A 72,089-nucleotide genomic window follows, 5' to 3' on the forward strand; every position below is an offset into this window, starting at 1 on the left:
GTGCCCCTAGCATTTTAATTTGTCTCTACATTGACGAGGCAATTGTGTGGTGGTGTTATGTCTATTGTACTTGTGTCAAACAATGTAAAATAATTAAAATTTGCATGAGAGGATGATGAATTAATTATCCTCAATGATGAATGAGGTCAAGTTTAAGTTTCACATAGTCCATGTATTGGCTTTCCCCCACTTATGCCACCAATGCATTGACTAATTTTGCATGTTGGATGTGGCTATTAGGAAGTTAAATATGGTTATGTGCATATTGGTGATTGTGGACAACCTGAGGGAAAGAACCAAGCCTTTCTTTTTCTTCAAACATGTTCCTTACATGCATTACTTGTGGAAACCAAATGATGTGAATGCATTGACCTATGTACTTTACAAAAAAAGGTCATAACTTTACAAAATAGGGCCATATAACCTCTATACTAAACAAAAAGTTGTGGTTATGTGTCAAACTAATGTTTGCCTGCCCCGACTGATCTTTTGGAAGCAATTCCATTGCTTCAAATGGCTGAGGCCCATACACAATGTCTTGATTGAGCACATTATGTCATTTACCAACTCCTCTAAAACTTCAACAGTAGTTAGTAGTAGACCCAATCTGTCCTTTTTTTTTTGGAATTGTGTGGGTTATTGTAATTGTTTCCCCCCTTGACCTTCAATATCTCCACCATAACATACATCAAATGTAGCCAAGTATAGTTGATTATCCTAGGATCATACACTATGTATGCATCTCAACACTTTCAATCAACTCATCAACTGTGTCTAGAAAACTCTAATGTTGAATTGATTGAATGGCTTTAAAAAAACCCAAATCGAGTACATTAAGGTCAGGTGACTGGGCTGGTAGGCAGATTATGTTAATTTCAAAACCACCTTGTCTAGATGCTTCCAAAAACTCAGCATCATTAGGTTGGATATGGGGTCTAGCATTGTCCTGCTGAATCCATATCTGTTTGCACCCATTCTCTAGCCATTTTGCTCTAATTGCTGGCAGAAGCTTGTTGATTATCATTTCTCTTATGGTTTCCTTTGTAATACTTTGCTTTGCCTTCTTCTCAATTGTACCTGCTGGTCTGTTAGCTGACCACCTTTGTGCTGCAACCTCATCTATGAAGGGGAAGATACCAAACTTCCCATCCCATATTATGTCCCCTGTTGGCCCTAACCTTGGTCTTGCTATGATAGTTAAGAACATAACTTTTGTAATGGATGCTTTTGATTGGCATGCTCTATATGGGTCCTCTTCTTCTGATAACAAGTAGAATCTTTGTGTGATTTTGTTCATGAAAAACCATTTTTCATCAATATGAACCATGTTATAAAGATGACTAAACTTTGACAATTCATTCATTGTTTTTGGTATGATTTGAGACAACGCAAATTTTATTCTTGCTACCTTGTGTTTTGTTGTGAGTTTGGGCTTGATTGAGTTTGTATGGCTTCTGAGTATACCTCTTTTTAACAGCATGTAAATAGTTAAGAGGCTAACCTCTAAGGCCATAGCAAAGGACCTGATGGTTGTCCTTTGCTTTAGAGGTACCCCTCTCAAGGCTTCATCATATGTGAACTTTACCTTTCTCCCACAATTTCCAATTTTCTACTTGCAACATTGACCTCTACACCATCTATTCTCTGCTTTCCGGCAAGAGTCCATATCCTATTGATAGTTGGTCTACTACATGAGTATTTCTGCCTAAGTGTTTTTAAAAGTCCCCTTGGTAATACTAAGTCATGAGATGCAGATGCAAACATGTCAATTACAATGTCTTCGTATGTTGTTTGGCAGGTTTGGTTTTTTGTTTTCCCCCTCATTACCCCGTCTTCATTTAACTCAATCACTGTTTCTTCTTCATTTTCAGACTTAGGGTCAAATAAGTACCATACCTCATTATCTTCTTCCTCTTCTTCGCATTCATTTGTTCTTCCAAGTGAAGCAATTCATCCATACTCATGGTCCCATCAGTAGAATGACATTGGTTGTCTTCTTCTTCAATTGTAATCTGTTCCAAAAGCTGCAGCTCTTCTTCTCCTATTGTGGTGTCATCACCAACTCCACTAGAAAGAATCCATGCTTGAAATGCTTCTTCATCCATGTACCCCATTATTTCAAGTCTTCTTTGGTGGGATCCGTAGTTCGTATCGTCTATTGGCTCCCAATTATCATTGCCTATCCGCTCGAAGCCTTAACGTAAAGGACTGGGGAAGTCCATCAATACTGATCGTAGACAATTGACATTAAGTGGGAAGAGTAGACTTCAAGTGTTGGACTTACGTGAGTTGGTCGGGTCAAGGGCCTGGGGCAGTCGCTACAGAGTAGGCTTGAAACCGAGCGGGAACATGGCGGGTAGTAGCCTTTAACAGTGCTGGTCTACCCCGATTTTCTATTGTGATGTGTGTGCAAGTGGTTGATTTTGTACTGGAGTGTGTGCAAGTTGTTCACTTGTAGTGTAGTGTGTGCAACTGATTTATTTGTAATTGTTTAGAGAATTTGTATAGAGAAAAATATTTTTTTTCCCTCTAAAATATTGAAGGGGAAAAAAATAGAGCATATGGTATCTTAGTCACCTGTATAAATAGAGGGTTCTAAAAAAATTTGGAGCCAAAGTTTGAATTTTTTGGAATTGTATAAGTTGAAAAAATTTGGAGCCAAAGTTTGAAAATTTTCGGAATGGTCCCCTGTACGTATATGAAAGTGAATCTCCAAAAAAAAAAAAATTTGGAGGCAAAAGTTTGAAATAAAGGTGGCAGTGGAAAGTTCCCTCTCTTTTTCTTTATCGTTATGCGTGTAATATAAAGTTATATGGGACCACACTCAAATGGTTAAAACCTTTGAATAGTGGTCCCAACTTTCACTCTCTAGCCTCCTTGGTTGGTGTGCACTTTCTCTATATTCCACTTAAAAAGAAACGGAGGAAGTATAACCCAAGCTTATGATAAGTTTGATCATATCAATATGATGAAGGAATACTTGTCAAACTTCAAATGCAAAGTTGAGGTTAAAATTTTCTTTTTATGATTTTTTTGGTTACAAAAATTCACTCCACATTAATCGTATACAGTTTCGTTCATCCATTATAAGCCACTTTTTCACGTTATCGTAACTAGGATTGTGCAAAGACTAGGGTCGGACCGAAATCTAGACTGGACCTGACTAGGCCGGATTGAAGATTCCGGTCCTCAATCCACATAAAATCCCGATTTCGGATTTTCGGTCTGGTTCGGTACAAACCCGAAATATTCCGTTCCAGACAGGTGGATCGGAATTTATATTTTTTTGAATAAAAAAATTTATATGTTAAAAGAAACTTTAAAAGGTAAAAATTTATAAAGTTAAAAACCTATTATTTATTATTTTTAAGATTATTGTTATCAAAATTATTAAATGTTAATGCAGCTAAATTATAAATATATTTAAATCAAATATATATATAAAATAAAGATTCCGATCCAACGGGTCCAAAATCGGTCCGGACTTGAAAAATTTCGGTCCGATCCAAAAGAAATCCCATATTTCAGTATACCGGTCCTGGACCGGTGCACACCCTTAATCGTAACTGATACTGTGAACATGACCGCTTCCGCAATTTTATTCCCCGAATTTAGCAGAATATACTTTTTTAGCTTCCACGGTTTATTTTCATATACCACCGACAAATGTTTTTACCATATACCCTTCCATGTTTCAGAATTCACCATGTACGCATCAATTCTTAACAAATCCACTTGATACCTTTATAGCTTGTTTGGTAGAAAGGATTTGGAAGGAACTTTGTTACTTTTCAAATTTTGGTTCATTAAAAAAATTTGAAGTGAAAAGAAATGGAAGGAATTGAAAGCAAAGACTCTTTAATGAAAAATTCACTTTTCTTTCCTTAGGAGGAAAGAGAAATTTATACCAAACATGAAAACTTAAGGTTTTTATCCTTTTTCTTCCATTCTTTTCCTTTTTCGTCTGTTCCTTTGGTCTACTAAAAATGAACCAAACATAATATTAATAACTAACGATCGTTAATTTCATTAGTCACTAACCCCTAATTAACCCTCTAAAGTGTAACACTTGATTATCCCGATTTTAATCTCTCTCGCTCCTCCTCTGTCCTCTAACCTAATTAACCCATTTCCCCCCTCTCTCTCCACCATCAACACCTCCAAAAAAAACTCACTCCACCACATACCTTTTTCAGCTTTCTTCCTCATTGTCTCTCTCTCTTTCACCGTCTACACAACCAAAGAAAACCCCACTCTTATCTCCTCTCACCATCACCATCTCCTCCCTCCTCTCTCTCTCTCTCACCATCACCTCTTCTGCCAAAGTTCGTCAATGTCTTACTTCAAGGAGCGTCGGAGTTCGAGGAGTAGATAGAATGTGGTGGTGTTAATGGAGGCATTGTGGGAAGGAAGGGTTTGGATTTTGGGAAACCCATTTTGGCTTGGCAACAACTTTTTTTAGTACTTCGCTTCTTTTTTCAGTGGTGAAATTTTCTGGCATATTTTGTATAGTGGGTTTTGTTTGTTTAATTGAAAACAATGGCGTTTCAAGAGGAGTGGTGGTGGAGGGAGTCATAGAGGGTGGCGCAACTATCACGGAGGTGGTATTGTAGTAGTGGGTTAATTGGATTAATTGGTGATGGTGTTAATAGTGGAAGAGTAAGAGGGAAGTGGACTAAGGTATGTTCTCTCCAACTTATTTTCAGTTCAGTTCAGTTACAATCAATTCAATTCAGTCTTTAATTATCAGATAATAAAACAATGATAATTATTATTATTATCATTATTATCATTAGTACTATTACTATAATAAATATTAATATCATGATTACAATTATTATTATTATTATTATTATTATTATTATTATTATTATTATTATTATTGTTATTATTATTATTATTATTATTATTATTATTATTATTATTATTATTATTATTATTATTGTTGTTGTTGTTGTTGTTGTTGTTGTTGTTATTATTATTACTGCTATTACTATTGTTATTAAAAAATAACGTGTGTCTATTTATATATTTTGGTGTTAGAAAAAAAGCCTAAAACTTATTGGATTGGGATTATTTTTCCGAGTTCAAAATCAAAACTAAAATAAAGTGTAAAGACGATAATTATAGAAAAATTAAAATCTAGCACAATCAAAACAGCCGATCAACGACAAAGAAAAAAGATTTTTTAAAAAAGGAAAGATTTTGAACTCTTTGAAAAATTACAGTAAAAAAACATGGAAAATAATGTACACATCCTATTGAATTTGTTTTGAGGGTGGGGAATGGGAGGAGCAATCCAAGATCGGGGTTGGGGAGGGGTGTCATAGGGGTGGTAGGTTTGGGTGGGGGTGGGAGAGTGGGGGTGGTAGGGGGAGTTTTGAGGTGTGGTGGGGGGGGGGGGTTTGAGGGTGGGGGATAGGAGGGATGGATGCCTACTAGAGGAGAGAGAGAATAAAATTTGGGGGAAAAAATTAAATAAAATTCGTTTTACCTATTGTAGCATGTCATTAACCTGTTTGGACCAAATTTGGCAAAAATGATACATAGTTGGGACTGCTCAGAAATAATCTTTAGTTGGATCTGAAAATGGCGGAACGTCCATAGTTGGGATTGTTCCTGTCAATTTTTTCAAATAAAAAAAAACGTATTATAACTCCATTTATAAAAAGAACACAAGTCTTACAAAGAATATATTGTAGATGCAAATACAAATAAAATAAAAAAGAATATAATTTTAAAAAGAACACATATTTAAAGACAAAAGAACATATCATAACTTCATTTATAAAAGGAACACATGCTTAAAAATACGTATACAACATCAAAAACATCGCATATAAAAACTATTAATTAGTATTATAAAGCCATGTTCTTTTATTATCAATAAATTGTTCTTTGTTTGATACCTTTATGTTCTTTTTATGTTTTTATTTAGTGTTTTTTTGTCAGAACCAACCTTTTAAAAGTGTCATTTTGTGAGAAAAAACCTTATAATTTTTTTTTTTGTAAAAACAACCTTTAAACTCTATTTATTTTCTTGTCAGTCAAACCCTTCGACCATTTTTCGACATTGACTTAATTTTTTCCAGCGAAGACTTTTTTTTTACCCCCCCTTCCCTCTCCTTTTCCCTACAACTAGTTATTAAGCTCGGGCTATGCCCCGGGTAAGAAAAAAAATTCATTTATTAATATAATACTTTATGATAATAACAATAAATACAACTTAGCCTAGTGGTTAATACTTTAGTATATGTACTTGAGGTCTCGAGTTCAAATCCTATATTCTACAATTTCTTAATTTTTTTTATTGTACATGGATTATATAAACTAAAACTTCCTAGGGAGAGCGCCACGTGGCACATTTTTCTTGTTTTCGCACGCCTTTTAATATATTTGTATAGATTTCTCTCTCTCTCCTCTCTTTCACTTCCTTCCCAACCTGACCCCTCATTCTCTCACACAACATCTCTCTCTAACAACCTCCAGCCTCACCCCCATCCTCCACCCTCACCCTCTCGCCTTCTCCTTCGCACAAGAAGCTACCGCTCAGCACTTGCCCGGAAGCTTAGGGCAGATCCCCCTATTTCAAACCTAAACAAACCATTCTCTTTCTTCTCTCTTTCAAACTTCAACTACAATTTCTCTTTCTCTCTCTCCTCGCTTTCAAATGTCAGCCACAATTTGAATTTCCTGTGAACTTGCCATTTCCTCTCCTTTCTCTCATCTCACCTTAGGTACACAAAAAATTCAGCTTGTTGCCATTAATTAGTAAGAAACCATGGACCTCCAATGTTGGTAACCTAAGAAAACTTCCCCCAGCTTGTTGCCATTAACGGTAAGAATGGAGACAGAAAATAGAGTTGTACCATTTTTAGCGAATTCAGCGAGAAGATGAGTGACTCGTTTAGCCGCGTCTCTATCAGCTCCAGTCCACGAGTAATTCGCCCTGAGAATATCAACCTGAGTAGTCACTTCTTGTTCAAGAGCTTCACCAGGAACAATGACAGATTCTCTCTCCTCAGATTGTTGCTCTAATTTCCTCTTTTGTCCTTTCCTGTCGCTCAAATTTTCCTTACCTTGCCACTCCTTAGACTCCATTGCAGGCACAAAGGACGAAGGGAGAGATTGAATTGTTTTGGATTCCAGAAATGGATGGAAAGCAAGAGAGAGAATGGTTTTTTTAGGGTGGGTTTACAAGAAAGAAATTGGAGGGAAAAAGAGATGGAAGGGGGGTAAAAAAAAGTCTTCACCTGAAAAATCAAGTCAATGTCGGAAAATGGTCGAAGGGTCTGATGTGACAAGAAAATAGAGCTTAAAGGACAAAATGAACTTTTAAAAGGTTGTTTCTAAAAAAAAAAACTTCTTTTATTTATGTGATTTGTTTTAGTTTTTTTTTTGTTTCCCAAGAATTATATGGACATGTTTTTTTTATAAACAATATGTTGTTCTTTGTTTGATACATCCATGTTATTTCAATGTGTTATTATTTTTGTGATACCTCTTTTTTTTAAATAACATGGGTCATAAAAAAAAAAATATATAATAGAAGAAGATACAGCTAAAACACAAATAAAGGATCCACAGACTCTCTCATCTTCACAAATCACAATCTTGTAGGATTTAGGCCTCCCCCCTCTCTCTTACTCTCTAAAACCCTAGCCTCCCATATCCATTTTTCATCGGGGTTGCCATTGATGATTTCATCCATGGTAAACCCCTTTTCCTCTTTTATTTCCAGTTTTTAGTTCATTTTCTTGTTTTGTTGAATAAATTAGTATCTCTTTATGAGATTTCTCCAAACCATATTATGGGGTTTTTAGTCTATGTTGTGGAGATCTCCTTCTCCCCTGTGGGGTTGTGAGTAGGGTTTTTTTGTTTTTAGGTATGAAAAATTGTTCTTATTGGTTGAAGTTCGAGACTCAACATGAAGGTATTGGAATCTCGGATGCGGTTAACATAGCTCGATCAAGAATGCTCTTCCTAAATTATGTCAGAATGATTGACTTTCTTATCAACAGCTGCTTGATTCAACAAATACAAGGAGATTATGTTGTATTGCTCGATCTAGTTCATTATAGTTTCTTCGAAGAGGAATTTGATTTAACCTTATTTAATTGTATCTTGTTTTTCTTTAATATCTATTGTAGATGCCGTTTGATCTTTAATTAATGAAATTTCTCTTTAAAAAAAACACAAAAAAGGAACACAAAAAGGAAAATGAACTACAAAAAAAAAAACATCTTGGGAGAGAATATGAGGGCAAACAGACACTTCAATTTTGACTAAACATCATGGAAGGCAAATAGGCAATAACGCCAATAAGGCATAAATAAAATCAATAAATTAAGCAAGTTGATTGAAAGTCTACATGGGCGTAAAATTAGGCCGCAATTGTTAAATCAAGACTTGCTTTTCTTCAGTTAACAAATTTTACACATGGTCCGCGCGTTTTATACGTTTTATACCGTGAAACACTCCTCTACATAGTCCGAGTGCACATATAAATTTGCGGTTTTTCTTGTTTAACTTGCTATAGTACTTTTAGCGTTTTATCAACAAATTGCTGTCATTTCGTACCAGGTGCACATAGCTCACTATGCACCTGGGTCCACTATCCGTGCTTTGGTTTATGGAGGCCTTGTGCAACGAAAATAAAATTTTTCTAGATGTATATCCACAGCTACTAATAAGCCAATCATCAAAGTTTTTGAGTACATAATCCTATCTATCTATACAAATATATTATAAGGCGTGCGAAAACAAGAAACTGTGCCACGTGGAAATTGCATAGTATGGGGTTTGATCTCGAGATCTCAAGTACATATACTAAAGTTTTAACCACTAAGCTAAATTGTATTTAGTGTTATTATCATAAAGTATTATATTAATAAATGAAATTTTTTCTTGCCCGGGCCTAATAACTAGTTACAATATAAAAACATGAAGCAGCTACGCCATTCAAATAGAGCAACGAATGACAAGTAGCGATATATTTACAACTCTGTTTTGCCTAGATTGCACTAATAAGAATATTTGTTGCCTCACCTGCAATCGTACAGTACACCTAGCAATAGAGAACGCAAAATATGAAGCCATCATTCTACCATAGGAATGCTGTTTGAGCACAGCTATATGACTAACGATTAAGAAGTTGAGATAAGGCAAACCTCAAGGCTAATATATGCATTGACGCATAGTATATCTTGAAAGAGCTCGACTTTCTAAAATAACAGGAGACAGAGAGAAGAAAAAAGAACATATTAAAAGGCCTATAATTACAAGCAGCATAATCAAGTCAAAGGAAACAGTAGAGAATATACAAGTTGAAAACTGTATATTGAAAAAAAAAATGATATTAACTTTCTTTCAGGGGAGTTGAGAGGAAGGACAGGAGAGAAAAGAGACGGAGAGCGTCCCCAGCTCATGGGCCTTTTACCGCCCCACTTACAAAGTTTCCAGATGTGGAGTAAGAATATAGGACAAACATAGCTAGAAGAGTCAGATATACATACATTCCTCCATAAAACCTGAACAAATATAGGTCATCTTCAAAATATGCCAACTCAAGATAGGAACTTAGTTTTATCTATTTATACAAAGCCTAGGTGTAAAGGGATGCCTGATCTTCATCAACAGTTTGTCGATGCAATCAATCAGCTGATGGTGCAGAAAGTTGCATATCGACACCTTCATCGATCTTCCACATTTCTTACATTATTTCTCCATATTTATTTTTTATTTTTTACAATATGGTTCTTTCATCTTAGCAGAGGCAGTGACAAAGGGTCTGATGCTAGTGATGGGAATACCAGACTGACTTAGTATAGTTTGCAAGACAATAACAGGAAACCAATAAAATCTACCTCCAACAAAACCTTTCTATCAACAGATGATGCACCTAAAGCATAGTTTAGCACCCAATGGACTTTTTTTGTACCAGAGCACAAAAAAAAGCCATGAAATACCTGAAAATTTACATTTGATAAGAATACCTTGCAACTACAGATCCAAATGAGCATATCATCACAGATAACATAATCTGGATAAATAGCTGTTGTACCCAAACCAAACAAACGCAGCTGACTCCCATTAAGGAACTTAATATAACTGAGCAAGAAGGAACCACTTGATATGAGCAGACAAATGATGGTCTAAAGCAACCTCCTTATAGCTTCTAAAATTCCAAAAATTAACTAATTACAGGGCTGGTCTTTTTAGAGTTCTGGTTATGCAAAGCGATCTTCTTCGAAAATTCAGCTAAGCAATAATGGTTGCAGTTGATAAGGGACTGAACAAAGCAGAAGGTATCCTCTGTGGTGTTCCCGTCAAGAACATGAACTACGAATAATTCGATGAGTGATGTTCCCAGCCCTCCCATCGTTTGTTTCTGGGTGCACTGTTATTTTTGATGAGTGATTCTGCAGCAAAAACATTAAGATTAATGTTAGCTGTTATGTAATGCTGTTTGCTAACCTGTGACAGAAGTAAAACTACTCTACTTCTACCATATCATCTCCAGCAGGTAGCAAACCTGCAGGAGGATGAAGAAAACCTTAAGTTGGCCTACATGTGCACTTGCAAACTACTATGCTCGACAAATGGTCTTGGGTGAGACCATAGGTATTAAGTCACCCTAAACAATATTACAAATCACCTACTCACCACTCAATAAATTCCTCAAAGTAACCCTTAACATGGTATAATAGGCCACCCTTAGCTGACACTATTTTGACCTGATAAGCTAACTTAAACCCAACCCAAATAGCCCAACTCGACTTGAATTGACCTATTTTATGATATTTCGAGCGCAACCCAAACTCCAAAATAAAATCAGCAGACCTGAATTGCGGTTATCAAGTATAAGTTCCCTTCAACAATATAACAAGTCACTTCTGTGACCTTAACAGTAAGTCATTCATCGAAGATCCTCAAGGCGATTTGGTAGAACCAAAATGTTGTGGTCAGCCCGGCCTTATATAAGTTAATGCGAAAATGTTTCCACACTAGTTGAAAGAAGTTCAAACCCGGCCTTTCCTTGCTGGTAACAGTAAGTCATTCATCGAAGATCCTCAAGGCGATTTGGTAGAACCAAAATGTTGTGGTCAGCCCGGCCTTATATAAGTTAATGCGAAAATGTTTCCACACTAGTCGAAAGAAGTTCAAACCTGAGCAGACCTTTAGGAGTGCATAGATTTCCTTGCTGGTAATCGCCTTTCATCTTCATGTTAAAGACCTCACATTCACTCACAGTGGCAGTAGGAATAGGATTGGAATCAAGAAGCTTCAAAATACAAGTGCAGATATCAGAAAGTGCAGATTCAACTTTCCCAAAGTCATATCTGATAAGTATTACATGTTTGTCGTTCTAGCGGACTTCTTCTTCCTGCTTAATTGAAGTGACGATGCATCAAGCAGCGTGAAGTGAGCCAATGACGTTCTTCGTGCAAAAGAAGAGGCGAAAAGAAAAGGGCAGATCTGCATAATGCAGCTATGTTAGCACAGAATATATGCACACAACTATCTCCATTAACTTCATGGGTTTCATGTACCAAAATAAACAACCAACCTGATCACAATCACAATACGCTACAAATCAATTCACTGAACGGAAGACACAAGTTGAAAACAAACATATAAATGTGCAAAACTGAGAAAATAAGCCTTGGTTTAGGATCGAATGAAATCAAGAGTTATCACATTTCTTTTATGAGAAAATTTTCATAATGTTTTCTCAAGAGTCTAAGGGTGAAAATTTTCTGAATCTAACTAAGCACAAATGCAGAATAGAAGAAATATACAAATCACAAAACAGGCCTTGTATAGAAATGATATTCAGGAATCAATGGATCACGAATTAGGGATCTTAAGATACCAAATTCAAAAATCACAAGACCCTAAAACATGAAATATCAGAAAACAAAGTCAAATTCGGAACAGAACTGCTTTCTTCTGAAAAAAGAAAAGATGTATTAACTCATTATAAAGAAAACCCTAACCCATATTTGAGTTAATTTCTCCCCATTGACGTCCCTCTCTCGGTTACTAAAGCAAAAGTGACCCTTTTATAATTTATTTACTGCAAATGTGCAACCATTAAGATTTAAGAAACAAACAAACAAAATAGATATGGCCCAACTCAAAAATCAACATACACAGCAACAATAGGAACTATTAAAACCCTCATGATATGGACACACAAATTAAAGCATCAAGCCATAATTTGGGAGATAATAATCCAATTTTACAGCAACAATCATCTCTTCTTCTTTTTTTTTGTTCGAAAAGAAATTCACAGCGTAAGATTGATCCACAAAGTGTGAAATCCAAAAAAAAAAGTGTAAAAAAAGTTTGGATGATAAGGATTTAGGGAGAGAGCTAGAGAGATAGGTTACAAACCTTTGCAGTGTTGTTGTAAATTGCAGTGAAAGCCTTCATCAAAACTGGAACAACGAAATATTTGCTAAAATGAGAGGGACGGATTGCAGAAATGAGAAGAAGGGAAGGGAAGAGAAAAGAAACCGGTGAGAGAAAAAGAGAAGACAGCAATGAGAGAAGACAGAGACTGAGGAAAAAGGAGAAGCATAATCGGGCAATGAGGACAAGGGGAAAGGGAGTAACCGTGTAAAAGACGGGTAGTGCAAAAATAACCCCAAACATTGCAACAATCACAGCAATCCCCATTAACAGTAAATTTCAAGCAAAATACACTCAGAAGTCAGAACACTATCCATAAGCATTTTTGCCAACTCCGTGCTTTTAATAGGTTTAAGAATATATAAAACAATGAGCAATAAAAAAAATCAAGCTACAAACCACTACATGACTACATTATACACCAGATTTGACAGGAAAAATCGAACAGCTTGAAATTGAGCTCCCTGCTTTATCATATTTGAGAAGAAGAACTATATATGTACAGATATGGAAGCCAGAAAGAAAAAGTAAATATAGGATATATGACCTTTTAGCAAGAGAGTTAACAGGTTAAAGATATGTTCCACTATGATTACCAAATAAAACATGGAAGATCAGCAAAACCCAGAAACAAGCAATCAAAAGAACAGGACTGCAACTCCAATAATAGAGAAGAGGGTAAAATGAAATAATAAAGGGGAAAACAAAGAAAGGAATCCTTACCTGACTATATTGAAGTTGGTGAATCATGTATGCCTCCAACCTGACTCTTGAATCATGCATATTTATCTATCATCATATGGACAGTGAAGTTAGCTAAATATATATATATATAAAAAAGTTGTACATTTATAATGAAAGAATCAATGGAGAGGAAGTAATCTGATTACTGCTATGTTCTAGGTTCAACTCAAAAATTCACATATAAACTTATCTTTATAAATTACATCATCACTTAAGCACCCTACAAAAGTAAGCAACAAATTTCTTAGGAAAAGTAAAAATCTAGATGACCTAAAAAGTTCACAGCCCAAGGTCTATAATTAAGTTATTGAAATGAAGCTAATAGTATTGTAGATAGCAAATGTGAAGGCAGTGTATAGAGATATTGAGTGTTTGTGTTCTTTGTTCTCCACATGTACATTTAAATATGAGGTTGATGCTTACATCATGAAAATAAGGTTCAGCCAAATGAGAGCTACTAGTTTATGTTTGAGGTGTTGCATGTTTAGTGACGAGCAAGCTCTATAAATTGTCACCACAAATTCTTAATCACCTTGTTGTCAGTGCAATTATCCGCCTTTAAGTTAGTAACTGATTAGTTAGCAGAACATATTTGTAAGGACGGAAGCTCATAGCAAGTAGCCATCTCTGAGGAACTCCAACCAGGTGACTTGCTCAGCCCTCTTTGCTTCATGAGCTTTCTGATTTCATTTGCCTTGTCCCATCTTCCATCCGAAGCATATAACTTATAGAGAAGCACATAATAACAAGCTTCATTAGGATGCATATCCAACATTCTCCTCGCTGCAATCTCTCCGAGTTCAAACTGCTGATGGAGGCCACATCCATGGACAAATGCTCCTAAGACACTGATATCTGGCTGCAAAGGCATCGTCTCTATGAAGTCAACAGCTTCCACTAGTTTTCCTGCACGAGCTAATATGTCCACCATACATGCATAATGTTTCATGCTCGGCACAAAGTTATGCTCCCGACACATAGAAGTGAAACATTTCCATCCTTCCCCTGTATTTCCTGTGTGACTGCATGATGATAAAAGAGCTGTAAACGTGACTTCATTGGGCTCAACATTTTCGCTCAACATATTGTTGAACAATACAACAGATTGCTCACCATCACCATGCATTCCATAACCCCTTATCATTGAACTCCATGTCACTTCATTCTTCTCTCCCATCTCATCAAAAACTTTACGTGCAGATATCTTATCTCCACATTTAACATACAAATTCAAAAGTGCCGTGCCAACATAGGTGTTAACAGATGACAAACCTTCCCTGATTAGAAAAGCATGCAAAGAAGAACCAACTTTAATAGAACTGATAGAGGCACAAGCAGAGATGACACCAACCAATGTTACTGCATCTGGAGACACAGATTCTAATGTCATTTGATGAAAGAGTTTAAGGGCTTCAAGAGAATAACCATTTTGAGCATATCCTGATATTATTGAATTCCAAGCAATCACATTCTTGGCGTGTATTGAATCAAAAATATAACGAGAATCTTTAAGCCGATTGCATTTTGCGTACATGTCAATGAGAGCATGTTTGACATTAACATCTTCTAAACCATGAAAAATTGCAAGGCAGTGAACCGACCTGCCCATACTCAAATCTCCGAGTTGAGAACAGGCTGAAAGTACATTAGCTATGGTCATGGAATTGGGAAAAATATTAGCTCGCCTCTTCTCTGTAAATAACTTCAAGGCCTCAGTGGGCTGACCACATTGAGTGTGCCCAACTATCATAGCAGTCCAAGAGATTATATCATTAGTAGTACATATCTCATCGTATACAAAACGTGCATCTATAATGCTACCACATTTGACATACATATCTAGAAGGGCGGTTGCCAAAAAGGCATCTTGATTGATCCCAGCTTTGACAGCATACCCGTGAAGCCACTTTCCTTGATGCAAAGCTCTCAACTTCGCACAGCCCGTTAGTAAGCTCCCAAACGTAAATTGATTTCCATCAACAATACTTTCCCTCATCCTATTAAACAACATCAAACCCTCTTCAGAACAATCATTCTGCACATATCCTGTGATCAATGAAGTCCAGGAAACTACATTCCTATCCTCTATCTCTTCGAAAACAATCTGAGCAGAGTCAATCTCCCCACATTTAGCATACAAATCTACTAAACTAGTGAGCACAAAACTATCAGGACTCCCTGCCTTGACAATATGGCAATGTACTTTCCTTCCCTCACAAATATCCCTCAACTGACAACAGGCCTTCAACACAATAGAGAACACAATATCATCAGTTTCTCTCAAGCATTTCTGCAAACGTTTGTAGCACAAAACTGTTTCAAAGTGCAATTCATTCAAAAAGTACCATCTAATCATAACTTTAAATGAATAAAGATCTGGGTAAAGAATTCTATCGAACACCTTACGCGCAAGCCTCATATACCCAAAAGAACCATACAAACTGACCAATTTAGTGAGGGAAAGAAGGTCATCAGCTAGACCATGAACTATGAGTAAACCATGAACTTTTAGGACAGATTGGAAATTTTTGCAGGTACCCAGGAGAAGGTAAGCTGGGTTTGAGGAAATAAAACGCATTGAATCTTTAGTCTGCTGAACTGTTTGGTGAGTGGTGGAGTGCACTGAAGAAGAAGGTTGTAGATGTTGGAAGGAAGGAAGGGAAAACGCCCTCCGCTGATGTGGGCTCTTACTAAAGAAAGCAGGAATTTGCTTCAACAAATAGGAGAATAATTGATTCATAATCATCCACGCAGGTGCCGGGACGGATGGTATGCGGCTGAATTGAGTGATTAGCAATTTAGCATATAAGCATTCTGCTCTACTCGGACGAAGTTCTTGCCGGTTTTTTACGGTACTAGTTGGACCACCGAGTGCCTAACATGGATTACTAATTACGGTTCCCAAACTTGTATGCAATAATATGGAGTTTCTACATTTTTATTTTCTTCCATCGCATTCGGCATTTGTATTGCTTACAAAATTTGAGATATGAAATTATTGATTTCAACATTTTATAATTTATAAATCATATGGTAGTAGTTAGAACTTATATGTAACGTCTTGAGTAGGGAGTTAGGGTGGCTCGCAAATTATTCGAGCTCAGCTCGGTCAAAATTCGACTTCATTGAGCTCGATTCGAGTTCGAGATCGGTTCGAGACCCTAACGAGTCGAGTCTGATCTATCCTAAGTTGGACTCGAAAGCTCGCGAACATACCCGATTTTTTTTATTACTAAAAGTATTTCATTAATGTTTAATACTTCCTCCGTTTCTAAATAAGTGCAACATTTGCATAGTGTTTACTATTCACAGTTTAAACTTTAATTAGCTTTGGTGATTTACATTTTAGGAAAAACATAGTCATGTGGGATCTTGTTAGATTCGTCTGAATGTGAATTTTTTTAATATCAACTTTTTATAATTTTTACTTATTGATAATTAAAGATATTAATGGTTAAAATAATGCATTGGCAAACGTGAAAACAAGAAGTGTTGCACTTATTTAGAAACAGAGGAAGTATAAGATAAAAAAAAAATTAATAGCTATAGTTAAAAATTAGCCATGTTCATAATCATAATATTTTAAAAACTTGAGATATTGTATAGCATTTCACAATAAGCTGTACTTGGTTCATGATTTTAAGGTTCCACAAAATTAGGATATTCAACATCCTCCAAAAAAAAAAAAAAGATATTCAACATCAAGCAATAAGCCAAGACATAAATTGCTTTCTTTATTGAATATGTCAACTGTCAAGAATGTTTCTTCACGCCACGCCTGGGCAATGGGTAGCCAGGTTGGAAGACAAAAGTAAGTGAGGAATAAAAGATAAGAAATTTGACTATCTAGAGTTCCACATCGGTTGAATAGCATAAGGGTGTGAGTGAGAAGCTTTATAAAAGAAATAACAGGTGTTGGGTATTGGGCCTAAAAACTAAGGGGGTGTTTGGTTGGGGGGTTAGAGGAAAGGGAAAGGGAAAGGGAATTAGTTGATTCCATTCCCTTAAAACTTTGGATCACTTAGAAATGGGGGAATGGAAAACCCTTGACCATCACCTTTGACCACAACCACTTTGCCACCAGAACCACTACCCTAGAACCCCTCCACCCGAAACCACCACTCCACCACCTAAAACCACCACCACCAACCCGAAACCACCACCCCACCATCACCGATCCACACCCGAAACCACCAAAGGCACCACCAGAACAATCCCACCAAACGGAATCACCATGGCACCACCCGAAACAAACCCCATCCCACCTAAAACCACCATGGGACCACCATGGCACCACCCAAAACCATAGAAAGTGTTACCCCTCTACCCGAAAAACCACGACATCCACACGAAAACCACTACGATCCACACGAAACCACCATCTTTTATTGAAAACACCTATCCCGTGCTGAAAAGCTCTAGATCTATAAGAGAGGAAAAGATTTACCGCAAAAAACTCTTGTCAGTGGCCGCAAAGGGGAGGGGAAGGGGCGACAAAGGAGGATGGGAAAGGGCGGCGAGCCGGCGATAGGGGAGGGGAAGAGCCGGCGAGACGGCAATAAGGGAGGGGAAGAGCAGCGACGGCGAGGAGGGGTAGGTGGAGGAGGTTGAATATAGTACATGGGCGATGGTAATTTTAGGGGAAAAGTTGTGGGGGTGGAAAATACTAGGATTTCCTTTGATAATATCTAAACAAACAACTTTGAAAATCAAAGGGTAAACCTTTCCATTCTCATTGCAACCCTTTTCTCAAACTTTTTTCCTTTCCACTCAACCAACCAAATACCCCCTAAGTGTTTGGGTCTAATGAAAAATCTGACCTTGGACTTGTTTTTGTTGAACCTTGAAGTTATATTTCGACTTTCGAGCTTTTCGAGCTTGTCGAGCTCGAGCCGAGCTGCAATTTATGGACTTGAGCTCAAGATTTGAAGCTCGATGAGCTTCGAGCTCGAGCCGAGCCTAGTCAGGGTTGGTCTTGTCTCGACTCGTTAACACACCCCTAGTCTTGAGAAAAGGTGTTGTACCAATGTTTATGATAATGCTTTTCAACTCCCAAATACTCTTTGTATTGCGATATTCCATTATCATATGTCACACATTCACACTCCATTGTAATAAACGTGGTATTTAGTTGTAATATATTGTCTTACATGGAAAACACATATTTTGGATGAAATTCCTTGAGACTTTCCTTAAGAAAATTACATATAAACTCTTTACCATATTTTCATTTATTGTCACCTATCAAAAGGATTTTTAATCGATCAAACGTTAAAAAAAAGGAAATATGGAGTAAGAAATATTCCTTTAGCACCCCAGATAACACAAAATTTACGGTAGTTAGTGGTGGTACATTATATTCTATATGAGTTGGACTAGAACTATATGTAGATGATCTAGCTAGATCACGTAAAACTTAGTGGTCGTTTGTTTTACATGGGAAGTCAAAATTCCCATGAAATTGCAATTCATAGGAAATGAATTACTAAATCAATTTCATGAAAAATTGGTTAAATTATTTAATTGACAATTGGGGAATTAAATTTCCATGGGAATTTCTAATTACCTAGGGGGATCTAGGTAAGTAACTTCCTCCATTTTGTGGGAACTCAATATTCCTAGGAATTTCTAATTCTTTCATTTTGCTATTTTGTTGTCAACCAAATAACTCACCAAATTTTCAACTTCTAGGATTTTCTATTTTTTATGTTTTCTCATATCAATCAAACAACCACTTAAGTTCATAATTGTTTTGTTCTTAAATATTGATATTTATGATCCTTAATGGACATATATAACCAATAATATCTTCCATGCCATATTAATCGATAAAATTTTCATTTTTGTTCGTCCCATGTTAATATGGTTTCTAAATGGATAAGATCCCACAAATTTATTATACTATTTCTCTCTTTTTCTAGGGGACCCAAACAATAATTAAGAAACAATTCTCTCACTCCTAAAATAGTTAACATCTTACAACCCATTAGCGATCAACAATTATAAACAAAATAAAAAATTCATTACGAACTACCCGTTATAAAATAAGATGTCAAATGAAACACTTATTTTGTGTTGATCAAACTGTATAATTTAATTAATATGAGATTGAGGATAGTTAAAAAATACTCCATCCAACCGATTATATAGTGTTGGTTTCTCATCTTTCATGATAATTATATATATATATATAGAGAGAGAAGTGAGTTCATATGAAAATGCATACTTACATGAGAAATGAGAATGAATTTACGCGCTATATAACTCTTATGAATAAGTAATGTAACTCTAATAATGAAAAAGTGATGTAACTCCAAAAAAAAGAATATTAGAGAAAAAAATTAACTAAAAAATAATAATAATTTTGGGCTCAAAAATTTTTAGGGGAGTACTCTCTCCGTTTCCTAAAGATCTTCCCTCTTTCCGTTTAAGGGTGTTTCCAAAAGATCTTCCCTCTTTTGCTTTATTTCTTATTTGGCAAAACAAATTTTCCTATTTACCCTCTCATGTCACTATCATATGGTCCACCATTACATTATTAATTCAATTTTACTCCCTTTCTCTATCCTACTTTAACCCTTTTTTATTTGTTTATTTATCTTAACCCCTTTCTCTCTCCTACTTTACTCACACCATGCCCCACACAACTTGATTTTCCTTGGTATCTGTAGGAACAGTAAGTGGGAAGATCTTTAGGAAACGGGAGTATAACTCTAATGAACAAGTGTGTTAACTCTAATCCAATCTTGTGGTTGAAATTCATTCTCATTTCTCATGTAAGAAGCATTATCATGTGATTTCGAACCCCTCTTTATATATATGCCTTGTTTATATTTCAGCTTTATAGTAGTAATATACAAAAAGGTTAACCTTAAGAAAATCATAGTCTACATCATATCGTCGACATAAACTTACAAATGGTCACAAAACATGAAAATTGAAAAAGTGAATATTTTTAGGGGATAAAAGAAAGTGAAGTTAACAACATCTACAGTTATGCATAGCAAGTTACTGAAGAAAGTTCATCTCAGGTTGTATATGTTCATTAAATTAGTACTCCTCTTTTTGTTAGTTGTATATATTCAACATTTTCTTGTTCGTAATTATTTAACATATATTAGCAGCATTTAAATTCTGAAGTCCCCTTCGTCGCCTATACAGTTAAATAGTATAAGAATTTGTTTGAAATCTAATATTTTTATTACACATCTTTTTTCATAGAAACATCTATTTAGACGTAGTGCATAACAACAATCAACAACCTAATTCTGCCCTTAAAAAAACGAACAACCTATTTTCGTAAACTCTTTTAAAAATTAAAACAGAATAACCGTACATGTCATATGATTATTATTCTTAAAAGAACTTGGAAAAAAGTGTCAAAACAATAAATATACGTAAGACGGAATCAACTAAAAAGTTGGAGAGGTTAGAAGATTCCAACTCACAAGAAAACTCTAGCCATGTATAATAGGGAGGGGGAGTGAGGAGGAGGGAAGGGGTTGGAGTGTCTTTTATTTGGGCTTGATCCTTGAGATAAGACTAAGCACAACCCATAAATAATGTACATGGTAAAAAAAAATGTATAATAGAATTAAAATTATGATTTTTTCCTAAAAGTTCATTGATAGTTGGTTTTCCAAGCTCCAATTGGTATTTGTGAGGATGTGCCTTGCGAGAGCTATCGCGAGGTGCGTGATAGGCTAAAGTCATATCACCTAATCAAAAATAACCTAAGGTCCACTAACTAGTAGTCAGGGAAGTCAGGATCGAATCCACAGGGAGAAGTTATATTATTGTATCTGAACTCTAATATTACACTAACAAAATCAGATGAATAGAGTTGTGTTACTAAACTAAACAAATAGCATAACTGAATATGAGGGTGTAAATATATTAATAAGGCACTAAAATCATGGATCACTATGCATACAATTCGGGAAATCAGAAATAAATAATAACCACCTAGTAAGTCAAACTGTCTAGGGCACATGTAATTTCTCTCAAACATTACCTCCCTCAAAGATCACCCAGCCGTTCTCGCATAGTCAAGGGTCACTTTGCCTAATAATTGAAAGCCTATACGGTATCTCTCCTCTTGAAGCAGATTCAGTATTGCAACAATAGAAATATAAATCAGGCCTAACTTATAATTCTAGCATGAAGAATCAATCAAAGGAAACAGTTGAAATACAAGATAATCAAACTAATCTATCAATCCTTCATTGCATACATAGATCTCCACAATTCTAGATATAGGACTACTCACTCATAATCATGAAAACAATAACAAAAGTCATATAAAAACTCATACTTTGAAACATGGCAAATAACTAAGAAGATAATCTAATTAACAATGGAAGAAGTTACAAAGAAATAATGAAGAAAGATTACCGACTTATATTGAACTGTGAATAAGTAAAAGGTTTGATCTTGAATTGAAATCACAAAGCACTAAATTAAGGTTCTTGAAACACTCTCTAGAGAAAACTAATAATAAAAACCGAGAGCATTCTAATAATTCTGATTTTTCTATTTATACAAGCCCTAAAACAATAGCCAAGAGTCTCGAAAAACGGGCCTGTATTCATTAAAAAAACACGTGTCATTAGTCGCCCGATCGGGCCAGAGATACCCGATGGAATCGGGCTCCAAAACCGAAGATCATGGCCAAAATCCAGAGGCGCCCGATGACATCGGGCTGACCCGCCCGATGCAATCGAGCAGCCTATGCACATAACAGTTTCGCAGCAGCTGGCAGGGGAGCCCGATGTCGGGCCAAGTCGCCCGATCGGGCGGAACACCGATTCACGACTGGGCGTCCAACGCCCGATCGAGCCCCCAGCAGAATCCTAAAGTTTGTTTCTTCGCCCGATCGGGCTGGGACGCCCGATCGTATCAGGCCGGTCAGCTTAGGCTCGTTCCTTGTTCTTCCTTTGCTCAAAGTCCCGGAAAGCATCCTCGGGATCTTGAAACTCAGCATCCAACCTCTCTTAATCCAATGTGCGATCATATAAAGTAGGTAATAGCTCCCCGAAACCTACAATCCAATACAAAACAGCAAACCACAACTAGATGGAGAGAGTTAGTACCAAATGGCTCCTAAGAGCACCATAACACAACTTTTAGCATATAAATATGGGAGAAAAACTCTATATGAAATCATAACATCAAACTCCCCCAAGCTAAACCTTTGCTTGTCTCTAAGAAAAAACCATGACATGGATATGTTTATGATTGCTTCACCCCTTTATATATGAAAAAGAAGATCAAAATCTTTATAAGGCTCATAAATCATTCAAGCAGGCACAATTCAAGTTCAACTGTTCAGATTACTCTCATTGCCAATCGCCCAAATAAACAATCAAATGCAGCTGCCTTATAGGAAATGCAAGTCTCGAAAAGGCACTCACTAGGATGTCACTCCGCTCAACATTTTTGTGGCAGGCAAAAGATGTGCCCGATCACTCACCATCCCAACCATAATAACCCGTCCCACTCACACTCTCATGTGTTTGGAAAGGTCACAATGCCGCTCATCCTAATCATGTCGACTCAAGTAGCAACGTACTCTTCAACCTTGACAAACTGACTCCATATCAATCCAATAAACAATGTAAACACAAGCTCAAGAGGACTTTTTTAGGGTTGTAACGGGGATTAGGTAAGGGTAGGAAATATGTATAGGGAATGTGGTGGAAAAGACCAAGAATGGGAGAGCACAAGTCACTAGAAGTAACAACCAAAACATAGTCAATAACCATATCCCAATTCCATAAACCAACAAATTTTTAATAAACCCAACCTTGAAGCAGTGTGATGAACATTTATTTTATTACAAGGTTTTTTTTTCTTTGCAAGCAATTGTGAAGGAAGGAATTCTTAACTTTTTGTCAATCTTTCTTTTCTTTTTCATTGGCTCTTTTCGATCCAACAATCACATGAATTTCATCTTGCTTTTTCTCAACTTTTTGAACCTTAATACAACCATCTCCATCCAAGGTAACTCATAAAAACCAATTCACATACTAACTCAGACAAATGCTCCCCCAAGCTAGGCTTGGGACTAATATCAAAATAAAGGCCAAGGGTATGTAATGAGGTTTAGTATCATGAAATAGTCATTAGGCTAAGCGGGGTTAAGGAGGATAGTGGTATATCACAAAAATCACTTTGAGGCTCAAAAATCGGACAAAAGAACGCCTCTATCACAACAATTGCCACAAGTCATCAGATATCAATGAGTACTTTGTCAAAGTCAAGATAAGTCAGCTAACAAGGAACTAACACACAAGAAACATAATGGATATAGAAATGAATCCTCACAGTCTAACCAATTCAAGTCTGCAGTTAAAATAAGCGCGTTATCGTCAAAACTCATTCAAGGTCATGGCATTTAAAGTTCACATTCCAGCATCACAATCTCAAGTGTCTAGCTATCCAGATGAAGAGCCCAAATACACTTTCAAAGAACATCATGGGGCACAGGGAAGCAATCACACCAATCCAGTCAAATCGTATTTTTGGTATTTTTTTCAGCGATATTTTATTTTTTTTGTTGTTTTTGTTTTTATGAAAAAGAAAAAATTAACTAACTTATCTAGCCTAAGAACACAGTAAAACTAATCTATCTAAAAAGCAATAACAGTGAGACTAGTACTTACAGAAGTCCTCCCCCAAGCTGAACGTGGCAATGACCGCATTGCAACAAGGGGAAAGAGGAACATGGATATCAGTCATCCATGTGAGTATCCTCACCATCGTCATCTCCATCAGACTCACCACCGCCGCCTCGGCTACAGGAGCCCGGCTGACTGTAGCTCGGGTTCCAAGTGTACCAATAGGGGTGTGCATCATGCTCAGCAATGCGATGAAGGCGGCAGTTCTCGTCGTACATCGAATACAGAGCCAGGTGATGATCATTGGTCAATGTATCGACCCACTGACTGAGATTCTGAAGAAGTACACCATTGGCATCAACCTGCTGGCTGATTCCCTGGATGGCCGCTGTGTTGGCCGTAATGTCAGTCTCCATCCACTGGAGCATGCTCATCATCTCCTGAATGTCAAAAGAAGGAGGAACAATAGAATATGGGGGAGGGGGAGCATCAGAAGATGAGGGGATATCCTCAATATGGGGTAGACGACGGTGGTAGGTATGCTCAGGTATCGGGGGACGAGGGGTAGGAAAGTCAAAACCGGCAATGGGAAGGTGGTAATGAGGTTGGCCAGGTTTGATTTTCGTCAAAGGGTTGGGCAGTTCGACGGAGGGCCTTCCGTTGACGTGCCACTGGTAGGTATCCCCACCCCGTTCCAACCAGTGAAGGCGAGTGAGGTAGGCATAGTCCAGTAAGGTAGGACCTAAGGCCGACTGATAACGAGTCTCATCGAAATCAGGAATGGCCCGAGCAAACAGAGTAACCAACCCCCCATTCACGATGGGGCGAGAGGTCAACGAGCCATCAGCGCGCTGCTTAGGATAGGTGGTGGCAATTCGCTCCATTTGGAGCGCAACATGATGAGGGATATTATAGTGAAAGCGGCGCGGAGTGCCCCGATACATGTAACTACCAATCAGATAAAGCTCATCCCCCCGAATGAGTTGACCTTCAACCCTCCCAAACAAAGTCTTTGACATAAAGCGAACCCAAATTTTAAAGATGGGTTGGTGGATGTACCTAGCATGACAATGTTGAAGGGTGAAATCAGTTTCATCCCCTGTAATAGCATAGTAAATATCACGGTGATGATAGTCAGGGGGGTGCCCAATCTCCTCCCGATTGAGGACACGGAGTATGCGAGCAAACTCCGGGAGGGTGAGGGTAAATATCACGTCGCCTTGTGAACATGGTGCTTGAATGTGCAAAAGGGTGAAGCTTCAACTTACTCTGTAATGGTGGAAGAGAGGAAAAAGTTTGGACCACTAAACCTCACCTTAATGGTGGAAAAGTTGGAGAAGAAGATGGAGAGGAGAGATAGAGTGGAAGAAAAGTAAGAGAGTGCAGTGAGAGAAGAGTAGGTAGTGATGAGAGAGAAAAAATGGTGAGAGATTGAAGGTGGGAGCTAGGGAGGGTCTTCAATGGTGAAAAGGGAATTTGGAGAAGAAGATGGGAGAAATTGGGGGTGAGGGTTTGGAGGAGAGAGAAAGTGTGAGAGGAAGTGAGTGAAAACAAGGGGAAAACCCCCTTTAATCTCGTCAGCCGGATCCCGAGCCCGATCGGGCGTGCCTGGCCCGATACCATCGAGCGTGTTTTTTTATTGAAGTTTTTTGCAGATCCGTTGCGGGCCCGATCGGGCGTGTTTGCCCGATACCATCGGGCGTACCTCAGTATGTTCTCCAAAACCTGAATTCGTTGCGGGCCCGATCGGGTGACCCTTGCCCGATCGGGCGAAGTTTCCTGTCTTCCCAGATCTGGTTGCGGGCCTGATCAGGCGTGTTTGCCCGATACCATCGGGCGTACCTCAGTTCTGCGATGTTTTGTCGTTGTTTATATTGACGGACTTCTCCCCGATCGGGCGTCGGGGCCGATTCCATTAGGCAGGCGCAATTTTCATGTTCTTCAGTTTGCGTTGCGCGCCCGATCGGGTGGGGCCACCCGTTGACCTCGGGCTGTGCTCCAGTAAACAATGACTCGATTTTTTTTTTTTTTCAGTGGATCATCAATCCTGCACACATGTAGCCTTAAATGGAATATCAGTACCCTCTCACTCTCTCACCAAACTACAAAAATTAACAAAGTAAAAATAAAAATCTAGAAAATACTACGAAAGAAAAGGAATGAAAAGGAAAGAAATCGGGTTGCCTCCCGATCAGCGCTGGTTGATAAAGGTCCCGCACGACCATAATGCTTCATCCCTCAAACAGAAGGGGATGGGGGTTGAAGGTATAACTCCTCCACAGACCCAACAGGGATTCCTGTATAGTCTAACTTCAGACGTTGTCCATTAACTTTGAACTTCTCACCTGTTACATTCATCACCTCAATAGAACCAAACTTGTTAGTGTTAGTGACAGAAAAGGGACCAGACCACGACTTCAGCTTACCAGGAAAAAGCTTTAGTCTAGAGTTGTACAATAAAACCTTGTCACCAATAGAGAACTCCCTGCTCAAAATTTTCTTATCATGCCATCTCTTAGTGCGCTCTTTGTAGAGACGCGAACTATCATAAGCATTCAGTCTAAGTTCATCAAGCTCATTGATTTGCAATAGGCACTTTTCTCCTGCTAATTTAGCATCAAGATTAAACTCTTTAACAGCCCAAAAAGCCTTATACTCTAGTTCGACAGGTAGGTGGCATGCTTTTCCATAGACTAGTCGATAAGGGGTGGTATCAATAGGGGTCTTAAAAGCAGTTCTATAAGCCCATAATGTGTCATCTAACTTATCACTCCAGTCTTTTCGAGATTTAGCTACCACTTTCTCCAAGATAGTCTTTATTTCACGGTTAGACACTTCTACCTGCCCACTTGTCTGAGGGTGGCCAGTCCTATGGTATACACCATACTTTTTGAGTAGGGCTTCAAAGGTTCTTTTGTGAAAGTGGGATCCACCATCACTAATGACAACCCTTGGTACCCCAAACCGTAGAAAGATAATCTTTTTAAACATTTTCATGACAACCTTAGAGTCATTGGTTGGTGATGCAATAGCTTTCACCCACTTAGATACATAGTTAACAGCAATAAGGATGAAATTATTGCCTGATGAAGAGGGAAAAGGACCCATAAAATCAATACCCCACACATTAAATAGTTCAACTTCCAGGATGGGGGTTTGGGGCATCTCATGTCTACGGGAAATATTTCCTGTTTGTTGGCATGCATGACAAGACTTAACAAAAGTACTAGCATCATGAAATAGAGACGGCCAATAAAAACCAGATTGAAGTACCTTTGCAACTGTTTTGGAGGGCCCAGCATGGCCTCCACATGGAAGGGAGTGAGAGTGCTTCAGAATTTCATGCACCTCCCACTCTGGGATACATCGCCTATAGATGGTGTCAGCACAGAGCTTGTAAAGAAAAGGGTTATCCCAAAAGTACTGTTTGGCATCATATAGAAATTTCTTTCTCTGCTGGTAGCTCAGCTCTGGAGGGATTTGTCCACTCACACAAAAGTTGGCGAAGTCCGTATACCACGGGAGCTTATCATCAGGAAAGGAGTCATCAATGGGAAGGCATTCTTCCATATCCTCATACTGCAATCGGGACAGGTGGTCAACCACTATATTTTCTGCACCCTTTTTATCTCTGATCTCCAAGTCGAATTCTTGGAGCAGCAAAATCCACCGAATGAGTCGAGGCTTTGCCTCCTTTTTGGTTAGGAGGTACTTCAACACAGCATGATCGGTGTAGACAATGACCTTAGCAGATAGGTCCTGAACTTGTCCAGTGCATAGACCACAGCTAGAAGCTCTTTCTCCGTGGTGGCATAATTAACTTGAGCTTCATCTAGTGTCTTGCTAGCATAGTAGATGGCATGGAGGACGTTGTCTTTCCGCCGACCAAGGACAGCTCCCACAACATAATCGCTAGCATCACACATAATATCAAATGGGAGGGTCCAATCTGGAGATCGAATGATAGGCGCAGTGATCAGAGCTTGCTTGATCCTGTTAAAAGACACGAGACACTCATCAGTAAACAGGAACGGGGCATCCTTGAGGAGCAACTGAGTAAGTGGTTTAGCAATTTTAGAGAAGTCCTTGATAAAGCGGCGATAAAATCCCGCATGACCAAGAAAACCTCTAACTCCCTTGACATTCACAGGAGGGGGTAATTGCTCAATCACTTGAATTTTTGCTTTATCCACCTGGATGCCTCGTTCAGAAATAATATGACCAAGTACCACTCCTTCAGTAACCATGAAGTGGCACTTCTCCCAGTTCAATACAAGGTGGACATCCTCACATCTTTTCAGTACTTTAGCCAGATTCAGCAAACATGCATCAAAATCAATGCCATACACACTAAAGTCATCCATAAATACTTCCATGATGGACTCAATAAACCAGAAAATATGGCCATCATACAACGTTGGAAGTAGCAGGGGATTACATAGGCCAAAGGGCATCCTTCGATACAAAGGTACCATAAGGACATGTAAATGGTCTTCTCCTGGTCATCTGGGTGGATAGGATTTGGAAGAAACCAGAATAGCCATCTAGATAACAAAAATGAGAATGACAAGCTAGACGTTCCAACATCTGATCAATGAAGGGAAGGGGAAAATGGTCTTTCTTAGTGGCAACATTTAATTTCCTATAATCAATGCACATACGCCACCCAGTAACTACTCTTGTAGCAATTAATTCATTTTTCTCATTTTTAACTACAGTAGTACCGCCCTTTTTAGGAACCACTTGAACTGGACTCACCCACTTAGAATCAGAAATAGGATAGATAATCCCAGCATCAAGCAATTTCATAACCTCTTTTTTAACAACTTCCTGCATATTCGGGTTCAAACGACGCTGACCTTGTATACTAGGACGATGATCATCCTCAAGATGAATTTTATGCATGCAAAAGTCAGGGCTTATGCCTTTCAAATCATCAATATTATATCCAATGGCCTTTTTATGTTGTCGCAAAACAGACAAAAGTTGAGACATTTGACCATCATTTAATGCAGCACTAACAATCACAGGGCAATTTTCAGAATCATCCAGAAAAGCATATCGCAGAGAAGGGGGAAGGGGTTTCAGTTCAGGTTTCTTTACCTCTACCGGTGAGTAGCACATACTAACCGTTCATCCTCATGAGTGGTATACCATCAAGCTCGACACAGGTAAAACTGCTTCCCAAGCATCCACTTCAGTAGTCCGGATAATATCATCACCTGTGGAAGAGGTAAAACAAAGCAAAGCCTCCAGGATCCTGCAAAAGGGATTGAGGCATGTCATCATTGACCAGCACATCAATGACATCTATTCTATAACAGGCTTCCTCTAGCATGGGGCTTTTCAAAGCATTGGTCAAACTAAATGTAACCTTATCATCCCCCCAGTCAAAGTCAATTTCCCATTTTTAACATCTATGACAGCTCCAGCAGTATGAAGGAATGGTCTCCCTAAAATGATTGGGATTTGAGTATCCTCTTCCATGTCAAGCACAACAAAATCCACAGGAATGATAAAATTTACCCACCCTCACAGGAACGTCCTCTAAGATACCTAGGGGGTATTTAACAGAACGGTCAGCCATTTGAAGAGTAATGTTGGTACATTTTAAATCTCCCATGTCAAGCTTTTTGCAAACAGTCAAGGGCATGACACTAACACTAGCACCTAAATCACATAAGGCTTTGTCAATAAAATATGGTCCAATATTACAAGGGATGGAGAAACTCCCCGGTTCTTTCAATTTAGGGGGGGGTTGATTTTGCAAAAGAGCACTACATTCTTCAGTAAAGGCAACAGTTTCTACTGCATTAAAGGCTCTTTTCCTAGTCAAAATTTCCTTCAAAAATTTAGCATATGCAGGTACTTGAGTAATGAGTTCAGTAAATGGACAGTTACCTGAAGATTTTCACTACCTCCATAAACTTACCAAGTTGGTGATCCAGCTTATTCTTTGATAGACGAGTGGGGAATGGTACCTTTATCGCAGGAGTGGTAGATGAATTTTTTTCAGGTACTATCTGCTTCTCTGCATTTGTGTTGGTGGTAGCCTCAGGAGCTGACGAAGTTTCAGTGACGTCTGCATTTTTTCTGGCTCAACCGGACCATCCTTAGGCATTGGGGGACCATCATAATGTGTTCCACTCCTAAGAGTGATGGCATTGGCAGTGTCCCTTGGTTGCATTGATTGTGAAGGTAAGGCCCCAGGTGGCCTACTAGCAGAAGAACTAGCCAACTGAGCTAGTTGAGTCTCCAACATCTTGTTATGCGTGCCCAAATTTTCCAGTTGAGCTTTTGTGTCAGCTTGAAAAGCATTGAACCCTTTCTGCATCTGGAACATCATATTCTTCAACTCTGTCATGGCTGGGTCAGCAGAGGAGCAGGCTGTGAGGTGCTTGATTTCTCTGAAAACCAGGTGGAGCTTGTTGTGGAGGTTGGTATTGTTGACCCTGTTGTTGAGGCGGATATGGTTGTTGAGGTTGAGGGTTCAACACATTAGTACTCCTATATGAGAGGTTGGATGGTGTCTTAACCCAGGATTATAGGTGTTGGAATATGGGTTGAACTGGTTCCTAGGTTGTGACTGGAAAGCATTGACTGCCTCACAGTTATTTCCAAGCGCTGGACACTCTTGAGAGTTGTGCCCAGACATTCCACAAGCATTACATAGGTGAACATTATAGTTAGAAGCACTAGCCATCGCATTAACACTCATGTGGGGGAATCATTACCTAACTTCAGGGAATCAATTCTTTGAGTTAGAGCAGCTAGTTGCCCAGACAGTAAGGAAATGGCTTCAACATCATGTTTACCTCCCTTTTTCAAAGAGGAACGAATAGTAGATGCTTGATTAGATGCTAGCTTCTCCAAAAGTTCATACCCTTCCTCAATCGCTTAATCCATGAAGAACCCACCGAATGCTCCATCAATTACCCGTCGTGTATCGGCATCAACTCTAGTGTAGAAAATCTGACACAAATACCACTGGTCCAACCCATGATGAGGACAGAGACGTTGCAATCCTTGAACCGCTCCCAAGCTTCATATAGAGATTACCACAGGATCTTGGGTGAAAGTAACTATGGCATGTCTCATATCTGCAGTTTTTGGTAAGGGTACCACTTGATAGAAAATCTTGGAAAGTTCTGGCCAGGTGGTGATGGTGGAAGGCAGCTTATTATACCAGAACAAAGCTTTATCGCGACAGAGAGAACCCAAATAGAAGGAGTTTCATCTCATCAGGAGTAACACCAGCTTGCTTCTGAGTAGCACAACACTGTAAAAATCTCTGCAGGTGCTGATTTGGGTCTTCAGATGGTAACCCAGCGAACTGATTGTTCTGAACCATATTCAGAACATGAGACTTGATCTCAAAATTTGTAGCAGCAATAGTGGGATCCGTACCCCAGTAGGCACGTTATCAGGAGATGGTGTGCGTAGTCTCTGAAGGTTCGAGTAACATTCTCACCCATGTTGAGAGTAATAGGTGAGGTGGGGGTTTCTTGGTGTGGGGAAGATGGTGGAGAAGGTGTCTTTTGGGAGGGTGTCCCTGCAGACAGCTTAGCTTGTTTAGTTTTCTTTCTGAGTCTACGAGCGGTCTTTTCAATCTCCGGATCGAACGGGATGAGATTTGGGGATTTCAATTTCCTGCTCATACACCAAAAACACTAAAACAAACGTGAGATGCTCCAAAGAACAGGTGTTCTTCAGAGTAGAGGTTAGTTTAATACTATAATTCAGACAAAATAAAATAAACCGTCTCCCCGGCAACGGCGCCAAAATTTGATAGGCTAAAGTCGTATCACCTAATCAAAAATAACCTAAGGTCCACTAACTAGTAGTCAGGGAAGTCAGGATCGAATCCACAGGGAGAAGTTATATTATTCTATCTGAACTCTAATATTACACTAACAAAATCAGATGAATGGTTGTGTTACTAAACTAACAATAGTAACTAAATATGAGAGTGTAAATATATTAATAAGTACTAGAATCATGGATCACTATGCATACAATTCGGGAAATCAGGGATAAATAATAACCACCTAGTAAGTCAACTGTCTAGGGCACATGTAATTTCTCTCGAACATTACCTCCCTCAAAGATCACCCAGCCGCTCTCGCATAGTCAAGGGTCACTTTGCCTAATAATTGAAAGCCTATACGGTATCTCTCCTCTCGAAGTAGATTCAGTATTGCAACATAGAAATATAAATCAGGCCTAACTTATAATCCTAGCATGAAGAATCAATCAAAGGAAAAGTTGAAATACAAGATAATCAAACTAATCTATCAATCCCTCATTGCATACATAGATCTCCACAATTCTAGATATAGAACTACTCACTCATAATCATGAAAACAATAACAAAATCATATAAAAACTCATACTTTGAAACATGGCAAATAACTAAGAAAATAATCTAATTAACAATGGAAGAATAACAAAGAAATAATGAAGAAAGATTACCGAATTATATTGAACTATGAATAAGCAAAAGGTTTGATCTTGAATTGAAATCACAAAGCACTAAATTAAGGTTCTTGAAACACTCTCTAGAGAAAACTAATAATAAAAACCGAAATCTTTCTAATAATTCTGATTATTTAATTTATACAAGCCCTAAAATAATAGCCAAGAGTCTCGAAAAATGGGCCCGTATTCATTAATAAAACGCGTGTCGTCAGTCGCCCGATCGGGCCAGAGATGCCCGATGGAATCGGGCTCCAAAACCGAAGATCATGGCAAAAATCCAAAGGCGCCCGATGCAATCGGGCGGCCTATGCACATAGCAGTTTCGCAGCAGCTGGCAGGGGCGCCCGATGTCGGGCCAAGTCGCCCGATCGAGAGGAACACCGATTCACGACTGGGCGTCCAACGCCCGATCGGGCCCGCAGCAGAATCCTAAAGTTTGTTTCTTTGCCCGATCGGGCTGGGCCGCCCGATCATATCGGGCTGGGCCGCGCAATCGTATCAGGCCGGTCAGCTTAGGCTCGTTCCTTGTTCTTCCTTTGCTCAAAGTCCCGGAAAGCATCCTCGGGATCTTGAACTCAGCATCCAACCTCTCTTAATCCAATGTGCGATCATATAATGTAGGTAATAGCTCCCCAAAACCTACATTCCAATACAAAACAACAAACCACAACTAGATGGAGAGAGTTAGTACCAAATGGCTCCTAAGAGCACCATAACCACAACTATTAGCATATAAATAGGGGAGAAAAACTCTATATAAAATCATAACATCAGTGCGACCACAGTCGCGGGGTGCGACGAGTCGCCCAGCAGCTCTTTGATGCGAAGCATTGTCGTGAGGTGCGACGTACGTCGCGGGTCTGCACGCGAAGGCAATTTTCGATCGGGTTTTTACTCGACAACTTACAACTTGTATTCTAGACTTCATATAAATATGTTATTTCATATTTAGGGCTTATTTTACCACAAATATTAAAGAGAGAGATTAGTCAAAACACAATAGAGGAGATTAGAGAGAGTCTTTAAGATTCCACTACATTCGATTGAATCTTGCCTATTGTAATTGAGATTAGCTCGTTCATAGTGAAACAATATTTTCCCCTGCCTTGAGGACGTAGCTATCGCATTGATAGTGAACCTCGTTAAATCTTATGTGTTCTTATTTTTTACTTGTGTTTATTACTTGCTTAATCGCTTCCGTTGCAACAAACTTGGTATCTAGAGCTTGAGATTAAAATCAGCGTTAGGGTTTTGGGAATATGAATACGATGAACTCAAAGATCGATAAGTTTACGAGGAGGAACAGTTTCGGGCTATGACAGATAAAGATGCGTGCTTTGCTGAAGCAACAAGGCATCTGGAAACCTCTTGTCAAGAGTGACAAGAGTGGAGCGGCAGGTGGCCCTAGTGAGGCCGAATTGGAGGCGATGGAGGAGAAGGCTCACTCCACGATTTTGCTGTGCGTGGCAGATGATGTGATCACGGAGGTTGCAGATGAAACCACTGCGGCTGGTCTACGGGCGAAGTTGGAGAGTCTCTACATGACAAAGTCACTCACCAACAATTTGCTTTTGAAGCAACGACTGTTTGCCTTGCGTATGCAAGGAGGTACGTCTCTAAGGGATCATCTAGATCAACTTAATACTATTTTACTTGATTTGCGTAATATAGATGTTAAGATTGAGGATGAAGATGCTGCTTTGATATTGGTTGTTTCACTTCCACATTCATATGAGAACTTTATTGAGTCATTTGTTGTTGGGAAAGAGACTGTGACCCTAGAGGAGGTGAAGTCAGCACTTTTTACCAGGGAGTTGCGCCATAAGGCGGCAACGATTGAGAGTGGTGGAGATTCAGGGGCCGGGTTGGTGGTAAACTCAACTAAGGGGAAGGGTCCTAAGAAGAAGCAAAATTCTAAGGGTAAAGGGACCAATCCTAGGAATGTCTGTCACTTCTATAAAGAACCTGGCCATTGGAAGAATCCTAAAGCTTCCAATGATAACATTGCACACCAAGATACGAAATATGACTCTGAGGAGGACTTAGCACTAGCTGCTGTTTATGTGTCTAGTCCGTCTAATCGTTGGATTTTAGATTCGGGGTGTTCTTACCATATGTGTCCTCACCGTGATTGGTTTATTTCTTTATGAGTCTTGTAATGGTGGTACTGTTACTATGAGTAATGATGCTGTTGTAAGGTTGTAGGGAGGGGTTCCATTAAGATAAGGACTACGGGGGATGAAATTCATACATTGGTGAATGTTAGACATGTTCCGCAGTTAAAGAAAAATCTGATTTCTCTGGGTGTCTTAGATGAAGGAGGGTTTACTTTTTCTGGCTCGGATGGGAAATTATGTGTGTGGAAAGGTTCGAGGTTGGTGCTTAAGGGCACTAAGTTGGGTACTCTGTATGTGTTACAAGGTACTATTCCTATTGGTTCTGCTAATGTTGCATCTACGAAGTCTGAGGAGTGACTAAGTTGTGGCAAACGACTTGGCATATGGGTGAGCGTGGGATGCAGATATTATCCAAGATGAACCTTCTTGTGGCCACAAGGTGAAGAACCTTGAGTTTTGTGAGCATCTGTGTTGGGTAAGCAACACAGACTAAGTTTGGGAAGGGGCTGCACATAACTAAGGCGACACTGGATTATATTCACTCAGATTGTGGGGGCCTGCTTGGGTAGAAGGTATACGAGGAGTCACGTATTTTGTGACTTTTATTGATGATTTCTCCATGTATTGTTGGATTTATTGTTTAAAGCACAAGGGAAAGGCTTTTAAGACTTTTGTGCAATGGAAAGTCTTAGTGGAAAATCAGACAGGGAAGAAGGTTAAGAGGCTACGTACGGATAATGGTCTGGCATTTGTTAATGATGAATTCAATGAGTTTTGCAGGGACGCGGGGATAGTGAGACATCACACTGTCAGGAAAACACCACAGCAGAATGGTGTTGCAGAGCGCTTGAATCAGACTTTCCTAGGGAGAGTTCGATGCATGCTCTCAAATGGAAGGTTGACTAGGAAATACTGGAGTGAAGCTGTGAAAACGGCATGCTACTTGATAAACCGTGGTCCTCATACAAGTATTGACTGCAAGGTACCTTATGAGGTATGGTCTGGGAGAAGTGTTGAGTATTCTGGTTTACGTGTCTTTGGTTGTATGGTCTATTATCATGTAAATAAGGGTAAACTTGAACCAAGGGCTAAGAAGGGTTGTTTTTTGGGGTATGGAGATGGTGTAAAGGGTTACAAGATTTGGTCCCCATCAGAAGGGCGTGTTATACTTAGTAGAGATGTTACTTTTAATGAAAACAATATGTTTATATTTGCTAACAAACCTACTGGTGAAACTGATGATAGCACAGATGAAGGATCTGAGCAAGTAGTTGCTTCATAACCTACTCCACAGCCACAGGTTCGATCAGGGGAAGGAGATGATGTTCAGTGGATTCTCCCATTTGAGGACTAGTTAGAGGGATGGAGTTGTTGTTGATGAAACAACTGATATTGAGTCTGATCATGAGGAAACTGTTGTTGAAGGTCAAAAATGACCAAGGAAGAAGACGTAGAGACTGGTTGAACAGATAGAGGGCCGGAATGTTCCTGGCCGAAACTGCTGTGTAGAGGAGATGATTGGTTATGCATTACATGTAGCTGATGATATTGAGTCACCTAAGCCAATGTCCTACAGGGAAGCAGTTTCTAGTAACGAATCATCTAAGTGGTTAGTGGCTATGAGTGAGGAGATTGAGTCTCTTCACAAGAACCAGACATGGGAACTGTGAGGATACCACAGGGTCGTAAGGTGGTTGGTTGCAAGTGGGTTTTCAAGAGGAAGGAGGGAACTTCAGAGGGTGAAAGTGTCAGATACAAAGTCAGGCTAGTTGCAAAAGGGTTCAGTTAGAAGGAAGGGGTCTGCTACAATGAGATTTTCTCACCAGTGGTCCGTCACACTTCTATTAGAGTGTTACTAGCAATGGTAGCACATTTCGATCTAGAACTTGAGCAGTTAGAGGTGAAACAGCTTTCCTACATGGGGAGTTGGAGGAGGATATTCTGATGAGTCACGGAGGGGTTCGTTGTTCCAAGAAAAGAGAAGTTTGCTTGCAGGCTGAAGAAGTCCTTGTATGGACTTAAGTAGTCACCTAGACAGTGGTACAAGAGGTTTGACAACTTCATGGTTGAGCATGGATTTGACAGGAGTTCGTATGATTGCTATGTTTATCATAGCAAGGTGGAAGACAATTCTTATATTTATTTATTATTATATGTTGATGACATGCTTATTGCGGCAAAGAAGAAGTCAGATGTATTGAAGTTGAAGAAGCTTATGAGTTCTGAGTTTGACATGAAAGATTTGGGAGCAGCAAAGAAGATTTCTAGGCATGGAGATCTATAGGGATCATGGACGGAAGAAACTTTTCCTTTCTAAGAAAAGTTATATCTTGAAGGTACTTGACAGGTTTGGAATGAGTACTGCGAAATCTATTGATACTCCTGCTGCTGTAAATGCTCGTCTTTCTGTTGTTATTTCTCCTCAATCTGATGAGGATAAGTAGTATATGACTAAGGTTCCGTATGCTAGTGCTGTTGGTAGTCTGATGTATGCTATGGTTTGTACTAGGCCAGATATAGCACATGCTATTAGTGTTGTGAGCAGGTTTATGACTCAACCAGGGAAGGAACATTGGCAGGCAGTGAAGCGGATTTTCCGCTACTTGAAAGGAATGGCAAATGTAGGTCTCATTTATGGGAATGATGATGAGTGTTTGGTGACCGGATATTCTGATTCGGACTATGGTGATGATATAGACACTAGAAGATTGATGACTGGGTATGTATACACTCTAGGAGGGTCTGTGGTTAGTTGGAAGGCTACTTTGCAGTCTTCAGTGACTTTCTCTTCTACGGAGGCCGAGTACATGGCTTTGACTGCTGCAGCAAAGGAGGGTATATGGTTACATGGTTTGGTCAGTGGTTTGGGTTTATACCATGATCGTGTGACTGCGTATTGTGATAGCTTGAGTGCTATATATCTTGCCAAGGATCAGGTGCATCATGATAGAACTAAACACATTGATGTGAGGTATCACTTTCCGAGAAGTGAGAAGAGGACAGTGTTGAAGAAAGTTGGGACTGCAGACAACCCAGCTGATATGTTCACCAAGCCAGTTCCAGTTCGTAAGTTCAAACATTGCTTGGATTTGTTGAACGCTGATAGTCACATATGACCTTGTGAGAGGTTGTGCCTCAAGATGGAGGCAATCCGGCCCCAGGACAAAGTGGGCAAGCCCGACATCGGGTTAAAGATGCAAGTGCAGGAGGGGAAAGAGTATCTCGTGTATTGTTGAAGAGGTACATGTTTTGTTGATTGTTTCAAGGTGGAGTTGTGTGGTAGATGCAAGTCAAGGTGGAGATTTATGAGGATGTGACTTGCGAGAGCTGTCGCGAGGTGCAACCACGGTCGCGGGGTACGACGAGTCGCCCGACAGCTCTCTGCTGCGAAGCCTTGTCGCGAGTTGCGACGTACATCGTGGGGTGCGACACGGGTCTGCACGCGAAGGCGATTTTCGATCGGGTTTTTACTCGAAAACTTACGACTAGTATTCTAAACTTCATATAAATATGTTGCGCTTTTTTTACCACAAATATTAGAGAGACAGATTAGTCAAAACACAATAGAGGAGATTAGAGAGAGTCTTTGAGATTCAATTGCATTCAATTGAATCTTGCCTATTGTAATTGAGATCATCTCGTTCATAGTGAAACAATCTTTTCCCCTGCCTTGAGGACGTAGCTATCGCATTGATAGTGAACCTCGTTAAATCTTGTGTGTTCTTATTTGTTTTCTTGTGTTTATTGCTTGCTTAATCGCTTCCGTTGCAACAACATTCTTGGAGTAGGAGAAAGCGAAGAAATCAGATGAGAGAGAAAATGAAAGGCACACTTTACACGTAGACTTGTCCAACAGGTTGAGTGGACGGGTTTCAAATGCGATAAATATGGGTCGGATGCAATACGAGTGAAACGGTCCTATAAGGTTCAGGATCATACGGTTATGGGTAGGGTTACAATACTCAAAATATTGGTGAAATGGCGCTTTTTATATCATAATATCTATATTAAAATTTTTCATATATATATAACTAATAATTTATGGTTAAAACTATTATTTCATCTTTAATAGTATAATATAATGATCATATTAGTAACCTAAACCTTTTCAGTTTCATATTACTTGAAACATTTCTTTAAGAATGCTTGCCAACGTGCAACCACTACTACATAATTGATCTAAGGTAAGATTATATGGTAACACTTTTTGAGATTCAACTTTCATTAACAAATAGGTAACACTTTAGTAACACTTTATTGATATGTAACACTTACATGTAATACTTTTTGATAGGTAACACTTTGACGGTAACACTTTTTCATATGTAACACTTTGACGGTAACACTTTTTCATAGGTAACAATTCGACGGTAACACTTTACTCATATGTAACACTTTAAGATAACACTTTTTCTATATGTAAGATTTCAATCCTTCAAGGTAACACTTTTTGATATGTAACACTTCAGGGTAACACTTTTTGATAGGTAGCATGTAACAGACTTATCTTTAAAAGCGTTTGTTAAAAACTAATTATATTTATTAACTTAATTATGTATCAGATTTTTATATTTTATTTGGGGTTGGAGTGTGAAATTTATTTGTCATGCTTGTCTATTTATCTATTAAATATTATGATGTTCTTATTAAAATTATAATAATTATTGTTATTCTATATATATATATATATATATATATATATATATATATATTGAGTTATAGTTATTTGCAACTTGTTGAGTAGTATTTGTCGGAAAGAAAAACCCCGAAATTTTTCCTTGTCGGTTTTAATTAGCAAATCCCCAAAATAGAAACCCCACCCTTTGTTGGTTAAGAAAACAAACCCAAACCCCTCACCTCTCTCTCTCCCGTGTCTTCAATTCTTCCAAAACCCAAAAACTGAAAACCCTAAAACCCGACGCCATGTTTCTCTCGCACCCCTCTTTCTCTCAGCTCGCCGGTGTTCCAATCCCGCCGGATTTTTCATTTGCCGCCAGTGCTCCTTCTTTTTCTTTTTTCTCTTCATTGTTGTGCCTGTGGTGCTGCTCGCAAGCCACCACATCGCTGCTGCTGTTGATGTTCTTTGTCGTTTCTCTTGTTGGATTTTTCTCTCTCCTCCCTCGAGCAATTATCTCTCTCGTCGCTTTGTGGTTGTTCGCGGCCGGTGTTATCGCAGTTGTTGCTGTTGCTCGCCGATGAAAGGCAATCATCGCGAAGGTGTTGTTGCTGCTCTGATCTTCCCCTCCCCTGTTCTTGCTTGCTTTGCTGCCGTTGATTATTGATGCTGCTGTTGTCGGTTGTCGACTTGTCGCCGCTGCTGTTGTGACGCTGTTGGCGCCGCCGTGGGTTGCTGCTGCCAACACCTTGCTGTTGGTGATTGAGTTAAAGTACAAAAGGTACTTTCCCTTGTGTTGAGAACTGTAGTTGGTTGTTATCGTTGTGGTGATCTTGTTGATGTTAATAAGTTGTTGATTATTGTTGTTCTTCTGTGATGTTGTTGTGTTGTTGCCATGTTATTGTTTTGGTTATGGTTAGGATTCCTTTGCAAGCTTAATCAGATTTTATCTCAAATTAGTTAATCTACAAATTGAATCATGTGAAGAATAAGGTTGCTTTTACTATGCTTAGTTAGGTTGCTAATTTGCAAGTATCAATTAATAATTGGGTATGTCTTAGCTGATGCAGGATTATGTGAATGGCTCACTTAGTATTCAATTAGAATTTGGTTTATGGTTCTTGGAAGTTTATTGAGTTTAAGAATGGATATTATTAAATACCGAATATATTAATGTAGGATATTGATCAAGTTTCTATCTTTGCTTCTCAAATTCGTGGAATCTAGTTATGTGTTATCAATGGTGGTTTATGCCCTCGTATGTTTATTGTGGCCAAAAAAAGGAGAAGTTCGCATCCACAATTAGGAAGCTTGCAATGGCTTTGTGAGAAAACACATAATCAAGCATAATGAACGTTGGGATTGTTAGTGGATAAGCAACTTATTTGGTGAATTGTGTAAAATGAGGAACTGTGCTTTTTGTTCATTCATGGTATTTAATCCCATTTTGGCAAATAAGTGTTACCTATTATCTATAACAACACTTTAAGTATGCTTAGATATGTTAGAACTTCATGTTGTCTTTTTTATTTCCTTAGAAGTTAATTTAAAACTTTTTAGAATTACAGTAGGTTGTCTTGTGGGAAGAATGCTAACCTTACTTTCATGATTTGCAGTTGTGTAAGAAAATCTGGGACAACAACAGAGAGACAAAGGGTGAATCGGAGAACAAAAGAAAAAAAAAGTAATTATTATTATTTTAAGTCGCGTAGTAAATTTTTTTAAAAGCTAATAACTTAAAATTATATGTCGAAGACGTGATGCATAAGACCCAGTTTGTGAATCAGATAATGAGGCGTTGGTTGCGTAGAAGTTTTATTCATTACTCATTAGAGATTATTCCTTTTGGCCGGCGAAAATGCAGTTTTTGAAATCGAGTTGAGGAGGGAACATAGAAAACGGGAGGTATGGATGACAATCCAAGCCAATCCGAAGGAAAAAAATTTCGAGTTGACTCCGATAACAACACTTGTTTTTGGTTAGAGGCTACTAATAGTGATATTGAGTCCATTATGAGTAACAACACTTGGGTTTTAGTCGACCTTCCTAGAGGATGTAAGACCCTAACCAGTAAATGGATATTTACAAAGAAGTGTAAGCCTGATCGGATGTTGGATAAGTATAAGACCAGACTTGTGGTTAGAGGATATCACCAAAGGAAAGTAGATTTCTTTGATACCTACTCTCTTGTGACTAAGGTTGCCACCATTAGAACTTTAATTGCACTTGTAACACCACGAATTTTCGCTCATAATTTCTTCGACTTATTTTCTCTTAATTATTATTTTCCGTCCAATTTAGAATATTTTACTTCTACATGGATCCTAATTGAGCTGGGTGAGCTGTTAGTTACTCCCCACTGATTGTGGATGTTTGTTGTTTATTTTTGCAGGATATGTTGATGACGATGTTATTTGGTTTTGGGCTCGGGTTGAGATGTGAGCATTAAAATGTTAGATGTTTTAGGCCTTGACTCTTTTATTAATTTAAGAGTTAGTTTTCTCTTTTGGTTATCAATTTAATTTTATACTATTTATTTATGTTTTTTATCACTTAGATATTTAAACGCATTTCTTTGCTATTGTAGTAGTGACATTCCCAGAAGACGATGTTTCCGCCATCGTGTTATACTACTATTATTATTTCTTTCTTTTCTGCTTTGAAATTCTGGGGTGTTACAGCACTTGCATCTATTCATGATTTAATTGTGCATTAAATGGATGTAAAAACTGCTTTTTTGAATGGTGAACTAAATGAAGAGATTTACAAGAAGCAACCTGAAGGATGCGTAGTTCCCAGACAGGAAGACAAGGTATGTAAACTTGTTAGGTCCTTGTATGGTCTAAAATAAGCACCAATACAATGGTATGATAAGTTTCATCAAACCATTACTTCTAATGGTTTTCAGGTAAACCATTCTGATGCTTGTGTTTATTCCAAATCTGATGAAGTTGGTTGTGTTTTCATATGTCTATATGTTGATGATATGCTAATTTTTGGGACCAATATAGACATAGTGAATGAAACCAAGGACTTCCTAAATTCTAGTTTTGAAATGAAGGATTCAGGTAAGGCAGATGTGATTCTTGGTATGAATATTACTAGAACTGCATATGGGACGTCTGTAAACCAATCTCATTATATTGAGAAAATTTTAAAGAAGTTTAATCAATTTGATTGCACTCTTGTGAAAACCCCATCATATGATTCTAGTATTCATTTGAAAAAGAATAGAGGTGACATTGTGTCACAAGTAGGGAGTGGCTAACTGTCCCGAAATTACATTTTGGGTCGGTACCAGATGTTTTGGTTCGATTTCGGTTAACCATTAACCATTATTTAAGTTATAATATTATATTTTGCTTAATGTGCATATATATTTTTAAAAAAAATTGTGCATATATTTTAATATTATATATATTCTAATATAAAATAAACTATAAAGTGTATAGTAAATCTATTGAAAAACATAACTAACACTAATAATTCACTCTATTTCCTCATTATAATGTTTATAGTAGTACTAGAGTTTCCAAATAACTACTTACTTCCTCTAATTGTTGTAATTGTGATGTGGAACTTGATGTTCCAGATGGATATGGAGGTTTCTTGGTTAAAAGAAACGTTTATGGAATGTGGTTGAAGGTGTGGATGGATAGAATCTTGAAGGCAACGAATTCAAGTTTGGAACAAAGGCAACGACTTTGATCCACTAGTCAAGTTAGTCTCCAAACTTGCTCTCAAGTATTCTTAGCAATACTCTTAAGGATTATTATTTGATTGATTAACAATATACAATACAATACTTATTATCAACTCCAATACCATACATGTGCTTATATAGGACAAGCCATGTACTACAGAAACCGACTTTAACTAGCTCCAACCGACTCTAACAAACCGCCTAAGTACTTTGCAACATAATGAAAACGTAAAAGAACCTTCTAGAGTAATTATATAACATACTGCTACTACTCTATACCAACCCAAGTAATACAAGCATTACTTGACCCATGTCCAAGTTACAATCCAAATTCTAATTCGTTGCAATTTCCTAGTACGCATTCTTCTTTAGCTGTCCGAACAGTGGTTAGCACTGTGTTTGACACAGTAGATAGCACTGTGTTTGGCACTGTCTTCTTACTAAACGCCTTACCACTTCTAGTAACACTTGGCGCCTCATGATCCGTATCATTCTCCCCTTCTTTTAAAGAATTTGTCCCCAAATTCTCATCAAGTACATAAGGAAATAAATCACCTACACTAAAAGTAGAACTTACACCTCCATAAGAATTAGGAAGTTCTAATTTGTAAGCATTATCACCAATACGTCCTAACACACAAAATGGACCATCTGCCCTTGGCATGAATTTATTTTTTTTGTTTTCCAGGAAACCTTTCCTTGTGTAAGTTTAGCCATACCAAATCACCTACTTGAAACTCTTGCAATTTTCGGTGTTTATTAGCTTGTTGCTTGTAACGTTCATTCATTCTCTCAATTTGTAACCTAACCTCCTTACATGTCTTCATGAAAGATTGTTATCGAGCTTGAGCATCAAAGTTAACAAGATCTCCTCGTGGCTACTCAACAAGATCAATAGGAGCATGTGGATTAATCCGATACACAATAAGAAATGGAGATGAACCTGTTGTAGAGGAAGGTTCTCTATTGTATGCAAACTCTGCATGAGCCAAATGCACATCCCAATCTTTTGTAGACTTACTCACCAATCCTTGTAGCAAAGTACCCAATGTCCTATTTGTGACTTTGGTTTGTCCATCTGTTTGTGGGTGATGTGAAATACTAAATAGCAATTTATTTCCCACAAGCTTCCAAAGAGTCTTCCAAAAGTAGCTAAGGAACTTAGTATCCCTATCCGACACTATACTCTTGGGAATTCCATGAAGTCGTACTACTTCTTTATAGTATAAATCTGCCACATTACTCGCATCATCAGTTTTATGGCACGGTATAAAATGAGCCATCTTGCTAAAACAATCAACCACTACCATGATTGAATCCTTTCCCCTTGCTGTCCTTGGTAAGCCAACAATGAAATCCATACTCACACTATCCCAAGGTACACTAGGAACAGGTAATGGAGTGCACAAACCTTTGTGGAAAGTACTCTTGGACTTTTGGCATGTGGGGCATCTCTTAATCACATGATGAACATCCTTAAGCATCTTAGGCCAATAGAAATGCTCACATAACAAGTCATATGTCTTATGTACCCCAAAATGTCCCGCAATACCTCCCGCATGCATTTCTCTTACTAATAACTCACGCACACTACACTTGGGTACACATAGACGATTTTCCTTGAATAAGAACCCATCTTGAACAACATAGAATCCTTTAAGAGTAGCAATTATCTCTTTGAAATAATCATCATGGTTATAGTGTTGCTTGAGAATTTCAAACCCCAATAATTTAGCTTCCATGATTGCCAACAAATACCCTCTTCTTGACAATGCATCTGCTACAACATTTTATTTGCCTTCTCATACTTAGAAGCAAACGTGAATGATTGTAAAAATTCTACCCATTTAGCATGTCTCACATTGAGTTTTTGTTGCCCATGTATGTGTTTTAGACTCTCATGATCCGAGTGTAACACAAATGGCTAGGTCGAAGATAATGAGACCAATGCTCAAGTGCACAAATTATAGCATCGAACTCCTTGTCATAAGTAGAATAATTTAGCTTTTCCCCATTCAATTTCTCACTAAAAAAAGGCTATTGGACGTTTTTCTTGAAGAAGCACATCTCCTATCCCCAACCCACTAGCATCTGTTTAAACCTTAAATAGCTTAGAGAAATCTGGTAATGCAAAAACCGGTGCATTACATAAGCTAGTCTTCAATTCTTCAAAAGCCTTCTTTGCATTGTTATTCCAAACAAACTCACCCTTCTTTGTAAGCTCCTTAGATTCTTCAGGATTGCATCTATAGCAGCCTTATTTGGTAGGGTAGCTCTTGGAACCAAATCAATGGCATGCTCAATGCCTCTAATAGGTGGAATTCCCGGTGGAAGATCATCCGGAAATACATCTTCATACTCCTTGAGAAGGATAGTCAAGGTAGGATCTTATGGAGGATCTTTAAGTGTTGAAGCCTCCCTTATGTACAACACATATCCAACGCCAAATTCTTCAACCTCTCTCTCAAACTCATCCCTTGTCAAGAAAAGACTTGCCTTGTTTAAGTCCGTAGTTGGCGCCACCTTAGGGTGAAGTGGTTTCAATCTATAACGCCTCTTGCCAACCATAACTGAGTATATATTACGTTTTCCAACATGGTTTACATTCCTAGCCCATTTCCATGGTCCTCCCAACAAAATAGAGCAAGCATCCATAGGTATAACATCGCACCACAATTCATCTTTGTAATCGCCAATAGAAAACGCTACAAGTGCTTGTTTCTTTACTTTAATTGGTGCATGATCATTAAGCCAATTCAAAGCATAAGGCTTAGCATGATCTCTTGTAGGTAATTTGAGGATATTCACCATCTTAGATGAAGCAACATTTGCACAAGACCCACTGTCAATGATGAGATTACATGCCCTCCCATTCACAAATGCTCTCGTATAGAACAAATTCTCCCTTTGTTCTTCTTCTTCCTTTAAAGGTTGAGACTCTACCCTTAGTAACCTCCTCAATATTAAGGTATCCTTGTCTGGAGCAGCCTCTTAAAGTTCTTGATCATCCCATTTCTCCTCATCCTTAAAGTCAGACTCCCCCTCTTTACTTTCCTCCTCGTCCCCGTGGCATAGAGTAATGGCATTGTTCCTCCTCTTTCTTTTGTTGCACAAGAAAGGCAACTAAGGTCCTATGATCTTTAGGGGAAATAGTAACCTTTTGTGGACAATCACGTGAGATGTGACAAAAACCTTGACATTTGTAGCACTGTTTCTTAGCCAAAGTAGCTTGTTCCAGACTAATATAAACTTTTGGTTTCGCTTTAGGGTCAAATTTGGATAAGGTAGTTGATGATTGTGTAGGTTGTTTATAGATAGGTTTATTCTTGTAGGAAGTAGAATAGGAACTGCTAGCATAAGTTTTCTCCTTACTCTTATTCACCTCCCTTTCTTGTTTCTCAAACCTTTCGGCCAATCTAAGTACATCATCAAAGAACATGTAGTTAGAAGTTTCTACCTTATTGGCTATGGAAGGTCTTAATCCTGTGATGAACCGACCAATCTTCATTTCTTCTTTTTCCTCCAACTCACACAAAATGCACAACTTCTCAAACTCCTTGGTATATTCAGCCACACTCTTTGTGTTTTGTCGAATTTGATTGAGTTTCAAGAATTGCTCTTGAAGATATTCACGTGGAATGAATCTTTTCTTGATTTGTCTTTTCAATTCGGACCAAGTATCAATCCTAGGATCACCATCCCTAATCCTTTTGTTCCTCAAACTTTTGAACCAAATACTAGCATACCTAGTAATCTTCAAGTGTGCTACCTTGAAAGCCTTTTGTTCATTAAACCCCTTATAATCCATAAGCTTTTCGAATTGGCGAATCCATTCTTGAAGATCTTCAACATCTCCTTCACCTGTAAACTCCTTCAACTCCATGAGTTTGAAGTCCCTATCATTCTCCATAGGATTTCCTAATGGTGTTTCTCTATTTGGACGCCCTCGACCACCTTGTTCCTCCCAATTTCCAGTTAAAGATTCCACCCTTCTATTGGTGTTTTGTATGGATTCATTCATAGAGGTAAAGCTTGCATTGAAAACCCTCATCATATTCGCCATTAACTCTTGTAACTCCTCTCGTGATATAGAAGTTCCCATATTCAAGAAGCTCCAAGTACTTACGCAAATCAAGAAACTTAGTAACTTCTTTAAAACTCGACCACACTCTATGAAATTTGGACACAATGTAGTCCTTTATGGTGTAAGATTCCAGTTAAAATTTGGTAACCAAATTCGTTGGCAGTCTTCGTTTCAATATCGCTTTTCTTTATTCCAGCGATTTTTACACACCTTCAAAGAACGATCTCGAAACTATATCAAAACTCCTCTAAATTTTATGAAATTTTAACACAATAAACTAGACAAAATATAGCCCAGTTTAGGATAAAAAATCTTCAAAAGATTCAAAGTATGATGGGAGTTAGAGGCCTCCAAAGTTACTGCGAATTCGGGATGAATTCGGACAATAATAACTAGCGTCGCCCTGGGATCTTGGGCAAATCTCTGATACCACTTGATGTGGAACTTGATATTCCAGATGGATATGGAGGTTTCTTGGTTAAAAGAAACGTTTATGGAATGTGGTTGAAGGTGTAGATGGATAGAATCTTGAAGGCAACGACTTCAAGTTTGGAACAAAGGCAACGACTTTGGTCCACTAGTCAAGCTAGTCTCTAAACTTTCTCTCAAGTATTCTTAGCAATACTATCAAGGATTATTATTTGATTGATCAACAATATACAATACAATACTTATTATCAACTCCAATACCATACATGCGCTTATATAGGACAAGCCATGTACTACACAAACCGACTTTAACTAACTCCAACCGACTCTAACAAACCGCCTAACTACTTTGCAACATAATGAAAACATACAAGAACCTTCTAGAGTAATTACATAACATACTACTACTACTATATACCCACCCAAGTAATACAAGAATTACTTGGCCCATGTCCAAGTGACAATCCAAATTCTAATTCGTTGCAATCTCCTAGTACGCATTCTTCTTTAGTTGTCTGAACAGTGGTTAGCACTGTGTTTGACACAGTAGATATCATTGTGTTTGGCACTGTCTTGTTACTAGACGCCTTACCACTTCTAGTAACACTTGGCGCCTCATGATCCGTATCAAATTGTCTGAAAATATTTCACAATAATTAAATAGAGAAAAAAATATTTCGGTATTTCGATTAACCATTCACTCAAAAACCATAACTGTAATTGTACCTTTTAACCATTAATTTTATCAATTCAATAACCGTACCATTAAAACTTTTTTGTCGGTACGGTAACCACCCATTTAGACCGGTTTTTCAGTATTTCGGTACGGTTTTTCGGATTCGGTTTTTTATGAATAGCCCTAGTCACAAGAACAATATCCAAGATAATTGGAAGTGCAATGTTTTTATGAATTACCCTCAACATTATATAGCATATGCTATTAGTAGATTGAGCATGTATACTCATAATCCTAATCAAGGGCATTGGAATGCCTTGATTGGATTATTGAAGTATTTAAAAGGCACTATCAATTGGGGTTTGCATCATCTAAGATCACCTTGTGTTCTTGAAGCTAGGATTTTGTGATGCCAATTGGGTGTCAGATAATGATGAGATTCATTCAACTAGTGGTTATGTTTTTGTTCTTGCTGGTGGTGCTATATCTTGAAAATCATCAAAACAAACTTGTATTGCCAATCTACTATGGAATCTGAGTTTATTGCTTTAGAATTAGCAGGACATGAAGCTGAGTGGGTAAGGAGTTTGCTTGATGATATTCCATTGTGGGGGGAAGCCAACTCCATCAGTTTTCATGCGTTGTGACTCACAAGCAGCAATTGGGGTAGCGAACAATCAAGCTTATAATGGAAAGAGAAGACATACTATTGTGAGAAATCTTATTAGAAATAATGTAATGTCACTCGAGTATGTAAAGTCGGAGAGGAATATTGCTGATTCACTCACCAAAGGCCTTTGTAGGAAAATGGTGCTGGAGTCAGCACAAGGAATGGGTTTAAAGCCTATTGTGGAGTAAATTTTGACAGATACCCTTCTTAGATTTTCCTAAGTTCAAAAGGTCAAACGAAGTCAAGAAAGAGCTCAACTTGTGTATACTACTATACCATTCCTATTAATAAAAAGTGATGTAGTATTTCTTTATTGTTATATGTGTAAGGATGAGAAAAAGGCTCTTAATAAGTTCATATAGCCTTGATAAGGTGGTTTGTGACAATACAAACTTGATGGAATTACCTATGTGAATGTGGGGGTTACGCCCAATCCTTATGAGAATCCCTAAGGCTTACAACCCATTCATGAAAATTCAAGCAAATTGTGGGGTAACTAAATTACAAAGCGCAACACTATTGATTTGATAAAGGTTTAAGTGCGCAAATGTGAATTAATAACATCATAGAAAGGTTCAAAGAGAAATCTACCTAATACGATAGTAAGACATGTTTGTATGCACTTGGTATCAATTCAACTCCGTAAGACATTGATGCTTACAAAACTGAATATTCGTGCCCAGAATTCCTCTTTAGTGTGTTTTCCTTCCTTATTCTTTTGAATCATGTGGGGGAATATTGGAGTTACTATATGTTTGGTAGTTTTTCCTACTCCAAAAATTTGCTTCAAAAGAACAAAAAGTGATTTGTCCCACATTGGTAGTTTAAAGACTTTTTCCCTTCCTTATATAGAGTTTCCTTCTTTATACATTTGTTGTAAATTGAGTGGGAAGAGTCTAGTCACCACACGCGCGCGCGTCGACCTGGCTCGGGCGTGTGGCGTGGCGTGTTATCGGTTGTGGTTGTGGGACGTTTTAGTTTAGTTACTTATTTTTTTTCCGAAAATCGACATTCAAATCTTCACTGATTTCGTAACTGACTATCCTTAATTCTTGCTGATATTAATGTTTTCGTTTTCCCTTAAAATCCGCCGAATTGATTGTGTTACCGGTTTTTCTTCTGGCTTTTCCTCTACAAATTGGAGCCTTCATCAGTTTTCAAGATACACAGAAAAATCATTCTTCTCTCCAAATTATGAACACATTCTCTATATTCTCTCCAATTTGGGCATTATTCAAAGTGTTCTCAAACTATGACTCTGTACTAAATCGGAGGAGCAGTGTTCGTGTAACCCTGGAGGTTGGTTGCCAAGAGTTCTTGTGTATGTAATCGGATAAATTCAACTTTAGGATAATATTTATTCACGCCACGACTATTCAAATAAGTTATTTGAATTAATCTACTTGTTTTAGTTCCTACAACTAATTCTCTATCCTTGACCCCATTATTAATCTATGTCCCTCATGTCAAATTCCCCATTAGTGTTAGTCGACTTTCTCTAGACTCGCTATATATAATCAAAATTTACTAAAATATTTGTTTAGATCCTTACTAGGTGGAGGTTTTTTTACTTTAAACGTGAGAAATTTTGTCTTGCAAAAATATTACTCGTGCATTCTATTTTTTCTATTATGGTTATTTGTTAATTTCCGCAAAATATTACTTCAATTCAATTTACTCTACGACCCCTCTTGTAAGTCTTTATCTTTTGCGATTGACTTAATAGTAATTAATCTATATAAAAGCATACAATGATTAAGTTAAAGTCGTAGATGATGGATTATACTTCTAGTTTAATACTATTTGCAAAGCCGACAAAACTCTACAACATGTTGAATGCCAAAAAGTATGTTTAAATCCTGATAATGACGTATAACTAGTGCAAATGGCTATAAAAAATAGCATTGCAGACAGCTACATAGATACATCCTTATTTTTCAATTGGACAAACATCATTGTCTACGATGGTTGACATAGTATATGATCACTAGGATTCTTTTAGCTTTTGTTTTTTGTCTCCTCCAACGTGCAAAAAAATCAAAAACATTTTGTGGTTTGATTGAGATGGAAAATAGGGCTTTCCTTCTGTTGTTAGTTGTTTGTTTGACTTTTGCTCTTGGCAGCAAAACTGCAGTTTCATTATCTCCAGGTATGTCTTGAACGACCTAACTTATATTACAGAAAAATTCACTGATTAGTACTCATCTTTCCATGGAAGACTTATTGTTCTAATCTTCTTAGTATGTTCATAGCTTATGTTCTAATTAATTATATATGTGATTGTCATGAAACTTCTTCAACTTTGATTTCAGGAAGAACACTTTCCGAATATGAAGACCTTACAGTTAATAATAATCAAGACAAGGTCTAGCTGCTCTTTTCACTCTAACTCCATCAATTCTTTTGTTTATTACATCTAGTCATAAGTACTAATCAAATTTTATTGGTTGGGGGTATATAACCCAAAGTAGTTTATCATAATATTCTACAATATTTAAACTGGGTATATATGTACCACTTTAGTGTGGTATTCTTTATAATTCTTCTGTTTATCTAACGGTTAGATGTGTGAGATATAAGTTTTCATGTAACAAATGTTGTTTGTGTATACCGCATATATTGTTTGTGTATGTAAAATATTGTTTGTGTTGACAACACAAACAATATTTTACATACACAAACAACATTTGTTACACGAAAACTTATATCTAACACATCTAACTGTTAGATGTTTATAATTACTCTTTTTTCTTGCTTGGTAGTGAAACTAGGCCTTGACAAGGGCCCTACTGTGAGGATACTTAGCTTTTTGCCCTATTCGTGAGACTTAACTGATCATGACCTTAAGATTATGAGCACAATAAAGATTTAACTATTTAGTTAAGATCCTCTATCACATTTATTAATGTTTTATTTTGTCTCAACCCTTTCTCCTTTTCACATATCTCCAACTTTTAATAATGTGTTAAAAGGAGATGGGATTGAGAAACAAGATGATACATGTGATTTCTATTCTCTACTCCTAACTGAAGTATTAAGCAAATTAAAAGCAAGCTTGATCTTGTTTAGTCTAATACATATATATGAACAGAGTGTATAATAATCACTATTGGAAATTATAACTTCTAATATATTAAATTATTCAACTAATTTCGTTAATCTTTCTTTAAATGATCATATAAGCACTTCATATCAAACATAAAAGACTTTATTTACATGAGTATTCTCTTTATAGTGATCATATAACAAATAAAAAAGTCCAAATTTATATAAATGCTCGACTCTAACTTCTTTATGGCTTTGAAAATTGGGAATTATAATAATTATTATGACCAACACAACCACCGCACCCACCAACACGCCAACCTATGTTCTCCTTCCTTGCCTTTTCCTGCACTTGCCTTGCCAGCACCCAAAACCGCTGCTCTCCCCTTCTCCTTTCTCTATCCTCTGTAACCAACAAGTCAACAACAATAAATCAAGTTGTGGAAAGAAATTAGAGTTTATATTTAGGCAATTTAGGGCAAATTTTGAACAATAATTATTTGAATTTAGGCATGAATTAGGATGAATAAACTCTCTTTGGCCTTCAATTGTTCTTCTCTTCTCTCTCCTCTATCGTTGTTGTTGCAACTGCCATTGCTATGCCTCCCTTCTGTCAGTACCGCTCTGATACTGCCGCTGATGTTGCGCTTTGTCTGAAAGTTTTCCTAGCTATCATTGCTGATGAAGTGGAGCAGAGGAGAGAAAAAGAATGCGTGAGAGAGAATATCGTGGGTGATGGGGTGGAGCCTAGCAGACTCGTGGAGCAGACGAGAGAGAACGAATGCGTGAGAGAGAAGCACGATTGAAGGCCGAAGAGCCTTTAGTCAAGGGGAGGGAGTTTTAGTGCCGGAGAGATCGAAGAAGGCAGGTGATGGATCGGTTGGGAGGGAGGGATGCTAGGAGGAGGGATGGTAGGTGGAGGGGGGTAGAGATTGTAAGGATTAATTAGGGTTTTCTATTGGCGACTAATTAAGGTTAATTAGGATTTAACAAAGTAATCAGAGGTTAATAACTAATGAAGTTAACCGTCGTGACTCGTTAGTCATTAAGGATTTTTTTGATATATTTTCAAGAAATTTAATAGTATACAGTGAATTATGAAAAGTGCAAAGATATATGGTGAATTTTTTAAAAACTTGGGATATGTGGTAAAAAAAAAAAGTTATCATGCTTCTTCGTACTAAGGAATATAAATTAAGGCATGTACTTGTGGCAAGACAAAAGAGGCACACACCCTAAGGTCATAAATTATTATTAAATAGGACTTTTGATGTCCCTTGATTTGGGACCGTGCAAAAAATTGAAAAAGTCGAAATTTGTGAAACGAATACTAGACTATAGTGGTCATCATGGGCCGAGTTTGGCCAAGTTTTGGCTAAAAAACGGTGGCCCTTTTCGAGCCAAGGCCTCGGGTCGGGCCGAAATTTCTGAGCCAAAGCACATTATTTCAGGCTGGATCAAGCGGACTTTTCGACCATTTACAAAAAGGGTCAAATTTAGCCTAGTTTTTTATATTTACGTTGTATGTTTGCCCAAAAATCGGGCCGGGCTCTAGGACGAGCCAAAAAATCATGTCAAAACAGCCCATTTTTCGGCGGGGCCCATGTTGATAGCCTCTACTAGACTAGTAAAAAAACTAGTTAGATCCTAGTTTTTGGACCTATTTTTCTTTTTTTAATTCCACTTTAAAAATAATTATTGTTCTTTTAATCATATGCTATTTGATATTTAAAAATTATAGCTAATATATTAATATAATAATAATTTTTGGATATATTATCGAAAAACTTAGATAAAAATATATAGTAATATCAAAGTTTTTTAATAAGTTATTTTATAAAGAAACTTTTACAACTAGTCCGAACCAAAAACTGAAATTTCAAAAATCATATCGAAGACTGGCCTGCTTTTCGGTTCGAATCGGAAGATGTACATCATTAATTAGGACCCAAAGGTCTTCCCTTAGGCAACTAAAATCTCAGAAACAGATGTACTCTCTTCGTCTATGTGAGTGTCTTCTTTAAAATTGTGCTCATATTTAGTTTATAATTGCCCTGTTCTGTTTAAATGAAACTTAGGGCCTTGACACTGGAATTTAGGAAAGAAGAAAGATAGGGAGAAAGAAAATGAGGGACCATTGTGATGAGGAAATGAAACTTAGGGCCTTGACACTAAATAAGGTGATGTTTCATTTATTCTGAAAGGAACTAAAATAATAAGTATTTCATTTATTTTAGAATGAAAAAAATACTAATTTTTAGCAATGGTTGACCTTTTAAGGGCAGGCCTGGACATAGCCGCTAAAACGTTTTGGAAAAAATTAACATAGCTTGCCTATTTTAGTTAGCCCAATGAAGACAATCCCAAAGTAGTATGCATAATATAAACAAACTGTACCCATGTGTTAAGGAGAGTAAATAGGGAAAGGGGTCCCACATGTTGTGACAAAATTAATGTTGATTGTCCCTTCCAAGTTCCATCTTCTGCGGCTTCAATTATTTGTTTTAACTTTTGATCTTTAGAGAGTAGATTTTTGCTTTTTTTGTACTTGTAATAACGTGATTCATTTGGCCATTTTTCTTTGGAGATTGTTAAGTACCGCACCAAAATTTCTTAAAATTGCCCTACCGAATTATAAATTTACTATTTTACCCCTCTTCTTTTTCCACCAGCTGCAACCACTTACCACCAACAACCCTTATCGATACACCTACCTCCCCCCGCCACCCACCTCTTAGAAAGATAGATTTTGATTTGGGGCAATGGGCGGAACGTCTGATCATGTGGCAAATGGGTCATACGGGTCAAGTCATAATTCAGTTAACTTTGTGTTCATATTACGTTCAAGTTCAAGTTCAGGTCCATCTCAGGTCTGTGAGATTTCTTGTCATATCGGGTCGGGTTAAACGGGTTGGATTAGATTTGGTCGGGTTAAAACGGGTTCGGTTTTCAATCTCGCAAATAAATAAAACACGTATAAGACTAATGAGAGTAAGTTAAATAATTAATGGACAGTACCTAAATCATATCTAGTATTTCCTAACCATTTTCCTTAAATTTGCTTAAAAAGTAACTAACACAACAACTTTTCGGGTTGGGTTCGGGTCAATTTCGGTTCGAGTAGATTTGGGTCATATTCGGGTCTATTTTACTTATGGGTCGCTTTCGGGTTGGGTAGGGTTATTTCGAGTTCTGGTTGTATTTATGTATAGGTTGAAACAGGTCTCGGGTTGGGTAGTTAGGGTTCGATCAACGAGTAAGGGTCTATTTTGCCGGCTAAACGTTCCACCCATGGTGCAAACGGCTAGCCTAGACGTTTGAGCCATGGCTTGAACGTCTAGTCAGGACGTGGCACCTATGGTCCCAAGGCCAGACTTTACACCCATAGGTGGAACGTCCTGGCCAAACCTTCTGCCCCTTAAAAAGAATTCGAATATATTGGGGCTATGGCCGAAACGTTTAGCTTGGATGTTCCACCCATGGCACAAATGACCAGGCCAGACGTTTGGGTCATGGATAGAACGTCCAAACCAAATTTTCCGCCCCTTAATTAATAAATTTCAAGTTGGTGGTGGCAATCGGTGGTGGTGGGGCTGAAGGTTGTGGCAATCAGGATCATGGTGGCAGCATGTGGTGGTTTGGGAAAAGAAAATAAAAAAAGAAAGGGTAAAGTTGGAAATATTTGATGGGACCGACGCAATTTTAATACAATTTGGAGAGATATTTAACATTACATATTTTTTAAAGGGTTTCCTTCTTTCCCTTTTTTTATTAAATGTTACTACTTATTTTTATCTTTATCTAATTATTATCTATATATGTTTTAGTTTATGCTATTTAAGTCTTTGAACTTTTGATTTTTGACTTTTTTTTATTTTGTATTTGTGTCAACACTTATTACTTATCACGTATAAAACCTAATTTATAACCTAGTTTATTTTAATATTTTTATATAGTAGATATTTATTTGATTACTTTAGACTTGAAAATAATAGTCGTATTTTTATGTTTTTATATTTCATATATGCCCATGTCAAATTTTTTAGCCCCTGGTAGCAGTTGCAAGATCTGTCACTGCTTTTTGCTACATTTCCCTCTCTCCTCTTCATTTTCTTGACATATAGTCTCACTTGGTCCACATGTTTGTAGCCATCTTTCTCCTTCAACCTAAAATAAAAAACATCCATATTCCACTTTACTTAGTATAAGACTATAAGTATGTTCATTTAATTAGTCGTGTGGACGAAGTTAATATATATTCATACATCACATTGTTTATATCAAGAAATTAAGAGATCGTAGTAGGTTGAGAGACTTGATGTGGGCCCCAAGGAGGTACGCCTGAGATCCGTTATTCGTACACTGAAATCCTACAAAACAAGTTTAGACTACCCCGAGGTGATTCGGGGATCACCCTTCTGACGCTTAAGTTAGTAAATGATTGAGGTGAATAGAGATAATGATCAATATAGAGAGATGCTATGGGTTTTCTAGGTGAGAATTCCATGCCTTTTGATTGATGAAACAACCCTTATTTATATAGGATGAGAACTCCAATAAATGAGGATATTTGAGTCAGCTCCAGCTAGTGGAGGATTATCTTGCCTAGAGGTAGGACTATTTTAGTAATTTCAACGTAGATGGACCGATCTATGAAATGGGCCCAAACAATTATCCCCACGCCAAGTAATCAAAGTGAAAATGGCAATTTTCGGTGCGATTGATTGGTGGAACCAAATAATCACATTTTAGTCGAGGTTAAATGTGACCTGCGAATTCTCATGGGGGGAGTACGATGTCGGATTGTATTGGAGAGAATCTCCTAGGCCAAGGGGGGATGATCTTGTGCATTGGACGGGTCGGGGGGGTCGGTGTTGCAGGCTGAGCAAGGGGCTCTTGCTTCCTTTGAGCGAAGGGAGCCACGCGCTGAGTGCGGGTTGAAGTGTCGAGCACCATTCAAGAGGCTCACGCACCAAGGCAGCGAGCCGAGGGAGCCACGGGAATCTGGTGCGTCGAGCGCAGTTGGAGTGCCGAGTGCAACTATGTGCGCCGAGCACAGTACAAGGGGCTCACGCTCCAATGTAGCCAGCTGATGGAGCCACGCAGGCCAGGTGCGCCGACCGCTATTAGAGTGCCGAGCGCTGGTAGTGCGCCGAGCGTTGTGCAATACGCTAAGGAAGCGAGCCGAGGGAGCCACATGTGTGCTGAGCGTAGGTGGGTGCGGAGAGCGTTGTGCAAAGGGCTCATGCACCAAGGTAGTGAACCGAGGGATCCACACGGGCCAAGTGCACCAACCACAGTCGAAGTACCAAGTGCAACAGGACGCGCCGAGCTTAGTGCAAGTGGATCATGCCCCAATGAAGCGATCTGAGGGAGCCACGAGTTGAAAGCGGCTAAGTGTGCCGAGCATAGTGCGAGAGGCCCACGCACCAAGGCCTGCAGGCTGAGGGGTTCATTAGCGAGCCGAGGGGATCTAATCTTAACCGGAAAGTGCATCGAGCGCATTACAAAGTGTCGAGCGCAGTTAATGCACCCAGCGCCGTACAAGAGGGCCAGGGGGTTTAACCCTGATTGTAGTGCGCGCCGAGCGCTACAAGATGTCTCGACCATTGGTAGATGGGCCAAGCGTGGTACAAGCCAAGAGAGTTGAGTCGAGCACTGGTAGATAGGCCGAGCACTATTGATTTTGGCTCCCATGCTGACCGAATAGGTTTCTATGCGGTACATGCTTGATTTTGGCTATGTATTTGATGCAATTCGGCAAAGGACTAAGAAGTCCCATGTAAGTCGAGTAGGTAGGACGTTATTCGACCAAAGGCTAATTAGCCACATGCTGACCGAGTGGTTGCCAATGAGGTACTTAGCTTTAAGTTGGCTAAGTATGAGAAGCAATTCGACTAAGTACTAAGAAGTCCCATCTTAGCCGAATGGGTAGGACGTTCTTCAACCAAGGGCTAATGAGCCCCATGTTGACCGAGTGGGTGCCAATGAGGTACTTAGCTTGAATTTGTCTAAGTATTTGAGTGACGCTCCCTGAAATGATGAGGGAGGTCATGTGACGCTCCTCGAGATGCCGAGGGAGGTCATGAGACGCTCCTCTGCACGTTGGGGCATTATGAGCCTCAAGTGGCCGAGGGAGGTCCTTAGCCTTATTTTGGTTAAGTATTTGAGTGACGCTGCTCGAAATGTTGAGGGAGGTCAGGTGATGCTCCTCGACACGTCGGGGGCTTATGAGCCTCAAGTGGCTGAGGGAGGTCCTTAGGCTTATTTTGGCTAAGTATTTGAGTGACGCTCCTCGAAATGCTGAGGGAGGTCATGTAAACGCTCCTTTAGATGCTGAGGGAGCTCATGGGATACTCCTCGACACATTGGGGGCTTATGAGCCTCATGTGGCTGAGGGAGGTCCTTAGCCTTATTTTGGCTAAGTATTTAAGTGACGCTCCTCGAAATGCCGAGGGTGGTCATGGGACACTACTTGGCACGTTGGGGGCTTGTGAGCCTCAAGTGGCCGAGAGAAGTCATGAGCCTTTTTTTGGATAAGTATTTGAGTGACGCTCCTCAAAATGCTAAGGGAGGTCATGTGATGCTCCTCTTGACGTCAAGGGAGGTCCTTAGCCTTATTTTGGCTAAGTTAGTCAGACGCTCCTCATGTGACCGAGGAGGTGTCATGAAGAAGTTTCTCGTCTCGGGGGAGCTAATGAGCCCCATGTTTCCTGAGGAGGGTCTTTGGACGCTAATCGGATACATAGTAGGTACCAATTAACGATACTTACCCGTTTTCTGGCTAAGTTAGTAGGACGCTCCTCTTATGACTGAGGAGATGCCAATGACTATGTTTATTAACTAGGGGGAGTTAAAGTGCCCCATGTTTCCCGAGGACGTCTCAAGACACTACTCGGATATCGAGTAGTTACCAATTATCGATACTTAGCTGGGTTTTTTAGTGTGTCGTTAATGCACCAAAAATCATTTTTAAAATAAAATTTATAAAACCCAACAAGCAATTACTAAGAACGTAGTAAAGGCAAGTCAAGGGTCGGTCCACGGAGAAAACGAAACCTAGATTACCTAATTGAGAGATTTTTTTGGGGTTTAAAAATGATTTGGTAACAACTAAATTAACTACTATTAAAGAACAAGCAAATAACACGAGGTGAAATATCAAATAGGGAGACACTAGAGTTAAGGGTAATAATATGGATCAAAGTGGGCAATGTGCGATTATTAATGCCATTGTGATTCAAAGGCGACGATTATGCAAGGTTTAGTTTTCCTCTAAAACACTTGAGTCGTCTCTTGAATGGTCCTCAAGAATAATCGCTTAATCAATCAACTAAATCCTCTCTCGAATGGTCTTTAGTCAATTGATTAAGAGATTCAATAAGTACGAAAAACCTCTAATAAAGGATCCCCTTGATTTCTACCCGATATCTTGACTTAGAAATTAAGTTGATTCAAGGGGATGATAAAAGATTTCAAAAATCAATTAATAACATTTGAAATCAAATTACCAAAGCATAGATGTTATCAATATGTATCCTAAAGCCTCAAAACACCAATATCAATGTAGAGTCATATTTAGAGCATCACAATCACATTAACGATATATACATTATTTAAACCCTAATCCATACTTTCACCCTAACCCTAGATAGGAGAATACTCACTGATCATGGATTCTAAGCATAAAAACATGAATTCTCTAACTAATTTAAAGCTAAACATGATTAAGGAATAATTATTCTAATAAAGATAAGCAATTAAGAAACTAGAATAAATAAGATCTAATAACATGGAAGAACCAGGAATAACAATTTAAAAAGAGAAGAAAAACTGAAAACTTTGAAACTAATTGAATTAAAAAGTACCTTCAATGTGTAGGAATCACAAACTATAATCTAGAATCTCAAATCTTTGACAATACTAATCTGTTTATCTCTCTTATAAACCCTAATTTTGATCAAAGGTCCATATGATCAACAATGATTAAGTGAAAGAAATAGAGAACGAAATAAGAAGAAAAGAGAATAAAGAAGATCACACTAAGCTAAAAAAGCTCATAAAGTGTGTTAGAAACGCACTTATCAAACTCCCCCAATCTTAGCATTTTACTTGTCCTTAAGTAAACCAAGAATGAGAAAGAAGAAAGAGAAGAGGAGAAAAAGATGAAAAAGAAAAAACATGCAACAAACTATCCTAAAAGTGAAGCTACAAACATGACATGCAAGCTAAATGAGTTCATATCAAGATTTAGGAGACCAACCAAACACAAGAGAGAAGATGACTAGGAAGCACAAGAGTGACTCAAGAGATCCAATCCACCGTTCAACTGAATCTCCTTGAAAAATAGGCTTTCTAAGCGTGATTTCTCACTCCTCTCCACTTCCAAGTCCCGAGTTTGACTCCTCCCTAGGGATGCTCAACCATAATAGCTCGCCTCTACCACATTTGGATGATCTTTATCATGACTTGCACAAAATCTCATCCGCCACTACTAAATTGACAAGTCCAATTTAGAAGTCAAAACGGAGTTTATTAAGGTTGTAGCAGGGCTAGATTAAAGGTGTGGATAACAATTTAGAAATGTGGTGCAAAAAGGGTAAAATGGAGTAAAAACTAAGGGGTAAATACTCCCCCAAGCTAGTCTAAACACCAATTCAAATCGAAATCTCACACAACTTGGATTATCACTTTGATTTTCACTTTTTGAGCACATACTTTTTCTTTTCTTCTTTCATTTCTCTAAACAATTTTCTTTTCTTTCTTTTATTTTCAATAGAAATCCAAATCAAAAAATAAGACCTTTCTTACTTTCGTTTCTTTTGTCTTTCCTTTCTCACAAATTTCCTCAACTTTTACAATTATACACGCACATTAATTTACTTCCAACCAAAGACTTAGTATCAAAACAACTCAACTCAACACGAATTAGACATGTACTCCACTTTGCGGAAAGTTTGGCCATGACTTTTTATGAGAGTTAAGCAAAAATAGGATAGAAAGTCTCAGATGGGTTGAGAAGTGGATAATGATGCCGTTATAAAAGCTTTTTGGCTTTTGAGCTCCTATTCCTAGAATTAAGAAACACCCTAAATCATTCTTCTATAGGCTCGGTCTTATGCAATCTTGGGGAGCTAAAATGCAAATCACAAGTTAGGCGATCAATAGTGAGGGTTGTAAATGAGTCTTAAGAGGTTCTTGTCCCTTCTTCGGGGTTCGACGCACAACGGACAAGGCAATCCAGACAACCAACTGGCCTAGTTTCAAAAAGACTCTATCAACAGTTATCGTGTTCAAAAATCACCTAAAGTCATACCAAGGCTTCCAAAACCATCAAGTCGAATGCAGAAAAGGTCTTCAAATCAAGTTATGAACACTCTTAGCCACAAATCATGCATGCAACTAAGTTACTTTGCTGGAGGTCTTGTTGAATCCGAGTTGCAATCAAGATGATGTCTATTGCAGTTATGGGTGGAGGGTCAGCTGCTTGTATCCGAGCCGAGGTCACAGGTTGACCGACTTCGCGATATTGATGGGTTTTCCCATCGGGGTGGAATCATCATCATTGGGATAGAGAGATAGCATCGTAGGTGCACGGTGATGGAATGCTTGGCCTCTCCAAGAATGGATGGTTTGGTAGCGTGTCCTCTTGGATGGGCCATATTGTCGAGTGGTGGCAAAGTAACTTTATTTGTCACTTTCCCACAGACGACACCAAAATGATCTGTCAAGAAATTAAGAGCTTGTAGTAGGTTGAGAGACTTAATGTGGGCACCAAGGAGGTATACCCGAGCTTCGATATCTGTACGCCCGAATCTTGCAAAACAAGGTTGAACTAGCCCGAGGTTGTTCCAGGATCGCCCCTCCGACACTCAAATCAGTAAATGATTGAGGTATAGTGAGAAAGTGATCAATGTAGAGAGAGATTCTTTGGGTTTTCTAGGTGAGAATTTCATGCCTTTTTTATTGATGAGACAACCCCTATTTATAGAGGATGAGACCTCCAATAAATGAGGGTATTTGAGTCAGCTCTAACTACTGGTTGAGGATTATCTTCCCTAGAGGTAGGGATATTATAGTAATTTTACCGTAAATGGGCTGATTTATTAAATGGGCCCAAACACACATTATCATTCTTTCGTAGATTTATATTTCGCGGTTCCTCATATAAAATATTCTTACTTAATTATATAAAATCTCATAACAGTATGATCAATAACGGTCAAAATAATTGAGTCAGATATGAATTATGATTCCAAGTTTTTCATTACCAATTTCATACTACTAAATATGACGAAAAACTTTCTTCAGATTGTCTCACTGAGATAAAAAATTTCCATGTTTACCTGTATACGTTATCAATTTATTCATAGTGTTTATTAGTTCGTACCGGAGTATTTCACATGAGTTTATGCATTATTCATTTCAGTTTATACATATTTCATATCAGTTTATCAGTTTATATGTATCTGCAATCAGTTTATACATATGTATTATACCAGTTCATGCATATTTTAGATCAATTTATCAACTAATAACAATTATGTATAATTAAACTAATACTTCATCAGTTCTAAAATGAATAAAACACTTATCATTGTAAACCATGTCAAAATAAATGAAACGTTACTTAATTTAATATCCACTTCTCTTTATCTCTTTCCTCATCACGTATATCCCTCTTTTTCTTTCTCTCTATCTCTCTCCTCTCCTAAATCCATGTGTGAAAGCCCTACGTTTCCTGTAAAACAAACTAGAGGAAGTATGAAATATGTATAAATTGATGAAAAAATTGTGTGAAATTATATAAATTGAAAATATATAAGCATAAACCGATTAATATTATGCATAAACTAATTAATAACAATTATGCGTAAACTGATAACAAAATATATACTTCCTCCACCCCACAAATAATGCAATGTTTGAGTTTTCACGGTCTCCAACGCAAAACTTTGACCATGAATATATTTAAAGTGTTGAAAAATAATAATCAAATAGGAAAAATGATACAAATTTGCTGAAAATAAAATGACATTTGTCAATAATAATGATAACATAATCTTTTTATAAATGACGTGAAACACATTAAAAATGACATAAAATAGTTTCAAAATGATATGAAACACACTAATAATGACATGCAATAGTTAAATGGCATGAAACAGTTATATTAGTTCGCACATGTGAGATTTTGTTATGCAATAAGTTATGTTATAACATGTTATATCTAAGGCACACTCTAACATAAATAATCACAACTTTCAACCATTTTCCCAATAATCTCAATTCTTGATTAGTTTGGAATAATACCAACTACATGGGGAATATTCAAAATAATCCAAATTATTATTGTTTTTGGTATAACAAAAGAACCATTTCGGATTAACGAAAGGCAAGAACAACAACAATTTGGATTATTTTCAGAAGATCCTCCCTTACAAAAAGTTTAGTTTTTGAATGATAAAAAGTTGGAATTATATTGTAAAGATGAGCAAGAATTGGGATTGTGCTTGTTGAATGTTTTGCATTCTTCGCGTTTCACCCTTAAATACGTTGTATGCTATTTTATATCAAATCATGTGTGTTAAAATGATGAACTCTTTAGTAGTAATCAATGTGTTTCTTATAATAACACATTGCCAATATTCCAGGTTGAACTTGTGCCATCATATACTTCTAATGGATGTTTATATAACTTATAAGGAATTTAAATTATGAGTTATGAAAATAATTTTAAATTGAATCTTGTCATAAGAATTGTCATAACTTTTCATTTAGCATATAATAAGAGAGGACAATGGTCAAAACTAATTTTTCTAAACCATGTATGTATGCCTTGTAGAGGGAAAAAGATCGAGGGAAGGAATATTCATATAAGTAATATTTTCTTGGAACATTATTATGTGTGGTCGAACCAACCCAATAATCTCTGAAAAATTTCTATGGCAAACCATGTAGGAGTCATACGTAGTAGACTTGACTCTTGTAGAAGATATGGAATCAGAAGATCAAATTGAAGGAACTATCCCACGAAGGATGATGATTATTACAACAAGCGACTATCAAACTGGACCTAACAATGACCACAATCCTGGTCGTGGTGGTCGCTAAAACAATCATGCGTGCTTTGCGAAACAACACCCTTGTATCAACAAAATATGTATGGGAAAAAGCTACGATATCAAACTATCTCTTGCTGGAACCGAATTTGTCTGTGGTTCTTTTCTTTGCACTTTGTTTATCAAAATAAACATTACCTAAATAGTACAAATATATCATATACTTGGGTCTACAGTGAGTATGGGATACCCAAACGTATGTTTTGCTCATTTGAATCCTCTAATTGAGTAAAATATTAAAAAAAAAGAGAGAAATTCAAATGAGTAAAAAACAGTAGTGTGTGTATCATGCACAAGGTACACCTAGATACATGATTAATGTTATCTTATAATGAGTTTTTTTATGTGTATTGATTTCTATAACCAATAAGAATAATGTTCTTTTTTGCACCCAAAAGTTAATAATGGCGTTTTCCCTTTTACGGATAGGAATCTACTTGCAAGATTTTCATTTCAAATCAAACTGTCCATTTTCATAGCTTACTTTCTCATCAATCAACATGACAAAGCCTCGCATGCTAAGCTGGCGATACAAAAACTCAAAGTCCCCTTTAAGCATGGCTAAGCAAAAGGCATTCCTAGAAGGTTGTGGGTTATCTAGGCCAATTGTGCATGATATGCATTTTTTTCTAGGACAGGCTGACAAACCTATATGGTCGTGCATGGGTTGACCGGGTGTTAATTGAGGTTCTCGGAGGGTGCTTGAGTATACACATGAAGATGCTAAGCGATATGGGACAATAGTTTTAAAATGACACATATGCTTAAAAAATGATACTATATTTATTGATATGATAAAAAAAAAAGGCAGGAGATAATGATACAAAATTGTTGGAACATTATATAAAGAGATAATAATATACAAGTTTGCTGAAAAATGATATTAAAAGTGAGTAAAATATGATATAGAAATGAGTAATAATGATAGGTTCACGTATGAAAACAATATTAATGTTGCATGTCATTGTAAAACTATTTTGTGTCATTATCAGAGTATTCCATATCAATTTTGAGTTGTCTCATGTTATTTTTTAAAAATTTGTTTCACGTCATTTGCAAAACTCATTCATGTACTGACTTCTATGTCATTTTTCAGCAAACTTGTATTATTTTGGAGATTTTCATGTCATTTCTCCTATTTACTTATTAATTTTAAATATTCCTTATTATTATTGAACAAACAATATATCATTTATAATAGAAATGATATAATTTGTACCAACTTTTATGTCATTTTTCAGCAGACTTGTATTATTCCCTCCATTTGATTATAATTTTTCAGCTCGTTGTATAACTTATCATTATTACACAAATATATACTCCATCCGTCCCATAATATAGTGCTTGTTTCTTTTTTACACGGTCTCCAATATGTAACTTTGACTTTTAATATCTTCAATTTCGTATTAATAAAAAATATAAAAAGTTAATATTGTGAAACTACACATCGAGACAAATCTAAAAGATCACACAGGAATATCTTTTATTATATATACAAATGAGAATATTCGGTCAAAGATTTTAAAGTTTGACCTACCAAAAATGAAATAGGCACTATATTACGAGACAGAGGGAGTATATTTAGAATATAAATGATATGATTATTACTAACTTTTATGTCATTTTTCAACAAACTTATATTATTTAATTTTCCTCTATTAATTATTATTTTTCAACTCTTTATATACATTATCATAATTACGGAAACATATATCATTATAAGAGAAAGGATATCATTATTACTCCCTTTTATGTCATTTTTCAGCAAACTTGTATCATCTCTCCATATTTTATTATTATTTTTCAATTTATTATGTACTCCCTTTGTTTCCTAAAGATCTTTCCTCTTTTCGTTTAAGTGCGTTTCCAAAAGATCTTCCCTCTTTTACTTTTTTCCTTATTTGGAATTTTTTTCCCTTTTTACCCTCTCATGTCCCTATCATATATGGTCCACCATTATATTATTAATTCAATTTTACTCTCTTTCTCTCTCCTACTTTAACCCCTTTTATTTGTTTATTTATCTTAACCCCTTTCTCTCCCCTACTTTACCCACCCCACACCCCACACCCCCCACAAATGGATCCACCTTAGAATCTGTAGGAACATTAACAAGGAAGATCTTTAGGAAACGGAGGGAGTACCTTATTGTTGCTATCCAAACATATATCATTTATAATATAAATCATACTTCCTCTCTCCCATAATATAGTGCTTGTTTCTCTCTCTTGAGGTCAAACTTTAAAATCTTTGACCAAATATTCTCATTATATATAAAAAAAAAATACCCATGTAGGATTTTGTTAGGTTCACCTTAATGTGTACTTTTATAATATCAACTTTTAAATTTTTTTATCAATACAGAATTGATGATATTGAAGGTCAGAGGTATATCTTGAAAACCGTGTAAAGAGGAAACAAGCACTATATTATGGGATGGAGGAGTATCATTAATACTAACTTTTATATCATTTTTATAGCAAACATAATATTTTCCTCCATTTAATTATTACTTTTAAGTCTTTGTATATCTTATAAATATTACGCAAACATATATCATTTACAAGAGAAATAATATCATCATTCCTAACTTTAATGTCATTTTTCAGCAAACTTGTATTATTTTTTTACATTACATTATTATTTTTCAACATTTATATACATTATTATTATTACGCAAACATATATCCTTTATAAGAGAAATCTAGCATTATTAATTACCACTAGGGAAAAAAATGGAAGGGCTGTGGTGCAAGGGCTGCGTCTTTCTAAAACGGCAACCCTTAATAGTGAAGGGTTGCGCTTTTTAAAAAAACGCAACCCTTTAAGTAATAAAGGGTTGCGTTTTTTAAAAAAACGCAACTCTTTAAGTACTAAAGGGCTGCGTTTTTAAAAAGAACGCAGCCCTATACAATTAATTCTCGCGGGCTAATGGGCTTAGGTTAAAACAATGCAACCCGCGCTTGCTTTATAATCACACTCACGTCCATTACTACCCCGCCCTCTTTCTCTTTCACTTTTACCATCTCTTCCCCACTCCATCTCCACAGCATATTTAGGCACAACAACAGTCAACACACCATTTTGCATCCTCAGGCAACCTCAACCGCCACAAGAACCGCCCATCAACAACTTTAATACACACAATCCCACCATCATCTTCGGCGTCGACTTCCACTTGGTGCGACTCAAATCCACCAGCACTCGCGACGCCTTTCTCCGGGTCCTTCTCCATTCTTCCTTATCCGGGTCGAAATCCGGCCATTTTTTCGTTGTCGAACTCCGGCAATGACAGCAACAAGTTCTTCAGATCTATAATTTTTTGTTATTTTGTTTTGATGAATGTTCATATAATTTCATATTTATAATTTTTCTCTTTTGTATTTTCCTTCGTTTTTTTTTTCATTTTTGTTCATTTTTGTTCATTTTCTTTTTCATTTTTGTTCATTTTCGTTCATTTTTTTTTTCATTTTTCGTTCCTTTTTTTCATTTCTGTTCGTTTTTATTAATTTTCGTTCATATATTTATTTTAGTTCAATTCCATCTGGGGCTTTTTCTGGATTTTCTTCACTTCAAACACTTTATCTCTCCTTTAATTTAGATCTTTCTCCTTGGCCTTTTCCTTCTAAATTATCTGATTCTGCAAGTTTGGTTAGTATTTATGCTAGTAATGCTAACATTGAAGGTGAAATTCCTGATTTTTTTGACACTCTGCCTGGATTGCAAGATTTGAGATTGAGTTATAATGGTTTAAATGGTTCTTTACCAAGGTCTTTTAATGGGTCTGCTATTCAGAAATTGTGGCTAAAATAATCAAAAATCTGGTCTTTTTGGTACAATTGATGTGGTTTCTGGTATGATTGCGTTAACTCAAGATTGTGTTGAATGTGAGTTTAGGGAATGAGAATACTAATAAAAAAATCTATGTATCCAAAGATGTATATGCTGTTTAGTAAAAATATGCCAAAAAAAAATTGTTTTGGGTCAAAAGGGCTGCGGTTATGGTCAAAACCGCAGCCCTTTGTACAAAGAAGGGATGCGGTTGAGGCCCAAAAACGCAAGTGCTGCGTTTTTGGGCCTCAACCGCAGCCCTTCATCGTGAAGGATTGCGGTTTTAAAACGCAACCCTTCAGTTTTAGTGAAGGGCTGCTGTCAAAATACGCAGCCCTAAGTGCTTTTTTAACCGCAACCCTTCCTTATTTTTCCACTAGTGTACTTTTGTGTCATTTTTCAGCAAATCTGTATCACCTCCCGTACATGTTATTATTCTTTTTTAATTTTTTATGTACCTTATCATTATTATACAAACATATATCATTTATCAATTATGTTATTCTGCAGTAAACGTATATCATTTTCCTCCATTTAGTTATTATTTTTCAACTCTTTGTATACCCTATCATTATTACAAAAATGTATATCATTTATAAGAGAAACGATATCATTATTACTCACTTTTGTGTTATTTTTCAGTAAACTTGTATCATTTTTCACATTTTATTATTTTTTAATTATTTATCTATTTTATTATTGTTACAAAAAATAATACCATTTCTGAGAAAATCAATGTCATTATTACTCATTTTTATGTCATTTGTACCAAACTTGTATCATTTTTGTCATCCCGTTTATAAAAACTATTTCATGTCATTATTAAAATTTTCTATGTCATTATTGGCATATTTCATACTCCCTCCATTTCATTTTAATCTACACACTTACACTTTTTACGCATGCCAATGCAAAACTTTGAGAACATATATCTTTAGTTTTGTATTTGTAAAAATTATAAAAAGTACATATTAATAAAATACATGTTATGATGAATCTAACAAGATCCCGCATGACTATATTTTCATCCGCGTATAAATCACAAATGATGGTCAAAGTGAAATTTTTGATTAGTATAAAATGTCAAAGTGTGTAAATTAAAATGAAACGGAGGGAGTATCATATTTTGAGCAGTCTCATATCATTTTTTAAAATTTTATTTCACGTCATTTATAAAATTTGTCATGCACTGACTTCTATGTCATCTTTCAGCAATCTTGTTTCATTTTGGAGTTCTTTCATGTTATTTTCCCTTATTTCATTATTATTTTTCAACTTTTTATATACCTTATAATTATTACACAAACATATATCATTTATAATCAAAATGATATCATTATTACTACCTTTTATCTCATGTTTCATCAAAATCATAGTTCCTCTATCTTTTTCTTTCTCACTTGGAATCTTAACACTATTATTCATACTTAGAGAGAATCTTCTCTTTTTTTTTCTCAATTTATAAGAAAAAATATAGTCATATCACGTAGTCTTGTTTGATCCGTCTCAATTTGAACTTTATTAATATTCGATCATTATAATTTTTACTAATATATAATGAAAGATATTTAATTTCAAAGAGGTGCATTAAAGACGCGCACTGGATGATGAGAATGGTAAAAAAAAACAGAGGGAGTACAAGTTTCTTCTGTAAAACAGTACATATGACTTTGTATAAATTTTTTTGAGGGGATATAACTTTGTATAATAATACAAAAAGTATATAAAGAGTTGAAAAATGTTGAAAAATAATAAAAAAAAAGTGAGTAATAATGATATCAATTTCTGTAAGAATAATAAGGTATATAAAAAGTTGAAAAATAATAATTAAATGTAGGTAATTATACAAGTTTGCTAAAAAATAACATAAAAGTGATGATATTATTTATCTTATAAATGATATATGTTTGTATAGTAGTGATAATGTATACTAGGATTTGAAATATAATAATTAATGGAGGAAAATAATATAATTTTTCTGAAAATGACATAAAAATTAGTAATAATGATATGATTTATTTTGTAAATGATATACAACCTCTGTTTTTGAAGTTCTAATCAGTTACTATAAATACACACTTTAAGACAAATTGCAGAAAGTATAACAAGTGGATACACTTGATTTCTTTATTATTTCTTTTAATGAGAGAGAGTGTGTGATTTCTTTTTATATATATTTAAAGGGAAATAGAAAGCATAAAAGAGATAGTTCATGTGCCAACCATAATTAAATTATTTTATATTTTTTTCAAAATAAGGAATAAAGCATAGTGAGTAGAACTTTAAAAAAGGGATGGAAAAGAAAAGTGAGTAAAAATTTAAAAACGTAGGTAGTGTGTTTGTATAAAAATGATAAGGTACATAAAAATTGAACACTATACTATCTATTTTCCTTACCACTACACTAACCCCACCATTATCAACCAACCACCAGTCACCACTATTCTTAACTCTACCACCACACTCTAACCCCACCACTCGACCACCAACATAACCACTCCATCACCAACAACTACAACTCGACCGGTTACATTATTAGAGCATTTTAATTCATATAGTTCAATTTTAGGTGTCTTTTGAATAATTTATCCATTTTTTGCTATATTACGCTTTGTTTATGATTTTCTTAATATTTCAAGTAGTTTCATAGCTATTTTGACGGATACTAAGTAACTTCGGGCAAATTGGATAATTGTTGAAGTGAAAGTCGATGAATCAAGGTTGTTGATTGAGGAGCTCTGCTCATGGATGTTTTTTATGAGAGCTTTATTGTTTTATGAAGTGTTCGTAGCTCGCATGAGGATCGCATCACATTTTCTATGTGCGAAACAGAGTTGTAATCGAAGAAATCCAAGAGTCGCGAAATGACGAAGATCGACACATGTTCAATGTTTTGGTCATATTTTGATTTCTATACATAGGAGTGATGCACTTTCAATTGAGTTAGAAATGGTATGTCACGTGTCCCGTAGTTGGTTCTAAAGTAAAAGTTACAACCTTGTGAACTTGACCCTGTGAATCTGACCGCAGGTTTCTTATTCTGCAAATTCCCGCTCCCGCAGCTTTGATGACGACTTTTTCGCCTCGGTATTACCCGCCCGCAGGCTTTCACGGCCTCCAGATCTGCGGCCACAAGTTTGGCCTAGTGGTTCAAGGCTTTCACGCCCTCATCTCCTTGTTTTCCTTTATTACTTGGTTCTCTATTCCTTAATTGGGTGTGTAACACCCCGATAATTCTCTCTTTCTAGAAAATACTTTTATAATAAACCTTAGAGAATTACCCAGGAATTATCGCCCGTGTGATAACGTATCGGCTTACTCAGAATTTTGCAGCGGAAAATAACTTACTAAAAACAAGTTTATTAAAACTTACGAAACCAATAATAATGTCTGAAACTAAAACACACCAACTTAAAACTAATGTCTGAAAAGTAAATGTTCCTACGAAAGCAACTTAAAATAATACTAGTAATACAATGAGTCTCTCCATTCCAGATTCCCAATGAGATGCATCTACGAACCTGTAATGTCAATGCTGTCGTGACTCTGCTCCCCCAAAGGATCACCACAGGATCAATAGGCAAAGCCATGATCACACACACAACAAGCACGTAATCAGCAAAGCTGAGTACTACATATCAGGCATAAATAATCCTAAACATGATACTAAAAAAGTAACTTGCAGGTATAAATAATAATATAAACACATAAGAATCTGCAGACAACTATTACTGAACTAGACTTTCTTTCTTTAAATGGAATAGTTATTGGACGAGTTGATTTATCTAAAATAGGAGATATGGGAGCTACCACATATTCCAAAATGACCTGCGATATCGAGGAACCTTTGAACTGAAAGAGGGATGGTGATCAACCCATTCCTAGAAGAACCCATGGCACGCTCACCATGAAATTCCAACCCTTGTTGTCCAACTCTAGACGTTCACCAGTCTAAAGTCTATAACCTATTCTCGTTTCACTTTACGTTGAATATATTTTATTACTTGTGTTGACACCAACCAAGCAAATACTCCTTTAACTTCTTTTTATACTTTACCAACTCACTTGTTGAACCTAGCCAACAATAAACATTACCTTTATATAGGTATAACTTGTCACTTACCAAATAAGATCCACGGTTCTTATAAGATAATAATAATACTCAAGAATCTATGAAAAACATGATTCAATTTAACTTACATTAATTCACTCACGAATTAATAAATGAAATTGACTTATTCTGCTTGCATCAAACTTCCATACAAACATTTATAATCATAAATACTTCTAGTTGACATGTAGCACACAGGCAAATAACATGTAAAATAATTCCAGTAATCATATATATGAACAAATAGAGTCCTATACATGATACTAATAAATAAAAATTCTTAGAGCATGCTTCTAAATCATATAGCACGTAGACAATGTACGTACCTTGTATAAACAAATCGGTAGGCCACTTTTACTCGCTAAAAGTCTCCTACTACGAAATCTCCGCCTAGAAAATAAAATAATAAAATAAATATCTCGAACTAA

At 37.3% G+C, this 72,089-nt stretch overlaps 3 protein-coding genes and 1 pseudogene across 10 annotated transcripts; 2 read left to right on the forward strand and 2 right to left on the reverse strand.

The window, feature by feature from the left end:
- Window positions 1–784: 784 nt before the first annotated feature.
- Window positions 785–1,363, reverse strand: LOC104884520 (uncharacterized). The gene has a single exon (XM_010669193.2). The coding sequence runs from the start codon at window positions 1,361–1,363 to the stop codon at window positions 785–787; it is 579 nt and encodes a 192-aa protein (XP_010667495.2).
- Window positions 1,364–8,825: 7,462 nt separating this feature from the next.
- LOC104884516 (pentatricopeptide repeat-containing protein At2g03380, mitochondrial) lies at window positions 8,826–16,163 on the reverse strand. 8 transcript variants are annotated; one of them, XM_048641456.2, is made up of 6 exons: window positions 13,585–16,163; window positions 13,141–13,206; window positions 12,400–12,443; window positions 11,357–11,478; window positions 11,179–11,284; window positions 8,826–10,421 (listed from the first exon to the last, which is right to left on the reverse strand). In XM_048641456.2, the coding sequence occupies exon 1, from the start codon at window positions 15,905–15,907 to the stop codon at window positions 13,736–13,738; it is 2,172 nt and encodes a 723-aa protein (XP_048497413.1). In that variant the 5' UTR covers window positions 15,908–16,163; the 3' UTR covers window positions 8,826–10,421; window positions 11,179–11,284; window positions 11,357–11,478; window positions 12,400–12,443; window positions 13,141–13,206; window positions 13,585–13,735. The 8 variants fall into 8 exon arrangements, with proteins under 8 accessions (XP_048497413.1, XP_010667491.2, XP_010667486.2 ...); XM_010669189.3 differs by having other exon boundaries at window positions 11,169–11,284; XM_010669184.3 differs by having other exon boundaries at window positions 11,169–11,478; window positions 13,694–16,163.
- Window positions 16,164–30,774: 14,611 nt separating this feature from the next.
- LOC125496239 (small nucleolar RNA R71) lies at window positions 30,775–30,888 on the forward strand (annotated as a pseudogene).
- A 5,934-nt stretch (window positions 30,889–36,822) lies between these two features.
- LOC125495643 (secreted RxLR effector protein 161-like) lies at window positions 36,823–37,491 on the forward strand. Its single transcript, XM_048640423.1, has one exon. The coding sequence runs from the start codon at window positions 36,823–36,825 to the stop codon at window positions 37,489–37,491; it is 669 nt and encodes a 222-aa protein (XP_048496380.1).
- Window positions 37,492–72,089: the final 34,598 nt, after the last annotated feature.

The sequence above is a fragment of the Beta vulgaris genome, chromosome 3 (assembly GCF_026745355.1).
Source record: "Beta vulgaris subsp. vulgaris cultivar EL10 chromosome 3, EL10.2, whole genome shotgun sequence".
Taxonomy (NCBI): domain Eukaryota; kingdom Viridiplantae; phylum Streptophyta; class Magnoliopsida; order Caryophyllales; family Amaranthaceae; genus Beta; species Beta vulgaris.

Coding starts and splice junctions, on each gene's coding strand:
- LOC104884520 (XM_010669193.2), bottom strand. CDS start 1,363: ATGAATGAATTGTCAAAGTTTAGTCATCTTTATAACATGGTTCATATT.
- LOC125495643 (XM_048640423.1), top strand. CDS start 36,823: ATGACTAAGGTTCCGTATGCTAGTGCTGTTGGTAGTCTGATGTATGCT.
- LOC104884516 (XM_010669190.3), bottom strand. CDS start 15,907: ATGATTATGAATCAATTATTCTCCTATTTGTTGAAGCAAATTCCTGCT.